The sequence below is a fragment of the Oncorhynchus masou genome, chromosome 32 (assembly GCF_036934945.1).
Source record: "Oncorhynchus masou masou isolate Uvic2021 chromosome 32, UVic_Omas_1.1, whole genome shotgun sequence".
Classification (NCBI taxonomy): domain Eukaryota; kingdom Metazoa; phylum Chordata; class Actinopteri; order Salmoniformes; family Salmonidae; genus Oncorhynchus; species Oncorhynchus masou.
The window spans coordinates 79,733,122-79,798,741 of NC_088243.1; the positions used below are offsets into that span (position 1 = coordinate 79,733,122).

General features: G+C 43.6%; 3 protein-coding genes across 5 annotated transcripts; 2 read left to right on the top strand and 1 right to left on the bottom strand.

Moving 5' to 3' along the window:
- The first annotated feature begins 1,080 nt into the window (after window positions 1-1,080).
- LOC135526656 (heterogeneous nuclear ribonucleoprotein H-like) lies at window positions 1,081-6,834 on the top strand. The gene is made up of 10 exons (XM_064955191.1): window positions 1,081-1,204; window positions 1,740-1,843; window positions 1,956-2,111; window positions 2,282-2,425; window positions 3,221-3,359; window positions 4,326-4,510; window positions 5,149-5,261; window positions 5,342-5,477; window positions 5,621-5,797; window positions 5,926-6,834. The coding sequence occupies exons 2-10, from the start codon at window positions 1,759-1,761 to the stop codon at window positions 6,009-6,011; spliced, it is 1,221 nt and encodes a 406-aa protein (XP_064811263.1). The 5' UTR covers window positions 1,081-1,204; window positions 1,740-1,758; the 3' UTR covers window positions 6,012-6,834.
- A 54-nt stretch (window positions 6,835-6,888) lies between these two features.
- Window positions 6,889-36,158, bottom strand: LOC135526655 (RUN and FYVE domain-containing protein 1-like). 2 transcript variants are annotated; one of them, XM_064955190.1, is made up of 15 exons: window positions 35,807-36,158; window positions 32,977-33,147; window positions 32,538-32,757; window positions 31,758-31,943; window positions 29,173-29,308; window positions 16,556-16,657; window positions 16,325-16,441; window positions 16,037-16,204; window positions 15,830-15,927; window positions 15,393-15,512; window positions 15,195-15,324; window positions 15,016-15,110; window positions 10,408-10,456; window positions 10,109-10,186; window positions 6,889-9,258 (listed from the first exon to the last, which is right to left on the bottom strand). In XM_064955190.1, the coding sequence occupies exons 1-15, from the start codon at window positions 36,129-36,131 to the stop codon at window positions 9,112-9,114; spliced, it is 2,142 nt and encodes a 713-aa protein (XP_064811262.1). In that variant the 5' UTR covers window positions 36,132-36,158; the 3' UTR covers window positions 6,889-9,111. The 2 variants fall into 2 exon arrangements, with proteins under 2 accessions (XP_064811262.1, XP_064811261.1); XM_064955189.1 differs by having other exon boundaries at window positions 32,977-33,150.
- LOC135526657 (proheparin-binding EGF-like growth factor) lies at window positions 35,731-45,010 on the top strand. 2 transcript variants are annotated; one of them, XM_064955193.1, is made up of 7 exons: window positions 35,731-35,756; window positions 39,885-39,961; window positions 40,804-41,040; window positions 42,032-42,224; window positions 42,444-42,602; window positions 43,055-43,143; window positions 43,354-45,010. In XM_064955193.1, exons 2-6 carry the CDS (start codon window positions 39,919-39,921, stop codon window positions 43,125-43,127), a joined length of 705 nt encoding a protein of 234 aa, XP_064811265.1. In that variant the 5' UTR covers window positions 35,731-35,756; window positions 39,885-39,918; the 3' UTR covers window positions 43,128-43,143; window positions 43,354-45,010. The 2 variants fall into 2 exon arrangements, with proteins under 2 accessions (XP_064811265.1, XP_064811264.1); XM_064955192.1 differs by lacking the exon at window positions 35,731-35,756 and adding an exon at window positions 36,128-36,239.
- The last annotated feature ends 20,610 nt before the right edge of the window (window positions 45,011-65,620 follow it).

Genomic DNA, 65,620 nt, shown 5'->3' on the forward strand with positions numbered 1-65,620 from the left:
ATCAATTTTCACCCGGTGCAAAACACTCATACTGTCACGATTTCCACCGAAGGTGGCTCCTCTCCTTGTTCGGGCGGTGCTCGGCGATCCATTTTTTCTTTTCGTTTGTGTCTGTCTGTTTTTTCTTTACACCTGTGTCCTATTAGTTCATTTCGTTGGGTTTATTAACCTGCGCTGCCTGCTATTCTGTGTGCGGGATTATTTGCTGTTGTTGCTATGTTAGGGGTGCGTGGTTGCGCCACGGGATTTTCTTTTAGGAGTAGAGGTTTCTCTCCGTGTGTTGCGTTTATTCCCTGTGTGTGGCGACTTTGTTTGGGCGTGTTCTTCCACCTGTTGTTGTTGAGTTGGGACTTCTAATAAACGATTGTGCTACTGGGGCTTCCTTGGTCTCCTGCTCATGACTCCTGAACCTCCTTCATTTTAGGAGGCACGCAACACATACCCAGGCCAGATTAATCAAATCCCCTCATCCTCCGCTATTTTTCAGTTCCCCCTCACCCCCACCCCCACTCAGACAGTCGTAGGCCAATTGTGCGTCGCCCCACAGACCTCCCGGTCGCACTAGTGCGAACCTCGAGTCTCCGGTGGCACCGCTGGCGCTGCCTTAGACCACTGCACCACCCGGGAGTTAACTCAATTAAATTTGTGTTCCTCTGTGAACTTGACATTGGAGATTTAAGGCACGTTCCAGTATAGGTTGTTTTCATTGTCAGGCACTCTTCACAGATGATCAGATGAGAAATGCACTTAATCCCATTGCGCCACACTCTTACTAAGAAAAGGTTTCTGGAGGCACCTTTGGGTGTTCCTCAGATTGCAACACTGGCGGAACCCCTATAGGTGCTTAAATGTTATATTAGGGATGTACCTGAGAGTAATGTTAGTGCATTTTTTTCTCACGAGTATTGGAAAGCTATGTAATTGTTAAATTTGACAGCAAGAAATAGCTTGCAAGTTTCCCAAGAAACTAGATAGGTGTCGTTTAGTCTTCAGCATTGGTACAGTTTTCATTTGAAAGATTCCTCAGTGAAATGGGGACACAGACAGGGCCCAGATAGGCTACGTCATACTTGGGCGTGGACCAAGTTAGCAAGCTAGGAGCTAGCTAGCAGAAACAGACCGACCTGACACCGCGAAACACAGCTAGCTAGCTATACTACCAATCGTAGTAGTGATAATATTGTCACTGAATTCAAATTAACAGGTATCTATGTTTATTTTTCAACGAATGTGATTTGTGATAATACCTTTAGCTTGTGAGTCCTTGCTTGCTGTTTAGGTCAGCCAATTTGATTAAGCTAGCAAGCCAGGTAGCGAACGTTAAGCGCTAATTTATCGAGCTAACGCCAGGCCTGACATTTGTGTCTGACTGTCGACGATAATGAAATTATTCTTATCTAATAACGTTAGACACATTAACTTAATCTAGCTAGTTTGATATGTGTAAATGAAATAGTATGTTTCGTGATAATGGATTTAGCTAGCCAGCTAAATGAATATAACTGACGTTAGCTAGCTAGAGGCAACAATGCGCTAGCCTGTTAGATAGCTAATCATGTCTTGTGACGTTATACATTCTAAATCGCTGCAAATGCTACATAACTTCATTCACTTATCTAAAAGTAAAATACAATGTAGATGGCCAGCTCGGTAACTAGCTAGCTGAGTAAAGGTAATTAGCTAACGTTATCTAAGCATTGCAAACATACTGTACCCTGGTGCATCTTTACTTTCCTCAGGTTTAAGAGAATACCAACCATGTCTGATGGAGAGGGTTACGTGGTGCGTGTGAGAGGCCTACCATGGTCCTGCTCTGTGGATGAAGTACGGAGGTTCTTCTCAGGTAATAACACCTTTATGATAAAACCTGAATAGCTTGCTACAACACCTTTATAGCCAACACCTCTCACATCTGAGGTAACTGTGAGTCCCTCTACCCTCTTCTTGGCATATAGATTGTAAAATCGCCAACAATGGCACCAGCATCCATTTTACCTCCACGCGTGAGGGCCGACCCAGCGGAGAGGCCTTCGTTGAGCTGGAGAATGAGGATGACCTGAAGATCGCTGTGAAGAAGGACAGAGAAACCATGGGCCACAGATATGTGGAAGGTGTGTGTGTTTGTGTGTCACTGTCCAAGTCTTCCTGAAGTTTCAGTGTTTGCAGCTGAAGCATAATATGTGCCTTGGGACTTCACTTTAGGCTACATTTCTTAACCTTTTACACTATGTAACACTAGCAGTAGTGACTTTGGTCTTTGTGTTGACTTGTTTGTCCACAGTGTTTAAATCCAACAACGTGGAAATGGACTGGGTGATGAAACATTCTGGTCCAAACAGCCCAGAAACGACTGGAGACGGCCTGGTCAGGCTCCGAGGCCTCCCCTTCGGCTGCAGCAAGGAGGAGATTGTCCAGTTCCTCTCAGGTACCAGTAGCTAACTCCCACTGGTTCACATGAACACCCCCATGACATCCTGTAGGAGGAGGTAAACCGTCCTCAGCTCTCATCAATGATCCAGGATAATTTACATTTTTCAGTCATTTAGCAGATGATCTTATCCAGAGCGACTTACATTATATAAGCTATAGTTTGTCCAGGATTTCCCCCATCACCTAAGTTTCTCTATCACTGGTTTGGTCCCAACAAACACTTTTTTTAAATGAATTATTCTGTACAATAATTTGGCTTGACATGCTAGTCCCGTCTGTCACTTTTCTTTGACAGTTGTCCTTTGGTGTTTTCCCATGAACCCACTATATCATAACAAATATGTAATTCATCCCACTGGGACAATTATAGAATGGGTGGGTACTAAAGGTAACACAAGTACTGCCAGAGCCACTTATTTTCATTCCTTCACAGCTACAATCGCTTCCTCTTCCGTATCCTTCTCGCTCTCATTTTCTCCCTCTCATTTTCTCCCTCTCATTTTCTCCTTAATTTCCTCTAATTTTCTCCCTCATTTTTTTTCACATTTTCTCTCTCTCGACACTCTTTCCTCTCATCCTCCTTTATGTTCCCCCAAATGCAGTAAAAGTAAGTAGCCTGAATGGTTGCTGAGTCTCATTGGTTAAAAATACTCACCTGGTATGTACAGTACATGTCGTAATGCATAGTTTTCATGAATAAATAAAGCAACAACAGAGAAAGCTACCTTTCTGTAACTGGGCATGTGATTTACTGTGTCCCCCACTGGGGTTATCTGTCCTTGGGTTGAAGGGTTGGAAATCGTGCCAAATGGGATAACATTGCCGCTGGACTTCCAGGGGAGGAGTACGGGGGAGGCCTTCGTGCAGTTTGCTTCACAGGATATAGCTGAAAAGGCTCTAAAGAAACACAAGGAAAGAATAGGGCACAGGTGGGGATGGTTGGCTGGTTGGCTGGATAAAGTTGCTGTTCTTATGGTGTACAACTTACAAGCATTAACAGGTATAACTGACACTCAACAGAACAGTTAATTTAAGACAACACATACTCCGATATTGATTGTATAAAGACACATAGTTACAATATTAGATCAGAACACACTAACACTCATTCACTCACAGCAGTCTTTGGGAAAATGAAGCACATTATCTTGTTCTTAAACCATTGGGAGATAGATCATATTCTGAGTTTAGTGCCGAGGTGTCTTGTAAGCTCTCGGGTTTGTCACCAAGTTTGGTTGAGAGTGCAGAGTAAAAATTGCAGTTGAATTTGGGCATATCCATTTGACCCTGATTCTTAAGAGTGAAGCTGATTGGTTCCTGGGCACTAAACATCACTACAGGTAGCCAATAGACAGACAGGATTCTCACAGGTGTTCTAACTCACTGAGGGCCAATCAACACGAGGACACGGACCCTGCACACTGTCACTCACAGGTAATGTTCAGAGAGTGGGTCTCCATGGATAACAACAGGACAATGACCATAGCAGGGACACAGATTGTACTGTAACCTCAGTGTTAACTGTATCGGGTATCTGCAGGTGACCATAAGAAAAGTGCCTGTTGTACTGTCAAGGCTTTTATACTAGACAGTATACTGTTACCCACCAGATCAAGTCTCACATAGTTCAAGACTCACCTACCTATGGAGCAGTACTGCACTTGGCAGCACTTGTCCTGAATTGCCCAACTTTGTCAGTACCCTCAATGACAGGCAAATACACTAAAATGTCAGCTTATCACCTGCATATTGAACACCCAACTTTATTGGTACCCTTTCCATTTGAACAGACACATTGATTCAGCCTTAGGAGCTGTACAGTAGCTAGCTCTAGTCTACACCCCCTCCTGTGTGTGGTGGTCTTCATGGTGGTGTGTGTACTGTATGCATCTCAGGTACATTGAGATCTTCAAGAGCAGCCGTGCCGAGGTGAGGACCCACTACGAACCCCAGAGGAAACCTATGGGGATGCAGAGACCGGGGCCCTATGACAGACCGTCTGGGGGCCGTGGGTACAACATGATGGGGGGCCGAGGAGGGGGCTCCTACGACAGGGCTAGACGCGGAGGCTATGGTGGAGGTGTGTGTTGGGGAGAGGGTGTGTGTGTGATGTCTGCACAGTGTAAGAAGATCTTGTTTTGTTTCAGCCGACTGGATTAATTGGGAGCCATTATCAGTCATAAATGTTTATGGATCATAACATGATGGTCTCCCAGTCATGCTCTTCCTAGCCCTCTATCATGATGGTATGATGTCGCCAGTCATGCTCTTCCTAGCCCTCTTTCATGATGGTATGATGGTCTCCAGTCATGCTCTTCCTAGCCCTCTATCATGATGGTATGATGGTCTCCAGTCATGCTCTTCCTAGCCCTCTATCATGACGGTATGATGGTCTCCAGTCATGCTCTTCCTAGCCCTCTATCATGACGGTATGATGTCTCCAGTCATGCTCTTCCTAGCCCTCTATCATGACGGTATGATGGTCTCCAGTCATGCTCTTCCTAGCCCTCTATCATGATGGTATGATGTCTCCAGTCATGCTCTTCCTAGCCCTCTATCATGACGGTATGATGTCTCCAGTCATGCTCTTCCTAGCCCTCTATCATGACGGTATGATGTCTCCAGTCATGCTCTTCCTAGCCCTCTATCATGACGGTATGATGTCTCCATGCCCCAGACCAGTCTCTCCATAACTAAGGTGTATACGTCTAATCTCAGGTGTGTCTGATGGGCGGTATGGTGACAGTAGCTCCTCCTTCCAGAGCACCACTGGTCACTGTGTTCACATGAGGGGTCTGCCCTATAGAGCCACAGAGACTGACATCTACAACGTGAGTTCAAAGATATACTACTAAGAATGGTCTGTGTGAGAGATGATGAGAATAACACTGCTCCCTCTCTCTCTCCGTAGTTCTTCTCTCCTCTGAACCCAGTGAGAGTGCATGTAGAGATCGGTCCTGACGGCAGAGTGACAGGAGAGGCTGACGTGGAGTTTGCTACACATGAGGATGCGGTGGCAGCCATGTCGAAGGACAAGGCCAACATGCGTGAGTCTTTTTATAATTTTTTTTTTTAGCTGGCCACCGCCATTATGAAAGGCACTCTTAAAAACTGTTTCTCTCTTCCTCCCCAGCCTTCCCACCTTAATATGATGAAATGCATGTACTAACCAGCAGTCTCTGTCCTGCAGAGCACCGCTATGTGGAGCTGTTCCTGAACTCTACAGCAGGGGGCAGTAATGGCTCGTACGGCAGTCCGATGCAGGGGGGTATGGGGAGCCAGTCGTCCTATAGCAGTGGAGGGCTGAGCTCTGGATACTCTGGAGGCTACAGCAGCCAGGGCAGCATGGGAGGTTACAGTGACTATAGTGAGTATCAGCTCTGTAAAACACACCCACCTGTTCACATGTATCTACGCATGACCCGGACTGTCAAGCTTTAGACTGTGTGATCTCTGAACTCCTCGGTCCTATAGTGTGTATCTCTCTCCTGTCAGGTAACCAGGGCGGTATGAGCAGCAGCTACTATGGCGGCAGTGGAGGCAGGAGTTCCAATGGCCTGGGGTCAGGATGGGGGATGTAGGTCTTTAACCCAGCATGTGTTCGGCTGGAAGGACTGGAATTGTAGTTCCCACCTGGTCTTTTGGATGGGTTTTGTAGTTCTGAGCCAATTTATAGTGAGGGTTGGGAAATGTATTGTTTTAGACAGATTGTATTCATGATTGAGGCTCCTTTGAAGTTAGGTTGGTAGAAATGAGAGCCGTTTTGTTTCCATCCTCTCCTCCTGTTGTTTATGACATGACTGCAGCAACACAAACTATGACCGTGGTTGTTTCATCTTTACCAGGAAGTGTGTGTTTTTGTTGTTTTAACGAAGATTCAAAAACAACCAACTGTGATTGACCCAGTCTGTCTATTTAACCCACAGTAGTTCACTTTGTTGATCTGAGCTTTTATTTGACCATTAAGTGACTGACTTCAGGGTTGGGGTAAATTCAATTTAAATTCCAGTCAATTCAGAAAGTAAACCAAATTCCAATTCTACATTTTCACAAGTGAAAAGCATTGACCCTGCCGGACTGTCATATGAGCGTATGAACCAACACTTCTGTAAATAGTCTTCTAGATGTTCCTGGACTTTTCTCCAGTAGCTGCAAAGATATCTAGCCTTTCTGTTGAAGTCTGAAACAATGTTAAAATAATGGTGTGTGAAGTTGACATTTTACATGGTGAACAAAGAGCACGTTTAAGTTTTATATGGGAGGGTTTGGGGGAATTCTCCGAGGGATGGATGCTTTACTTAGTTGGCAAACAAACCTGAAGTGTTTCTGTTTAAGGTTTCTTTCTGCCTATGCAGAATTCTTTGTATTTCTTGTAAAGTGAATACAATTTGAAGATGTTTTACATGTCTTTGTTTGTCTTGTTTGAGGTGAGTAGTTTCCTATACAGTCAAGAAGAAACTCATTCAGATAAGTTTATTAAATATCTTGATAGAAAACATTGCTCAAACCCCCCCACCCAATGACTGGCCCGAAAATGGCTGTTAGTATACATAAAACTCATTATATACATTCTGAAATAACACATCAAGATGTCTAAGAACATTCCTTTGCGTCACGAAGTGAAACTTTCACATGATTCTATATAAATCAGCTCTAAGACTTTTTCAAAGCTAAATGAAAAAGTTCTGCTCTAAATTACTATAATAAAGTCAATCAACGTTGCTTTTCTTGAACTGACCTTCAATAATAGCATTGAATTGAAATAGTTAATCTAACATTTCCCCACAATTGAGATAGTTGCATAGTCGGTCATTCATATTACAACAAACACTGATGTTCCAATAGCCTGTGGCTCCCTTCAACGACAACTATCATTTTAAATGTGGCGTCTTAGAGGGTATATATGGAGTATAACTGGGAATGGAGTTTGTTCGTAACAATGAAACAATTAGCCCCGCTGACTCACTATTGTTTATTGATCTTATTTAGTGAAATCCCTCCAGATGAGTTTAAAAGAGAGAAGGCAGTATTAGCCCAAGAGGAGGGTAGAACCCTCTACAGTTAAAGTCAACCATTCCCAAAGATCCTGAATTTCAGGTAAGTGGCGAAACAACTTTATAGCTCACACCAGATTTCCTGCTCAAATTGGATTAAAATGTGTTCTCAATGACCAAGAGTACTGTGGGCTTTGAGCACAGCCTAGAGAGAAGAAAGATTGAGTGTCTACTTGTGTGTCAAGAGGAGTGTGTGTATGAGGGTCTGCTTGTATCAAGGAGTGTGTGTATGAGGGTCTGCTTGTATCAAGGAGTGTGTGTATGAGGGTCTGCTTGTATCAAGGAGTGTGTGTATGAGGGTCTGCTTGTATCAAGGAGTGTGTGTATGAGGGTCTGCTTGTATCAAGGAGTGTGTGTATGAGGGTCTGCTTGTATCAAGGAGTGTGTGTATGAGGGTCTACTTGTATCAAGGAGTGTGTGTATGAGGGTCTACTTGTATCAAGGAGTGTGTGTATGAGGGTCTACTTGTATCAAGGAGTGTGTGTATGAGGGTCTACTTGTATCAAGGAGTGTGTGTATGAGGGTCTACTTGTATCAAGGAGTGTGTGTATGAGGGTCTACTTGTATCAAGGATTGTGTGTATGAGGATTCTACTTGTATCAAGGAGTGTGTGTATGAGGGTCTACTTGTATCAAGGAGTGTGTGTATGAGGGTCTACTTGTATCAAGGAGTGTGTGTATGAGGGTCTACTTGTATCAAGGAGTGTGTGTATGAGGGTCTACTTGTATCAAGGAGTGTGTGTATGAGGGTCTACTTGTATCAAGGAGTGTGTGTATGAGGGTCTACTTGTATCAAGGAGTGTGTGTATGAGGGTCTACTTGTATCAAGGAGTGTGTGTATGAGGGTCTACTTGTATCAAGGAGTGTGTGTATGAGGGTCTACTTGTATCAAGGAGTGTGTGTATGAGGGTCTACTTGTATCAAGGAGTGTGTGTATGAGGGTCTACTTGTATCAAGGAGTGTGTGTATGAGGGTCTACTTGTATCAAGGAGTGTGTGTATGAGGGTCTACTTGTATCAAGGAGTGTGTGTATGAGGGTCTACTTGTATCAAGGAGTGTGTGTATGAGGGTCTACTTGTATCAAGGAGTGTGTGTATGAGGGTCTACTTGTATCAAGGAGTGTGTGTATGAGGGTCTACTTGTATCAAGGAGTGTGTGTATGAGGGTCTACTTGTATCAAGGAGTGTGTGTATGAGGGTCTACTTGTATCAAGGAGTGTGTGTATGAGGGTCTACTTGTATCAAGGAGTGTGTGTATGAGGGTCTACTTGTATCAAGGAGTGTGTGTATGAGGGTCTACTTGTATCAAGGAGTGTGTGTATGAGGGTCTACTTGTATCAAGGAGTGTGTGTATGAGGGTCTACTTGTATCAAGGAGTGTGTGTATGAGGGTCTACTTGTATCAAGGAGTGTGTGTATGAGGGTCTACTTGTATCAAGGAGTGTGTGTATGAGGGTCTACTTGTATCAAGGAGTGTGTGTCTGAGGGTCTGCTTGTATCAAGGAGTGTGTGTATGAGGGTCTGCTTGTATCAAGGAGTGTGTGTATGAGGGTCTGCTTGTATCAAGGAGTGTGTGTATGAGGGTCTGCTTGTATCAAGGAGTGTGTGTATGAGGGTCTACTTGTGTGTGTCAAGAGGAGGTGGAAGAGGTGCTCCTCTGCAGCAGTAGGGAGTGGCAGATGTCACAGACCCGTACAGGTCGAGGGTAGGAGGGCAGGGCCAACTCATTACTAGAACAACTGTTACAGTAGATATCTCCACAGTTCCTACAGTGGTGCTGCAGAGAGGGAGAGAAAACACAAATGTCCAAGTATAACTATTTGTAACACTTGTGGCAAATGAGAGCGTTTCAAACGAAGGCATTTATACACTGAACAAAATTTTTAAAAACGCAACATGTTGGTTTCATGAGCTGAAAACATCCAGAAATGTTTCAAACACACAAAGCTTACGGTTAAATTTTGTGCACAAATGTGTTTACATCCCTGTTGGTGAGCATTTCTCTTTTGCCAAGATAATCCATCCACCTGACAGGAGTGGCAAATCAAGAAGCATGATCATTACACAGGTGCACCTTGTACTGGGGACAACAAAAGGCCACAAAAATGTGCAGTTGTCTAAAGTTAAGGGCACGTGCAATTAGTATGCTTGACTGCAGGAATGTCCACCCGAGCTGTTGGCAGAAAATTCAATGTTCAGTTCTCTACCTTAAGCAGCCACTAATGTCATTTTAGGGAATTTGGCAGTACGTCCAACCGGCCTCACAACCGCAGACCACATGTAACCACGCCAGCCCAGGACCTCCACATCCGGCTTCACCTGTGGGATTGTCTGAGACCAGCCACCCGGACAGCTGATGAAACTGAGGAGTATTGCTGTCTGAAATAGTCATTTTGTGGGGAATAACTCATTCTGATTGGGTGGGCCTATTCCCTCCAGGCTACACCCCTACCCAGTCATGTGAACGCCATAGATTAGGGCCTCATTTATTTCAATTGACTGATTTCCTTATATGAACTAACTCAGTAAAATTGTTGTCATGTTGCGTTTATTTTTGTTCAGTATAAATCTTTCTTTACATCTGCCACAGACCATAGTCCACAACTGATGGATGGACAGAGCTTTACCTTTCTGCGAGCGATAGAGAACTCCTTCTGACAGTGTTTACACTGTGTAGCCTCATCGTCTTTCAGCCAGGCTTGGCCCTGATGGACACAGACAGAAAACAACGCTCAATCACAAATGATTACAGAAATGAGTGAGCGTGTGTCTGTCGTGTAGGTGGGGGTTATAGACTTCTCCTGAAGGACCCTATGACCAGAGGTGAATTTCTATGTCTCGTCTGTTCTTCACTAGTAAACTCCATAGAGACTTGGTATAACGGTGGGCTAGGGGAAGTGTTCATGTAGGACAGGGAACCCCTTACCTTCAGGGCTTTGTTGACCTCTTTGAAATCCTCCATCTTCAGTTTAGACCTATGAGAGAGTCACAAAAAGATGGAACAAAGGAAGTAAATGAAGAGGGATGTTAAGAGGATTAGGAGTGGGCCTAGTTCAGTACTCACTGGCTGAGGTGTAGGCCCATTTCTTGTAAGGCCGCCTAGTACGGTACTCACTGGCTGAGGTGTAGGCCCATCTCCTGTAAGGCCGTCTAGTACAGTACTCACTGGCTGAGGTGTAGGCCCATCTCCTGTAAGCCTGTCTAGTACAGTACACACTGGCTGAGGTGTAGGCCCATCTCCTGTAAGCCTGTCTAGTACAGTACAGTACTCACTGGCTGAGGTGTAGGCCCATCTCCTGTAAGGCCATCTAGTACAGTACTCACTGGCTGAGGTGTAGGCCCATCTCCTGTAAGCCGTCTAGTACAGTACTCACTGGCTGAGGTGTAGGCCCGTCTCCTGTAAGGCCGTCTAGTACAGTACTCACTGGCTGAGGTGTAGGCCCATCTCCTGTAAGGCCGTCTAGTACAGTACTCACTGGCTGAGGTGTAGGCCCATCTCCTGTAAGGCCGTCTAGTACAGTACTCACTGGCTGAGGTGTAGGCCCATCTCCTGTAAGCCTGTCTAGTACAGTACAGTAATCACTGGCTGAGGTGTAGGCCCATCTCCTGTAAGCCTGTCTAGTACAGTACTCACTGGCTGAGGTGTAGGCCCATCTCCTGTGAGGGCGTCTAGTACAGTACAGTACTCACTGGCTGAGGTGTAGGCCCATCTCCTGTAAGGCCGTCTAGTACAGTACTGACTGGCTGAGGTGTAGGTCAATCTCCTGTAAGGCCGTCTAGTACAGTACTCACTGGCTGAGGTGTAGGCCCATCTCCTGTAAGCCTGTCTAGTACAGTACTCACTGGCTGAGGTGTAGGCCCATCTCCTGTAAGCCGTCGAGTACAGTACTCACTGGCTGAGCTGTAGGCCCATCTCCTGTAAGGCCGTCTAGTACAGTACTGACTGGCTGAGGTTTAGGCCCATCTCCTGTAAGGCTGTCTAGTACAGTACTCACTGGCTGAGGTGTAGGCCCATCTCCTGTAACGCCGTCTAGTACAGTACTCACTGGCTGAGGTGTAGGCCCATCTCCTGTAAGGCTGTCTAGTACAGTACTCACTGGCTGAGGTGTAGGCCCATCTCCTGTAACGCTGTCTAGTACAGTACTCACTGGCTGAGGTGTAGGCCCATCTCCTGTAAGGCCGTCTAGTACAGTACTGACTGGCTGAGGTTTAGGCCCATCTCCTGTAAGGCTGTCTAGTACAGTACTCACTGGCTGCGGTGTAGGCCCATCTCCTGTAAGGCCGTCTAGTACAGTACTGACTGGCTGAGGTTTAGGCCCATCTCCTGTAAGGCTGTCTAGTACAGTACTCACTGGCTGAGGTGTAGGCCCATCTCCTGTAAGCCTGTCTAGTACAGTACAGTACTCACTGGCTGAGGTGTAGGCCCATCTCCTGTAAGGCCGTCTAGTACAGTACTCACTGGCTGAGGTGTAGGCCCATCTCCTGTAAGGCCGTCTAGTACAGTACTCACTGGCTGAGGTGTAGGCCCATCTCCTGTAAGGCCGTCTAGTACAGTACTGACTGGCTGAGGTGTAGGCCCATCTCCTGTAAGGCCGTCTAGTACAGTACTCACTGGCTGAGGTGTAGGCCCATCTCCTGTAAGGCCGTCTAGTACAGTACTCACTGGCTGAGGTGTAGGCCCATCTCCTGTAAGGCCGTCTAGTACAGTACTCACTGGCTGAGGTGTAGGCCCATCTCCTGTAAGGCCGTCTAGTACAGTACTCACTGGCTGAGGTGTAGGCCCATCTCCTGTAAGGCCGTCTAGTACAGTACTCACTGGCTGAGGTGTAGGCCCATCTCCTGTAAGGCCGTCTAGTACAGTACTCACTGGCTGAGGTGTAGGCCCATCTCCTGTAAGGCCGTCTAGTACAGTACTCACTGGCTGAGGTGTAGGCCCATCTCCTGTAAGGCCGTCTAGTACAGTACTCACTGGCTGAGGTGTAGGCCCATCTCCTGTAAGGCCGTCTAGTACAGTACTCACTGGCTGAGGTGTAGGCCCATCTCCTGTAAGGCCGTCTAGTACAGTACTGACTGGCTGAGGTTTAGGCCCATCTCCTGTAAGGCTGTCTAGTACAGTACTCACTGGCTGAGGTGTAGGCCCATCTCCTGTAACGCCGTCTAGTACAGTACTCACTGGCTGAGGTGTAGGCCCATCTCCTGTAAGGCCGTCTAGTACAGTACTCACTGGCTGAGGTGTAGGCCCATCTCCTGTAAGGCCGTCTAGTACAGTACTCACTGGCTGAGGTGTAGGCCCATCTCCTGTAAGGCCGTCTAGTACAGTACTCACTGGCTGAGGTGTAGGCCCATCTCCTGTAAGGCCGTCTAGTACAGTACTCACTGGCTGAGGTGTAGGCCCATCTCCTGTAAGGCCGTCTAGTACAGTACTCACTGGCTGAGGTGTAGGCCCATCTCCTGTAAGGCCGTCTAGTACAGTACTCACTGGCTGAGGTGTAGGCCCATCTCCTGTAAGGCCGTCTAGTACAGTACTCACTGGCTGAGGTGTAGGCCCATCTCCTGTAAGGCCGTCTAGTACAGTACTGACTGGCTGAGGTTTAGGCCCATCTCCTGTAAGGCTGTCTAGTACAGTACTCACTGGCTGAGGTGTAGGCCCATCTCCTGTAACGCCGTCTAGTACAGTACTCACTGGCTGAGGTGTAGGCCCATCTCCTGTAAGGCTGTCTAGTACAGTACTCACTGGCTGAGGTGTAGGCCCATCTCCTGTAACGCTGTCTAGTACAGTACTCACTGGCTGAGGTGTAGGCCCATCTCCTGTAAGGCCGTCTAGTACAGTACTGACTGGCTGAGGTTTAGGCCCATCTCCTGTAAGGCTGTCTAGTACAGTACTCACTGGCTGCGGTGTAGGCCCATCTCCTGTAAGGCCGTCTAGTACAGTACTGACTGGCTGAGGTTTAGGCCCATCTCCTGTAAGGCTGTCTAGTACAGTACTCACTGGCTGAGGTGTAGGCCCATCTCCTGTAAGCCTGTCTAGTACAGTACAGTACTCACTGGCTGAGGTGTAGGCCCATCTCCTGTAAGGCCGTCTAGTACAGTACTCACTGGCTGAGGTGTAGGCCCATCTCCTGTAAGGCCGTCTAGTACAGTACTCACTGGCTGAGGTGTAGGCCCATCTCCTGTAAGGCCGTCTAGTACAGTACTGACTGGCTGAGGTGTAGGCCCATCTCCTGTAACGCTGTCTAGTACAGTACTCACTGGCTGAGGTGTAGGCCCATCTCCTGTAAGGCCGTCTAGTACAGTACTGACTGGCTGAGGTTTAGGCCCATCTCCTGTAAGGCTGTCTAGTACAGTACTCACTGGCTGCGGTGTAGGCCCATCTCCTGTAAGGCCGTCTAGTACAGTACTGACTGGCTGAGGTTTAGGCCCATCTCCTGTAAGGCTGTCTAGTACAGTACTCACTGGCTGAGGTGTAGGCCCATCTCCTGTAAGCCTGTCTAGTACAGTACAGTACTCACTGGCTGAGGTGTAGGCCCATCTCCTGTAAGGCCGTCTAGTACAGTACTCACTGGCTGAGGTGTAGGCCCATCTCCTGTAAGGCCGTCTAGTACAGTACTCACTGGCTGAGGTGTAGGCCCATCTCCTGTAAGGCCGTCTAGTACAGTACTGACTGGCTGAGGTGTAGGCCCATCTCCTGTAAGGCCGTCTAGTACAGTACTCACTGGCTGAGGTGTAGGCCCATCTCCTGTAAGGCCGTCTAGTACAGTACTCACTGGCTGAGGTGTAGGCCCATCTCCTGTAAGGCCGTCTAGTACAGTACTGACTGGCTGAGGTTTAGGCCCATCTCCTGTAAGGCTGTCTAGTACAGTACTCACTGGCTGAGGTGTAGGCCCATCTCCTGTAAGCCTGTCTAGTACAGTACAGTACTCACTGGCTGAGGTGTAGGCCCATCTCCTGTAAGGCCGTCTAGTACAGTACTCACTGGCTGAGGTGTAGGCCCATCTCCTGTAAGGCCGTCTAGTACAGTACTCACTGGCTGAGGTGTAGGCCCATCTCCTGTAAGGCCGTCTAGTACAGTACTGACTGGCTGAGGTGTAGGCCCATCTCCTGTAAGGCCGTCTAGTACAGTACTCACTGGCTGAGGTGTAGGCCCATCTCCTGTAAGGCCGTCTAGTACAGTACTCACTGGCTGAGGTGTAGGCCCATCTCCTGTAAGGCCGTCTAGTACAGTACTCACTGGCTGAGGTGTAGGCCCATCTCCTGTAAGGCCGTCTAGTACAGTACTCACTGGCTGAGGTGTAGGCCCATCTCCTGTAAGGCCGTCTAGTACAGTACTCACTGGCTGAGGTGTAGGCCCATCTCCTGTAAGGCCGTCTAGTACAGTACTCACTGGCTGAGGTGTAGGCCCATCTCCTGTAAGGCCGTCTAGTACAGTACTCACTGGCTGAGGTGTAGGCCCATCTCCTGTAAGGCCGTCTAGTACAGTACTCACTGGCTGAGGTGTAGGCCCATCTCCTGTAAGGCACTCTAGTACAGTACTCACTGGCTGAGGTGTAGGCCCATCTCCTGTAAGGCCGTCTCCTGGTCCTGACAGGTCAGCTGGAGCTGCTTCTTCTCCTGATGAACTTCCTGCAGCTCCTAGAAACCCACAGAAACCAGCTCAGAAGAAAAACGGGAGGTAGACTTCTCTTCTCTCTCTCTGATTGTGTGAGAGACACTGACCGTGTGTAGCCCCTGTATCTGTTGTAGTTGGGTGCGTAGCTCGGTGCTGTTGTCCTGTTCTCTCTGCAGAGCTCTCTGAATGGCCTGTCTCTGCTCCTTCTCACTGCGCAGATCACTCTCCAGACCCAGCCTAGAGAGACAGGGGAGAGTTGATCACAACGAGTGTGTGTGTGTGTGTGTGTGTGTGTCCATACGTACCTCAGTGTGTCCAGGTCAGACAGCTGTTTCTGTAGGGAGTCTACTCTGCCCTCCAACTCGGCCCTCATGTCTCTCTCTGTCTGGTCACTCTGTCTTCGATCACGCTCAGAGTTCTGCAGTCTGAAAATAGATGGGCTACAATTAGTTTTCAATCATGTTAAAACACAGAAACCATTACGGACACCACTCTGCACCACACACACAGTCTTGTACAACTGAACTTGTGGGGACACACAATTCAGTCCCATTCAAAATCTTATTTTCTCTAACCCTTACCCTAAAACTAACCCTAGTTCATTATCCCAAACCCAATTCTAACCTTTACACTAAACCCCCTAAAAGTAGCATTTGACATTGTGGGGAGTAACAAAATGTCCCCAAATGTAGTATGTTTACTATTCTTGTGGGGACTTCTGGTTAAACACGTCCACACAAACCTCTGCTCCATCTCTTTAATGGTGGTCTCCATCTGGTTCATCTTCTCCTCCAGTTGTCCCTCTTCCTCCTCCTTCCTCTGGGCCTCGCGCTCACAGTCCTACACACACACACTCTCTCTCCGTCAAGAGGTGTTGCTGCGTAAGTGAGAGTGTGTGTGTCATGTTTGCGTGAGCTTGTGTGTGTGTATTTCTGTCCGTGTGTGTTACCTGTGTCTTATGGAACATCTGCAGGTTGAGGGTTTTGACCTGGTCTAGTTGTTGTCGGAGGGCTTGCAGTGTGTCCTGTTTCTCATGCGTGTCTTTCTCCAGAAGCCTCATGGCCATCTCCATCTCCTGCTTTAGTCCTACCTGCAGTTTCAGCTCCCTCTCCAACTCCTACACACAGAAATAAAAGGTACAGGAACACACACACAGCTATTGTAGAGGCAGTATAACACATGCTAGTTAGCTAGGATCTCAAAGAAATGTAGAGATAGTTGTTTATCACACACACACCTGTCTGATGCGTTTCTCCTCCTGGTACTGTTTCCACACCACACTGTACATCTCATCCAGGCCCTGTCGTGTCTGTCTGTATGTCTCCAGCTCTACTGCACTGTCCTCCAGGGTCGCCTAGGAAGTCACACAGGACGTGAAATGCCATATCTTCATATTGTCTGACTTCGATGGCGGTCGTGCAGACTGAAAACGGTTGCAGATGCATAGGAAGTGAGTGTCCTGACTGACCTCCTCTTTCTTCTGAGTGCTCTGGACAATGGTCTCATTCTCATGTCTCAGGGTTTCCTGTTCCTCCCGTAAAGAGTTAATCCTGTCTGTCGCTGCCGTCAGCTGTAGGGTTATAACACATCCATAAGCACTATGTAGGGTTATAACACATCCATAAGCACTATGTAGGGTTATAACACATCCATAAGCACTATGTAGGGTTATTTTTTCCCCCTTGTGATTAATCTCATTGTCTGAAAGTGTTAAAATACACAGAAAACATCTGAACAGATCATCAGCTAAAATCTACAATGCCATGTAAAAACAAGTTGACATTGAGGTTAAAGTGTGCTTTTCTCAATTTACCTAATTTTGCTAACTTACACAAAATGAAGACGTCAATATTCTTGTAAAGTTTAGCAATTAACTTGATAATAATAATTTTAAAAAATTGACAGCCCTCGACAATAGGGTTATAACGAGTTATGTGAATCTCTCCATGTATCTACATACATGGGCTCAGATAAGTTTTAGTTGGAAATGAGTCGGTGCGATTCGTTTTGATTAGAGCAACGAATCAATGCACTAACATTTTTTGCCAAAACACATTACTTTGTCATAAAATGTTTTATCTGCTGCTGAAGGATCTCATGAGCTTGGCCCCTGAGCTGGATCTGCCTGAGCTGAGTTGTGTGGGTGCTAGTAAGTGATGGATACTGACCAGAAACAAACGCAACATGTAAAGTGTTGGTCCCATGTTTCATGAGTTGAAATAAAACATACCAGAAATATTCCATACGCACAAAGATTATTGCACAAATGTGTTTACATCCCTGTTAGTGATTATTTCTCCATTTCCAAGATAATCCATCCACCGGACAGGTGTAGCATATCAAAAAGCTGATTAAAACAGTATGATCATTACATAGGTGCACCTTATGCTGGGGGTAATAAAAGGCCACTCTAGAATGTGCAGTTGTCACACAACACAATGCCACAGATGTCTCAAGTTTTGAGGAAGAGTGCAATTGGCATGTTGACTGCAGGAATGTCCACCAGAGCTGTTGGCAAAGAATTCAACGTTCATTTCTCTCCCATAAGCGGCCTCCAATGTCATTTTAGAGAACTTGACAGTACATCCAACTGGCCTCACAACTGCAGACCACATGTAACCACGTCAGCCCATGAACTCCACATCTGGTTTCTTAACCTGCGTGATCGAGTCCAGCCACCCGGCTCAGCTGATGAAACTGTGGGTTTGTACAACAGAAGAATTTCTACACAAACTGTCAGAAACTGTCTCAATGAAGCTCATCTGTGTGCTCGTCGTCCTCACCAGGGTCTTGACCTGACTGCAGTTCGGCGTCATAACCAACTTCAGTGTGCAAATGCTCACCTTCCATGTGTGCTTTTTACGGATGAATCCCAGTTTCGACTGTTCCGGGCAGATGGCAGACAGCATGTATGGCGTTGTGTGGGCAAGCGGTTTGCTGATGTCAATGTTGTGAACAGAGTGCACCATGGTGGCGGTGGGGTTAGGGTATGGGCAGGCATAAACTATGGACAACAAACACAATTGCATTGAATGCACAGGGGTACCGTGACGGGATCCTGAGGCCCATCGTCGTGCCATTCATCCGCCACCATCACATGTTTCAGCATGATAATACACAGCCCCATGTCGCAATAATCTGAACACAATTCCTGGAAGCTAAAAATGTCCCCGTTCTTCCATGGCCTGCATACTCACCAGACATGTCCCCGTTCTTCCATGGCCTGCATACTCACCAGACATGTCCCCGTTCTTCCATGGCCTGCATACTCACCAGACATGTCCCCGTTCTTCCATGGCCTGCATACTCACCAGACATGTCCCCGTTCTTCCATGGCCTGCATACTCACCAGACATGTCCCCGTTCTTCCATGGCCTGCATACTCACCAGACATGTCCCCGTTCTTCCATGGCCTGCATACTCACCAGACATGTCCCCGTTCTTCCATGGCCTGCATACTCACCAGACATGTCCCCGTTCTTCCATGGCCTGCATACTCACCAGACATGTCCCCGTTCTTCCATGGCCTGCATACTCACCAGACATGTCCCCGTTCTTCCATGGCCTGCATACTCACCAGACATGTCCCCGTTCTTCCATGGCCTGCATACTCACCAGACATGGCCTGCATACTCAGACATGTCACCCTCTTTGGATTGATGTGAACGACAGCGTGTTCCAGCTCCGGCCAATATCCAGAAACTTCGCACAGCCATTGAAGAGGAGTGGGACAACTTTCCACAGGCCGCATTCAGCCTGATCAACTCTATGTGAAGGAGATGTGTCGTGCTCCATGAGGAAAATTGTGGTCATTTGATTAACTGTGTTCAGTAGTCTTATGGCTGGGGGGTAGAAGCTGTTAAGAAGCCTCTTGGACCAACAAGGCTGTCATCGTTGATCAGGCATACTACTGTTGTGTTGTCAGCAAACTTAATGAGGGTGTTGGAATCATGCTTGGCCACACAGTCGAGGAGGAACAGGGAGCACAGGAGGGGACTAAACACTGGGGCCCCTCAGGGGTGCGTGCTAAGTGTGAGTGTGGCAAATGTGTTGTTGCCACCCTTACCACGGCCTGTCAGGAAGTCCAGGATCCAGTTGTTTAGTCCCAGGGTCCTTAGCTTAGTGATGAGCTTTGTGGGCACTATGGTATTGAACGCTGAGCTGTAGTCAGTGAACTGCATTTTCACATAGGTGTTCCTTTTATCCAGGTGGGAAAGGGCCGTGTGGATTGACATTGCGTCATCTGTGGCCAGCCTTTCAAAGCACTTCATGGCTACCGAGTCATTTAGGCAGGTTACCTTTGCTTCCTTGGGCACAGGGTCTATGGTGGTCTGATTGAAACATGTAGGTATTATATATATATATATATATATATATATATATATATATATATAATACCTACATGTTTCAATCAGACCTTTTAAACAGGTCAACATTCAGCGGAGCCAGACGGATTACCAGGAAGTGTACTCCGAGCATGCGCGGAACATCTGGCAAATGTCTACACTCCGAAGAGGGTGGGGGTGGTGGAGGGGTTAGTACATATTTTTTTAATGTCTTCACTGACATGTTCAACCTCTCCCTGACCGAATATATATATATATATATATATATATATATATATATATATATATATATTTGCCAGATGTTCCGCGCATGCTCGGAGTACACTTCCTGGTAATCCGTCTGGCTCCGCTGAATGTTGACCTGTTTAAAAGTCTTGTTCACATCGGCTACGGAGAACGTGATCACACAGTCGTCCGGAATAGCTGGTGCTCTCATGCATGCTTCAGTGTTGCTTGCCTCGAAGCGAGCATAAAAAGGCATTTAGCTCATTTTGTAGGCTCGCGTCACTGGGCAGCTCGAGACTGGGTTTCCCTTTGTAGTCCGTAATAGTTTGCAAGCCCTGCCACATCCAACGAGCATCAGAGCCGGCAGGTGTAGTATGATTCAATCTTAGTCCTGTATTGACGCTTTGCCTCATCTGAGGGTATAGCTGGTTTTCCGGATTAGTGTCCGGATTAGTGCCCCGCTCCTTGAAAGCGGCAGCTCTAGCCTTTAGCTCGGTGAAGATGTCGCTTGTAATCCATGGCTTCTGTTTGGGATGTGTACGTACAGTCACTGCGGGGACAACGTCATCAATGCACTTATTAATGAAGCCAGTGACTGAGGTGGTGTACTCCTCAATGCCATTGGACAACTCGGAGTGAGCTTCTCCCGCTTCGACCATGCAGTGCGGGTAGCAAAAGTGATTGCTGTCCTAGTTATTAAACTATTAAAGTTACCCTGTATATGACCATATATACTGATTGTTTAAAGCAAAACTACCAAAACTATTGCTGATAATAATCCAAAATATAATGTAAGCCCCGATCAGCATGCAGGCCAGATGAGTCATGTCTCCAGTAGTATTTTAAGGTAATTTCCATGAACACGTGAAGCTCATAGGAACATAAAAAAAATGGGTGTCAAATGAAAGGTAAGAGTCTATATTTTAGAGTAATTAAGGCAAAGAATTATAATATATACAGTTGAAGTCAGAAGTTTACATACACTTAGGTTGGAATCATTAAAACCCGTTTTTCAACCACTCCACAAATGTCTTGTTAACAAACTATAGTTTTGGCAAGTCGGTTAGGATATCTACTTTGTCCACGACACAAGTAATTTTTCCAACAATTGTTTACAGACATAATAATTCACTGTATCACAATTCCTGTGGGTCAAACATTTACATACACTAAGTTGACTGTGCCTTTAAACAGCTTGGAAAATTCCAGAAAATGATGTCATGGCTTTAGAAGCTTCTGCTAGGCTAATTGACATTATTTGAGTCAATTGGAGGTGTACCTGTGGATGTATTTCAAGGCCTCCCTTCAAACTCAGTGCCTCTTTGCTTCACATCATTGGAAAATCAAAAGAAAATCAGCCAAGACCTCATAAAATTTTTTGTAGACTTCCACAAGTCTGGTTCATCCTTGGGAGCAATTTCCAAATGCCTGAAGGTACCACGTTCATCTGTACAAACAATAGTACGCAAGTATAAACACCATGGGACGACGCAGCTGTCATACCACTCTGGAAGGAGACGTGTTCTGTCTCCTAGAGATGAACGTACTTTGGTGCGAAAAGTGCAAATCAATCCTAGAACAGCAGCAAAGGACCCTGTGAAGATGCTGGAGGAAACAGGTACAAAAGTATCTATATCCACAGTAAAACGAGTCCCATCGACATAACCTGAAAGGCCGCTCAGCAAGGAAGAAGCCACTGCTCCAAAACCGCCATAAAAAAGCCAGACTATGGTTTGCAACTGCACATGGGGACAAAGATCGTACTTTTTGGAGAAATGTCCTCTGGTCTGATGAAACAAAAATAAAACTGTTTGGCCATAATGACCATCGTTATGTTTGGAGGAAAAAGGGGGATGCTTGCAAGCCGAAGAACACCAACCATGAAGCACAGGGGGGCAGCATCATGTTGTGGGGGTGCTTTGCTGCAGGAGGGACTGGTGCACTTCAGAAAATTATGTGGATATATTGAAGCAACATCTCAAGACATCAGGAAGTTAGGTCGCAAATGGACAATGACCCCAAGCATACTTCCAAAGTTGTAGCAAAATGGCTTAAGGACAACAAAGTCAAGGTATTGGAGTGGCCATCACAAAGCCCTGAACTCAATCCTTTTGAAAACTGAACTGAAAAAAGTGTGTGCGAGCAAGGAGGCCTACAAACCTGACTCAGTTACACCAGCTCTGTCAGGAGGAATGGGCCAAAATTCACCCAACTTATTGTGGGAAGCTTGTGGAAGGCTACCCGAAACGTTTGACCCAAGTTAAACAATTAAGGCAATGCTACCAAATACTAATTGAGTGTATGAAAACTTCTGACCCACTGGGAATATGATGAAAGAAATAAAAGATAAATAATTCTCTCTACTATTATTCTGAAATTTCACATTCTTAAAGTGGTGATCCTAACTGACCTAAGACAGGGAATTTTTAAGAGGATTAAATGTCAGGAATTGTGAAAAACAGTGTTTAAATGTATTTGGTTAAGGTGTATGTAAACTGCTGACTTCAACTGTATTAATTAAGAAAATGATTTGTTGTGTTGTCAAACAGATGGAAAGAGTCTTGGAAAACATCTACCAGAAAAAGACTTAAAGTATCATAGATACATCAACACACAGTAGAAGTAAAGACCCCTGACAACTAATCAACACTTCTATTTAGTTGAAGATCATTTTTCTGCCTGCTGTAAGTTTGAGAAATATTGCCTTGTGCTTTGAAATTCCATTACCAAAAACCCACATATCTTGATATTTTCTCATTTCTCTCCCTCATGAGGGAGGATAATAACAGTTCAGAGAAGTAACAAGGTAGATCTATCAGTTAGTTAATGTTTTTACTGAAATACATGTTTTTTAATGAATTATTGGGTGATTTAAAACTCGAAATCCCGTTACCAAATCATAACGAAATTTCAGAACAATCAATCACGGAATTTTCTGAGGGTAGAAAGTAAGTAATTTGAGCAAAACATTTTAGTGAACTGGTGATTCGTAACGTTTGAATAGATTTTCAGACTGATGCATGGTACATTTGGATCAGTTTGGTGTCCCACGGACTGATGCACTCATATCTTAAACATTTGAACTGGGGACCGATGTGCATCAGTGAATCGTTACATCTCTAGTTATAACACATACATTAGCTCTACACAGGGTTATGAGACACCCATGAGAACTATGGTTATTATAACACAGTCTAAGCCAGAGGGGGGGGGGTTCTAAGCTAACATAGGGAATTGTTTTAAGATTGTCATACCAATGATCATATATTTAGCCATTTGATTTTAGAATTTTAGGGTAGGGGTTTTAAGGCAGGGGTGTCAAACTCATTCCACTGAGGGCCTTGTGACTGCAGTTTTGTTTTTTCCCTTTCAATTAAGCCTGAGACAACCAGGTGTGGGGAGTTCCTCAATAGTTAGGGGGGATGGGTATCGTTAAGATTTTAACAGTATTACTACTCTTACCGATACTGCTTATCGATCCGGTACTTTAACGGTATTCCCTTCGATTCTTTGTTATTTTTTACGGGAAAAAAAACGAAACAAATTAAAAACAGAATCAACATTGCCTTATTTTCTGAAATGTAAAATAAATATAATAAACAATTATTTACAGCAAAAAAAACAGCAATTTTTAACAAATCACTATTATAGACTAATGTTGTGTTATTGAGGAGAACAACACAGGTGGGGCCTGCAGGTAGGCTGCAGAAGATAAGACAGTGGTATAGAACAACACGGGTGGGGCCTGCAGGTAGGCTGCAGAAGATAAGACAGTGGTATAGAACAACACGGGTGCGACCTGCAGGTAGGCTGCAGAAGATAAGACAGTGGTATAGAACAACACGGGTGGGGCCTGCAGGTAGGCTGCAGAAGATAAGACAGTGGTATAGAACAACACGGGTGGGGCCTGCAGGTAGGCTGCAGAAGATAAGACAGTGGTATAGAACAACACAGGGTGGGGCCTGCAGGTAGGCTGCAGAAGATAAGACAGTGGTATAGAACAACACGGGTGGGGCCTGCAGGTAGGCTGCAGAAGATAAGACAGTGGTATAGAACAACACGGGTGGGGCCTGCAGGTAGGCTGCAGAAGATAAGACAGTGGTATAGAACAACACGGGTGCGACCTGCAGGTAGGCTGCAGAAGATAAGACAGTGGTATAGAACAACACGGGTGGGGCCTGCAGGTAGGCTGCAGAAGATAAGACAGTGGTATAGAACAACACGGGTGGGGCCTGCAGGTAGGCTGCAGAAGATAAGACAGTGGTATAGAACAACACAGGGTGGGGCCTGCAGGTAGGCTGCAGAAGATAAGACAGTGGTATAGAACAACACGGGTGGGGCCTGCAGGTAGTCTGCAGAAGATAAGACAGTGGTATAGAACAACACAGGGTGGGGCCTGCAGGTAGGCTGCAGAAGATAAGACAGTGGTATAGAACAACACGGGTGGGGCCTGCAGGTAGGCTGCAGAAGATAAGACAGTGGTATAGAACAACATTGGTGGGGCCTGCAGGTAGGCTGCAAAAGGACTAAGGAAGGACTAGTTCTTAGCAGTTCTTCTGGAGAAAGATCAACATATTTGCCTTCTCTGGCAGAAGTCGGGACCTCTCCTGGCTTATTGTGTTCCCTGCAGTCGAAAATACCCTCTCGCTAGGGGTGGAAGAGGCTTGAGCACAGAGGTAGCTTGTTGCAATGTTTGTGAGGAGAGGCAGAATAGCTCTCTTCTCCCACCCCCATATCACAGGATCTTCAGCCATGGGGATGGGAGGCAGGCCTTTGTAGAGCTCCACCTCCAGTCTTCAGCCATGGGGATGGGAGGAAGGCCTTTGTAGAGCTCCACCTCCAGTCTTCAGCCATGGGGATGGGAGGAAGGCCTTTGTAGAGCTCCACCTCCAGTCTTCAGCCATGGGGATGGGAGGCAGGCCTTTGTAGAGCTCCACCTCCAGTCTTCAGCCATGGGGATGGGAGGCAGGCCTTTGTAGAGCTCCACCTCCAGTCTTCAGCCATGGGGATGGAAGGCAGGCCTTTGTAGAGCTCCACCTCCAGTCTTCAGCCATGGCGATGGGAGGCAGGCCTTTGTAGAGCTCCACCTCCAGTCTTCAGCCATGGGGATGGGAGGCAGGCCTTTGTAGAGCTCCACCTCCAGTCTTCAGCCATGGGGATGGGAGGCAGGCCTTTGTAGAGCTCCACCTCCAGTCTTCAGCCATGGGGATGGGAGGCAGGCCTTTGTAGAGCTCCACCTCCAGTCTTCAGCCATGGGGATGGGAGGCAGGCCTTTGTAGAGCTCCACCTCCAGTCTTCAGCCATGGGGATGGGAGGCAGGCCTTTGTAGAGCTCCACCTCCAGTCTTCAGCCATGGGGATGGGAGGCAGGCCTTTGTAGAGCTCCACCTCCAGTCTTCAGCCATGGGGATGGAAGGCAGGCCTTTGTAGAGCTCCACCTCCAGTCTTCAGCCATGGGGATGGGAGGCAGGCCTTTGTAGAGCTCCACCTCCAGTCTTCAGCCATGGGGATGGGAGGCAGGCCTTTGTAGAGCTCCACCTCCAGTCTTCAGCCATGGGGATGGGAGGCAGGCCTTTGTAGAGCTCCACCTCCAGTCTTCAGCCATGGGGATGGGAGGCAGGCCTTTGTAGAGCTCCACCTCCAGTCTTCAGCCATGGGGATGGGAGGCAGGCCTTTGTAGAGCTCGACCTCCAGTCTTCAGCCATGGCGATGGGAGGCAGGCCTTTGTAGAGCTCCAGTCTTCAGCCATGGGCATGGGAGGCAGGCCTTTGTAGAGCTCCACCTCCAGTCTTCAGCCATGGGCATGGGAGGCAGGCCTTTGTAGAGCTCGACCTCCAGGTCAACACTCTCGCTGAGGGACACGGTGTCCTGTTGGATCGTCAACCTCAACTCCCTGTCCTCTGAGAACAGCTCCTCCAAGGCACACCTTGTTTTGTACAATGGCGGGACTGTCTCCTCCATTTCCTCGCCTTCAGATGTGGTGTGGAGGACCTTCTGTTTTACACTGCCCTGGTGTGGAGGACCTTCCGTTGTACACTGCCCTGGTGTGGAGGACCTTCCGTTGTACACTGCCCTGGTGTGGAGGACCTTCCGTTGTACACTGCCCTGGTGTGGAGGACCTTCCGTTGTACACTGCCCTGGTGTGGAGGACCTTCCGTTGTACACTGCCCTGGTGTGGAGGACCTTCCGTTGTACACTGCCCTGGTGTGGAGGACCTTCCGTTGTACACTGCCCTGGTGTGGAGGACCTTCCGTTGTACACTGCCCTGGTGTGGAGGACCTTCCGTTGTACACTGCCCTGGTGTGGAGGACCTTCCGTTTTACACTGCCCTGGTGTGGAGGACCTTCCGTTGTACACTGCCCTGGTGTGGAGGACCTTCCGTTGTACACTGCCCTGGTGTGGAGGACCTTCCGTTTTACACTGCGCTGGTGTGGAGGACCTTCCGTTTTACACTGCCCTGGTGTGGAGGACCTTCCGTTGTACACTGCCCTGGTGTGGAGGACCTTCCGTTGTACACTGCCCTGGTGTGGAGGACCTTCCGTTGTACACTGCCCTGGTGTGGAGGACCTTCCGTTGTACACTGCCCTGGTGTGGAGGACCTTCCGTTGTACACTGCCCTGGTGTGGAGGACCTTCCGTTGTACACTGCCCTGGTGTGGAGGACCTTCCGTTGTACACTGCCCTGGTGTGGAGGACCTTCCGTTGTACACTGCCCTGGTGTGGAGGACCTTCCGTTGTACACTGCCCTGGTGTGGAGGACCTTCCGTTGTACACTGCCCTGGTGTGGAGGACCTTCCGTTTTACACTGCCCTGGTGTGGAGGACCTTCCGTTGTACACTGCCCTGGTGTGGAGGACCTTCCGTTGTACACTGCCCTGGTGTGGAGGACCTTCCGTTTTACACTGCGCTGGTGTGGAGGACCTTCCGTTTTACACTGCCCTGGTGTGGAGGACCTTCCGTTGTACACTGCCCTGGTGTGGAGGACCTTCCTTTGTACACTGCCCTGGTGTGGAGGACCTTCCGTTGTACACTGCCCTGGTGTGGAGGACCTTCCGTTGTACACTGCCCTGGTGTGGAGGACCTTCCGTTTTACACTGCCCTGGTGTGGAGGACCTTCCGTTGTACACTGCCCTGGTGTGGAGGACCTTCCGTTGTACACTGCCCTGGTGTGGAGGACCTTCCGTTGTTCACTGCCCTGGTGTGGAGGACCTTCCGTTGTACACTGCCCTGGTGTGGAGGACCTTCCGTTGTACACTGCCCTGGTGTGGAGGACCTTCCGTTGTACACTGCCCTGGTGTGGAGGACCTTCCGTTGTACACTGCCCTGGTGTGGAGGACCTTCCGTTGTACACTGCCCTGGTGTGGAGGACCTTCTGTTGTACACTGCCCTGGTGTGGAGGACCTTCTGTTGTACACTGCCCTGGTGTGGAGGACCTTCTGTTGTACACTGCCCTGGTGTGGAGGACCTTCTGTTGTACACTGCCCTGTCTTGTGTAGTGCACTGGAACAGTGAGATAGTGGTCCTGACAGAGGCTGGTCCACCCATCTGATGTGATGGCCAGCTTTGGTACGTCCTTCAGCTCAGTGATCACATTGGCCTTTTCTACACCATACCAGGTAGGAATGAATGTGTCTCTGGGGTAACTCCTGGAGGGAGGGGAATATTTGGGGTTGAGGGCCTTGCTCATCTCCCTACAGTAAAAAAATAAGTTTGTGTTGAATTATCATTATTGAATTATTGTGTATTGTATTGTATTGTGGAGTGATGGGACTAACATACAACCCTTTTATACTACTGTATCCTAAACATGAATACAACTCAATACATACTGACAGACTGTTACCTAAAGCACTTGGACTCCACTGTTGCAAAGGGGTGTAGGCATTTCACTATGAACTTGAGCATGGCTAGGTGTCACTCATTCACCCTCTCCTTAGTCATCCTCCCACTAGCTGCTAGCATGAAGGGGCTGTGGGCTTGTCTTTGGCTTGGACCAGTGGTATTAGAAGGAGGAGTGGGTGGGTTCATTGTAGCTGCAACTTTAACAAAAAAGTTGCAAAATCTTTAAATGGGTGATTGAATTTCTGAACTCACCCATAGCTAAACAATCAGCTGGCTAATGGTTCCTTTTGATCATGAACCCATGTTCTCATAATCTAGTGTGTGGGATCTAGGCTGCTAGCATATATTTATTTAACTAGGAAAGTCAGTTAAGAACAAATTCTTATTTACAATGACGGCCTCCTGCGGGGACGGGGGCCTGAGATTAAAAATAAATACAATATAGGACAACACACACATCACAACAAGAAAGACAACATACCTAACGTATATCGGGCAACGAGCGATGAACTACGAGCTAGGCAGTCAAACTGCATTTCTCTGCCTGTACATTATGCACTTACCATACATGTTTGGACAGATTTCTCGTGTTTCCGCCCTTACAAGAAAAAGTCTTGTGGCAACGAGCATTGTCAGCATCGCCTCTGGTGAAGTGTAACAAACACTTTTAAACATTTCGTTCTCTCCGCCATCGTCACTAATTAAGAGCAGGGTCTTGTGTGTGTGTATGTGTATGGGCTGCAGCGTCAGAGAGATCTCTCTTCTGGATAGGGAATAGAAAAAAATGCATCAGATGAATGTCTTCATTTTATTGCAAATTAAAAATGGTTTATGAGAAAATGTGCAAGATAATGTTTATGTAGCAATAATAATTAGGAAATGTATTTTCTAAATTTCTCCAGTACCGAAAGCAGAACTGATAACATCGGAGCTTATCGATACTACAGTCTTTCATAATTTAGCCCCGGGGCCCGGTACCCATCCCTACTAATTAGTGACCTTAATTCATCAATCAAGGAAAAGGGAGGAGCGAAAATTCGCAGACACTCTGCCTTCTGTGGAATGAGTGACACGTGCCATTCATTGTTTTTGGGATAAAAACATTGAATTTGGCCTTAATGCTTTTAGCCCATAGAAACACATCGAATAATAGCTTCATACATGGATAAACAGATTTTTTTAAACATGTCTTTAACCCCTTATTTTAGGCACTAAACTATCTCCATATACCGTATACACACACTTCCATTCATTTTTTAAACTGGTATCTGGCTAATTCAGACGAGCCTTGTGGGGGTTGTGGGCATCCTACAGCAAAACGTATGTATTTGTGAGAGACTCACCTTTCCACAGAGGGGTCCTATTAGTGTGTAGCCCAAACTGTTGGGACGCTACAGACAGAAGTTGGCAGATCGGCTGTACCGACTTCAGACGAGTACCAAGACGCTTGTGGAGGTCGTAGGGCAAAACGGAGAACACCATCGTGTTCGAGAGAGTTTCTTCTTTCCATAGACGGGGTAATAGTTTTACAGGCAAAACAATTTGGACGCAAAGACGTGTTTGTGAGAAGAACGATTTTAGGGATGCCTTATGGTCTGCAGTGAATTGAGATGCATCCCAAATAGATATCTCTAACTTAATAAATCACTACAACACATTCAGAAGCTCCTCTGACCTCCTCAATGAGCTTGCTGTTGGTCTTCTCTATGGAGTCCATCTTGGCTTGCAGGTCAGTGACGGTGCAGCTTAGGTGTCTGTTCAGCTCCTCGATGTAGTGCTTCTGGTCCAATATGGCCGTCAGCTTAGCATCACTGACAGAGAGAGAGAGAGAGAGAGAGGAGTGTGGTTTATGTTGATGGTTTATCTTAGCATCACTGACAGAGAGAGAGAGAGAGGAGTGTGGTTTATGTTGATGGTTTATCTTAGCATCACTGACAGAGAGAGAGAGGAGTGTGGTTTATGTTGATGGTTTATCTTAGCATCACAGAGAGAGAGGAGTGTGGTTTATGTTGATGGTTTATCTTAGCATCACTGACAGAGAGAGAGAGGAGTGTGGTTTATGTTGATGGTTTATCTTAGCATCACTGACAGAGAGAGAGAGAGGAGTGTGGTTTATGTTGATGGTTTATCTTAGCATCACTGACAGAGAGAGAGAGAGAGAGGAGTGTGGTTTATGTTGATGGTTTATCTTAGCATCACTGACAGAGAGAGAGAGGAGTGTGGTTTATGTTGATGGTTTATCTTAGCATCACTGACAGAGAGAGAGAGGAGTGTGGTTTATGTTGATGGTTTATCTAAGCATCACTGACAGAGAGAGAGAGGAGTGTGGTTTATGTTGATGGTTTATCTTAGCATCACTGACAGAGAGAGAGAGAGAGTGTGGTTTATGTTGATGGTTTATCTTAGCATCACTGACAGAGAGAGAGAGAGAGGAGTGTGGTTTATGTTGATGGTTTATCTTAGCATCACTGACAGAGAGAGAGAGAGAGGAGTGTGGTTTATGTTGATGGTTTATCTTAGCATCACTGACAGAGAGAGAGAGGAGTGTGGTTTATGTTGATGGTTTATCTTAGCATCACTGACAGAGAGAGAGAGAGGAGTATGGTTTATGTTGATGGTTTATCTTAGCATCACTGACAGAGAGAGAGAGAGAGGAGTGTGGTTTATGTTGATGGTTTATCTTAGCATCACTGACAGAGAGAGAGAGAGGAGTGTGGTTTATGTTGATGGTTTATCTTAGCATCACTGACAGAGAGAGAGAGGAGTGTGGTTTATGTTGATGGTTTATCTTAGCATCACTGACAGAGAGAGAGAGGAGTGTGGTTTATGTTGATGGTTTATCTTAGCATCACTGACAGAGAGAGAGAGAGGAGTGTGGTTTATGTTGATGGTTTATCTTAGCATCACTGACAGAGAGAGAGAGAGAGAGAGAGGAGTGTGGTTTATGTTGATGGTTTATCTTAGCATCACTGACAGAGAGAGAGAGAGAGGAGTGTGGTTTATGTTGATGGTTTATCTTAGCATCACTGACAGAGAGAGAGAGAGAGGAGTGTGGTTTATGTTGATGGTTTATCTTAGCATCACTGACAGAGAGAGAGAGAGGAGTGTGGTTTATGTTGATGGTTTATCTTAGCATCACAGAGAGAGAGGAGTGTGGTTTATGTTGATGGTTTATCTTAGCATCACTGACAGGGAGAGAGAGAGGAGTGTGGTTTATGTTGATGGTTTATCTTAGCATCACTGACAGAGAGAGAGGAGTGTGGTTTATGTTGATGGTTTATCTTAGCATCACTGACAGAGAGAGAGAGGAGTGTGGTTTATGTTGATGGTTTATCTTAGCATCACTGACAGAGAGAGAGAGGAGTGTGGTTTATGTTGATGGTTTATCTTAGCATCACTGACAGAGAGAGAGAGGAGTGTGGTTTATGTTGATGGTTTATCTTAGCATCACTGACAGAGAGAGAGAGGAGTGTGGTTTATGTTGATGGTTTATCTTAGCATCACTGACAGAGAGAGAGAGGAGTGTGGTTTATGTTGATGGTTTATCTTAGCATCACTGACAGAGAGAGAGAGGAGTGTGGTTTATGTTGATGGTTTATCTTAGCATCACTGACAGAGAGAGAGAGAGAGGAGTGTGGTTTATGTTGATGGTTTATCTTAGCATCACTGACAGAGAGAGAGAGAGAGGAGTGTGGTTTATGTTGATGGTTTATCTTAGCATCACTGACAGAGAGAGAGAGAGAGGAGTGTGGTTTATGTTGATGGTTTATCTTAGCATCACTGACAGAGAGAGAGAGAGAGAGAGTGTGGTTTATGTTGATGGTTTATCTTAGCATCACTGACAGAGAGAGAGAGAGAGGAGTGTGGTTTATGTTGATGGTTTATCTTAGCATCACTGACAGAGAGAGAGAGAGGAGTGTGGTTTATGTTGATGGTTTATCTTTGCATCACTGACAGAGAGAGAGAGAGGAGTGTGGTTTATGTTGATGGTTTATCTTAGCATCACTGACAGAGAGAGAGAGAGAGGAGTGTGGTTTATGTTGATGGTTTATCTTAGCATCACTGACAGAGAGAGAGAGAGAGGAGTGTGGTTTATGTTGATGGTTTACCTTAGCATCACTGACAGAGAGAGAGAGAGGAGTGTGGTTTATGTTGATGGTTTATCTTTGCATCACTGAGAAAGAGAAGCGAGAGGAAAGGAAAATAGGACAAAACAAAGACAGGAGTGTGTTGGTGTGAGGGAGGAGACACCGTACTTACTCCTTAGTGGTCTCAGTGGTCATAGGGTCCTTCAGGTACAAGGAGAAGTCTATGACCCCCACCTGGGAGTCCAGGTCCTCTCCTTTGATACAGAGGTTAGCATCAATGACGTTTAGCCCCATCAGCATCCCTCCCATCACTGTTCCCTCTTCCTCCATCATCAACGCTCCTGGATCGTAGAACTCACTGTAGGAGGAAGGAGGCAGAGAGATTTCCTAAGATAGATATAATAACTACTGTAAACATGAGTAGACTCAAAATGCTTAGCGGTATTACATGTTTATTACACTGATTCAGTTCTAGCAACAGAGCCTTGCACTGTACTCACCCTAGGATGTCCTTACGGTCCAACAGAGCCTTGCGCTGTACTCACCCTAGGATGTCCTTACGGTCCGAACAGAGCCTTGCGCTGTACTCACCCTAGGATGTCCTTACGGTCCAACAGAGCCTTGCGCTGTACTCACCCTAGGATGTCCTTACGGTCCAACAGAGCCTTGCGCTGTACTCACCCTAGGATGTCCTTACGGTCCAACAGAGCCTTGCGCTGTACTCACCCTAGGATGTCCTTACGGTCCAACAGAGCCTTGCGCTGTACTCACCCTAGGATGTCCTTACGGTCCAACAGAGCCTTGCGCTGTACTCACCCTAGGATGTCCTTACGGTCCAACAGAGCCTTGCGCTGTTCTCACCCTAGGATGTCCTTACGGGTCCAACAGAGCCTTGCGCTGTACTCACCCTAGGATGTCCTTACGGTCCAACAGAGCCTTGCGCTGTACTCACCCTAGGATGTCCTTACGGTCCAGCAGGGCTTTCAGGTAGTCAGACAATTTCTTCTGCATCAAGGCCAGATGCAGCCAGGCCCGAGCCCGACCCAACCCAGTCTTTATCCCTGGCAGGTCTCTGGCACTGGTGGTAATATCAGTAGAATCAGGACACAGCTTCTGAACCAGCTCCAGAGGACCCCAGATAGACTTATTCTGATTGATGAATGACTTCTTCACTACAGAGGGAGCGAGAAAGATAGAAGAAAGAAGAATGTTTAGGTAGTGTTCAAAAGGTGAAAACTAGAGCTGCAAGAATGCTACAGCAATTGGTTGTGCAGGCTTTCACTCCAGCACTGCAGTAACAAAACTGACTGAGCTAATCAAGTCCGCAACACACCTAGTAGCGCTCCAGACTGAGGGTTGTCCTGTCACCCCTGTTCTAGAGCAAGTCTCACCTTTCAGTCCGTGTTTGAGGCACTGCTCCAGAACCACAAAGAACTGCTGCAGAGGTGGGTAGTCAGAGTCCAGGGTTCTGCCCAGACTCAGAGAAGACTGGATCAGGCCCTTAATACTCAGCTTCATCATACTGAACAGGTTGGAGCGCTCCACAGCCATATGGTCCTTCACTGCTACAGACAGAGAGAGAACGAGAGAGAGAGAAATTGCTCAATGTAATTGAAGAATCCATAGAATCTAACCCCTTCTGAGAAAATTGGAAAACTCTCAACAAACAACACGAAGAGTTATCTTTCCAAAATGGAGACGTATGGATAAACCACTTCTCCAATCTGTTTGTTATAGAGCCAAAGAACAAACAGTACAAAAATATACATGATCAAATATAAATCCTAGAATCAACTATTAAAGACTACCAGAACCCACTGAATTCTCCAATTACCTGGAATGAGCTAACATACAAAATACAAACCCTCCAATCCAAAAAGGCCTGTGGGGTTGGTATCCTAAATGAAATATACAGACGATAAATTCCAATTGGCTATACTTAAACTCTAACATTATCCCCAACTATGGCATCTTCCCCGATATTTGTAACCAAGGACTGATCACCCAATCCACAAAAGTGGAGACAAATTTGACCCCAATAACTACCGTGGGATATGTGTCAACAGCAACCTTGGGAAATCCTCTGCATTATCATTAACAGCAGACTCGTACATTTCCTCAATGAAAACAATGTACTGAGCAGATGTCAAATTGTCTTTTTACCAAATTACTATATGACAGACCATGTATTCACCATGTACACCCTAATTGACAAACAAACCAAAACAAAGGCAAAGTCTTCTCATGCTTTGCTGATTTCAAAAAGCTTTTGACTCAATTTGGCATGAGGGTCTACTATACAAACTGATGGAAAGGGGTGTTGGGGGAAAAACATACAATGTTATAAAATCCATGTTCACAAACAAGTGTGTGGTTAAAATTGGCAAAAAACTAATTTCTTCCCACAGGGCCGTGGGGAGAGACAGGGATGCAGCTTAAGCCCCACCCTCTTCAACATATATATCAACAAATTGGTGAGGGAACTACAACAGTCTGCAGCACCCCGCCTCACCCTACTAGAATCTGAAGTCAAATGTCTACTGTTTGCTGATGATCTGGTGCTTCTATCCCCTACCAAGGAGGGCCTACAGCAGCACCTCGATCTTCTGCACAGATTCTGCCAGACCTGGGCCCTGACAGTGAATCTCATTAAGACAAAAATAATGGTGTTCCAAAAAAGGTCCAGTCGCCAAGACCACAAATACAAATTCTATCTAGACACCATTGCCCTAGAGCACACAAACAACTATACACACCTCATTCTAAACATCAGTGCCACAGGTAACTTCCACAAAGCTGTGAACGATCTGAGAGACAAGGCAAGAAGGGCATTCTATGCCATCAAAAGGAACATAAAATTCAACATACCAATTAGGATCTGGCTAAAAATACTTGAATCAGTCATAGAGCCCATTGCCCTTTATGCTTGTGAGGTCTGGGTTCCGCTCACCAGCCAAGAATTCACAAAATGGGACAAACACCAAATTGAGACTCTGCATGCAGAATTTGACAAAAAATATCCTCAGCGTACAACGTAAAACACCACATAATGTATGCAGAGCAGAATTAGGCTGATACCCTCTAATGATCAAAATCCAGAAAATATCCATTAAATTCTACAACCACTTAAAAGGAAGCGATTCCCAAACCTTCCATAACAAAGCCATCACCTTGAGAGAGATTAACCTGGCAAAGAGTCCCCTAAGCAAGCTGGTCCTGGGGCTCTGTTCACAAACACACCCCACAGAGCAACACAATTAGACCCAACCAAATCATGAGAAAACAAACATATAATTACTTGGAACATTGGAAATAATTTATAAATATAAAAAAAGAGCAAACTATAATGCTATTTGGCCCTAAACAGAGACTACACAGTGACAGAATACATGACCACTGTGACTGACCCAACATTAAGGAAAGCTTTGACTATGTACAGACTCAGTGAGCATAGCCTTGCTATTGAGAAAGGCCGTCGTAGGCAGACATGGCTCTCAAGAGAAGACAGGCTATGTGCTCACTGTCCACAAAATGAGGTGGAACCTGAGCTGCACTTCCTAACCTCCTGCCAAATGTATGACCATAGAGACACATATCTCCCTCAGATTACACAGACCCACAAAGAATGTAAAAAACAATCTATTGGGTGAAATGCCAGTGTGTCATCACAGCAGCAAGATTTGCGACCTGTTGCCACAAGAAAAAGGGCAACTAGTGAAGAACAAACACCATTGTAAATACAACCCATATTTATGTTGATTTATTTTATTATTTTGTACTTGAACTATTTGCACATCATTACAACACTATATATGAACATAATGACACTTGAAATGTCTTTATTCTTTTGGAACTTTTTAGTGTATTACTGTTCATTTTTTATTGTTTATTTCACTTGCTTTGGCAATGTCAACGATGTTTCCCATGACAATAAAGACCTTACATTGAAATGTGGAGATAAATATAGTCGGAAAGAGATCATAATCTGAGTTTCTGTGCAAAAGTATATTTTTTTAAACAACTAAAACATGACCACGGTTAAATATAGACTGTTAGTCTAGATTTATGTTGCTTAAGCATGCCATTCTAATTTCCTCGCCAGGCAGGAGTCATGTGCTGTGTTGACAGCAGAGATGCAGAAGAGGGAAGTAGTTCAGCACGTAACTCCCTAGTAAGTTTATATTCTTCCATATGGGCGTGAAATACAATAACCTTACGTGCCTGGTAGGTATTGGTTGGTGTCATTCTCGGTAGACTTTTGTTTAGTCGGACTGGCAGTAGAGCTAGCGGCAGATCCCGACGATGTTGCGTTTCTCAAAGCTGCACCGTAGCTGACCCCACTGCTGATCGTCTCGGTCGCCTTCCGTGCCAGCGACAGGATCGGTGTTGACCAGTTGCTCTCGGTCGCCGGTTCGTCTATTGGCCCCTCTTCATCGCTACTAATGCCAACAGGGTGGCTGTCTGGAAGAACTTCCAAAACTTTGGGTTCCTCTTTGACGTCGCTTTCTTCAACAACTGTGTTTTTTTCCCTTACCTCGTCGGCCATTTTTTTTTTTTTTTTTAACTAATAGAACATGTGACTGCAGGCCAGAGCAATCGTCTATGATGCCTGCGAAAAGTCCAAAGTAAACGAGTTATGATTATCAGTGATTCAGTAAGTGTTCTTGGATTCGTTTCACATCGTTTAAAGTGTTTTATTTCCATAGAAATAGTGAAAATAATATGTTACGACATTTTTAAGCGAAGCTAACTATTGGTGACAACAGACAGTGTTTCTGAGGTTATAGATGTGTATCCATTTCAAGCCACTAGATGTCCCTATTGATATTGTCCCGTGTCCTTCAGGTGTGTATCCATTGCGTATGAAGGTGTATGGTGAAACTGAGGTTACAGACCTAGAACTGCATTCAGATCAGTAGCTTTTGGTTGACAACATATTATTATAGATTTAAACCAGTTTAAAACATGTTTAGCTGGTTTCCAGGTTATAGATGAAGTCTAGTCCTGGACTAAGTGGATCTTTCAATAGGGAATCTCCATTGAATCTCCATGGTTTTTAGTCCATGACCAGGCATATTAAACTGTGCCCTATTATTAAACTGACCCCGAATGTCATAATTTGCTATATTTTTCTATTAATGTAGTCACAGGTCAAACGCTAACTTTTCACAAGTCCTTTATTCACATTCATTCAAATGATACAGAAAGAGGCACAATATGATCAGCATTATGATGTGACACAATGCACTTTTATATTCTTTTTCAACTAAAATGCAGTCAACAAAATTAGACACATTTTTATTTAGCCTACATTTGTTTGTTGTAACTTTATAACCCATGTATATGGCTTAAACCACTCTATAAATTCATTTGAAGTCGGAAGTTTACATACACTTAGGTTGGAGTCATTAAAAGTTGTTTTTCAACCACTCCACAAATTTATCGTTAACAAACTATAGTTTTGGCAAGTCGGTTAGGACATCTACTCTGTCCACGACACAAGTAATTGTTCCAACAATTGTTTACAGACAGATTATTTCACTTATAATTCACTGTATCACAGTTACAGTGGGTCAGAAGTTTAAAAACACTAAGTTGACTGTGCCTTTAAACAGGTTGGAAAGTTCCAGGAAATGACAGGCTAATTGACATCCTTTGAGTCAATTGGAGGTGAACCTGTTGATGTATTTCAAGGCCTCCCTTCAAACTCAGTGCCTCTTTGCTTGACATCATGGGGAAATCTAAAGAAATCAGCCAAGACCTCAGAAAAATAATTGTAGACCTCCACAAGTCTGGTTCATCCTTGGGAGCAATTTCCAAACACCTGAAGGTACCACATTCATCTGTACAAACAATAGTAAGCAAGTATAACCACCATGGGACGACGCAGCTGTCATACCATATAGGAAGGAGACACGTTCTGTCTCCTAGAGATGAACATACTTTGGTGCGAAAAGTGCAAAACAATCCCAGAACAACAGCAAAGGACCTTGTGAAGATGCTGGAGGAAACAGGTGCACAATTATCTATATCCACAGTAAAACAAGTCCTCTATTGACATAACCTGAAAGGCTGCTCAGCAAGGAAGAAGCCACTGCTCCAAAACCCCAATATGGGTCTTCCAAATGGACAATGACCCCACGCATACTTCCAAAGTTGTGGCAAAATGGCTTAAGGACAACAAAGTCAAGGTATTGGAGTGGCCATCACAAAGCCCTGACCTTAATCCTATAAAAAATGCGTGGGCAGAACTGAAAAAGCATGTGCGAGCAAGGAGACCGAAAACCTGACCCAGTTACACCAGCTCTGTTTGGCCCATTCCTCCATGTAGATCTCCATGCAGATCTCCTCTAGAGCAGTGATGTTTTGGGGCTGTTGCTGGGCAACACAGACTTTCAACTCCTTCCAAAGATTTTCTATGGGGCTGAGACCTGGAGACTGGCTAGGACAATCCAGGACCTTGAAATGCTTCTTACGAAGCACCATAATTTGCAAATAAATTAATAAAAAATCCTACAATGTGATTTTCTGGATTTTTTTTCTCATTTTATCTGTCATAGTTGAAGTCTACCAATGATGAAAATTGCAGGCCTCTCTCATCTTTTTAAGTGGGAGAACTTGCACAATTGGTGGCTGACTAAATACTTTTTTGCCCCAATGTATTTGGCTAAGGTGTATGTAAACTTCCGACTTCAACTGTACAAACCATTATAATTAGGTGTATAGCATATAAACATGTTGTGATAATTACATTGAGCAAAAATATTAATGCAACATTGACCAGCATCCCAAACATGCTCAATGGGTGACATGTCTGGTGAGTATGCAGGCCATGGAAGAACTGGGACATTTTCAGCCTCCAGGAATTGTGCACAGATCCTTGCGACATGGGGCTGTGCATTATCATGCTGAAACATGAGGTGATGGGGCGGATGAACGGCACAACAATGGGCCTCGGGGTCTTGTCACGGTATTTCTATGCATTCACATTGCCATAGATAAAATGCTATTTTGTTTGTTGTCCGTACCATATGCCTGCCCATATCATAACTCCACCCTCACCATGGGGCCCTCTGTTCACAACGTTGACATCAGCAAACCGCTCGCCCACATGAGCCATCTGCCCGGTACAGTTGAAATCGGGATTCACCCGCGAAGAGCACACTTTTACAGCATGCCAGCGGCCATTGAAGGTGAGCAGTTTCCCACTGAAGTTAGTTACGATGTCGAACTGCAGTCAGGTCAAGACCCTGGTGAGGACATCGAGCACGCAGATGAGCTTCCCTGAGACAATTCTTAACAGTTTGTGCAGAAATTATTCGGTTGTGCAAACCCACAGTTTCATCAGCGGTCTGGGTGGCTGGTCTCAGATGATCCCACAGGTTTGAAGTCAGATGTGGGGGTGCTGGGCTGGCGTGGTTACACGTGGTCTGCCGTTGTGAGGCCGGTTGGACGTACTGCCAAAATCAATTCTCTGGAAACAGCTCTGGTGGACATTCCTGCAGTCAACATGCCAATTGCATGCTCCATCAAAACTAAAGACATCTGTGGAGTTGTGTGACAATACTGCACATTTTAGAGTGGCCTTTTATTGTCCCCCAGCACAAGGTGCACCTGTGTTTTTACATTTTATTTGATCTTTATTTAACTAAGCAAGTCAGTTAAGAACAAATTCTTATTTTCAATGAAAGCCTATGAACAGTGGGTTAACTGCCTGTTCAGGGGCAGATTGACAGATTTGTACCTTGGGGATTTGAACTTGCAACCTTTCAGTTACTAGTCCAACACTCTAACCACTAGGCTATGCTGTTCAATCTGGTTCTTGATATCCTACACCTGTCCGGTGGATGGATTATTTGGCAAAGGAGAAATGCTCACTAACAAGGATGTAAAGACATTTGTGAACAAACATTTCAGAGAAATAATATATGTATGCATATGGAACATTTCTGGGATATTATGTTTCAGCTCATAAATCACGGGACCAACACTTTGCATGTTGCGTTTATATTTTTGTTCAGTGTAGATTACAGTAGCCTGCCTACCTACTGTCGAGGCGTGGTCGAGCCAGTCTATATAAATCGTTACGCCTTTAGTCTGGCGCTCCTTCTACTCGTCCCGACACTGCCACGGCTGTGTTTGTGTGCGCCACCGTAAACCGCTACCCGAGACGCGCCCGGCATATTGAATAAGAAAGTCCCACGAAGAAAAGGCATAGGCCTACTAGGAACTTTTTAAGAGTAGCAATATCGAGTACGTGGACAATATATAGGAAAACGACATACAGTGATTTTTGCAGAATTACAGTTGGTGGTGATTTGAAGTTCGAAGACATGAGGATTCTACGAGTTGCGCTCCTGCTCGTCCATGCCTTTGGTAAGTATATCAAGTTACACTTTTATATCTCAAGTCAGATGACATAGTTCCTTTTCTGTAGCGTTTATACTTTAACACTTGATTAACTGTTGGTGGTAATAGATTCTCCTAGACTTGATTCCTCCTAAGTGGTCTATTTCTTATTCATAAGAGACAGGTCTTGGAGTTACACTTGTTGACTGTACAAGAGTGTGAACTTTTCAAGCATGACCTTCTGAGCATGTCTCATAAACTTTTAAAAGAAGAGTTAATGATTTTCATAAGGTGTAGGCCAGCCTATGCTATTCAAGAACGAAGTGTGGTCATCTTTCTATTTTAAAACATGCTTTATGTAACTGGATATAGTTATTTTTAACTCATATTCTTGTACATTAGGTAACTGTCTGTCTATGCAACATTTTGTGTACCATAGCCAAGCAGGATTATAGTCTCCCCTGTACAGAATACTGTACATACATGATGTTTTTGGGTGCCTGGCAGTTCTTGGAGCTGAAATGCAACCATCCAGTTGTATAGGCTCACCTGAAGGGGCCATGGGGCCTCATGCAGGGCTCTTAGTCTAGAGTCATGTTTAAACGTACCCACTCAAACCCCTCCATTTCCTTTGCACCTGAATGCATTACTGTGTTGGAAAGTAAAGCTTGTGTTCTCAGTGAGTAAAACTGCTTGAAAATACCTAATTTCAACCAGTTTTGCTTTTGAAATGATGTATTTTCAACCAGTGTTGTTCACTTGGTTAACTCCTCACGGTGTCAGTCAGAATCTAGTGTACATCTCTAAACCACAGACTACTGAATGGTGTAGCATCAATAATGATAACATGTTAACCTTGTGTTTTCCAGTGGCCTCGAGGTTGGTGAGCGGAGCTGTGGTGGACAGGTATGAGAGTGAGAGGCCACAGCAGCACACAGCATTTATCAACCTGTTGGATGTCCTGAGCGACAGAAGGATGGAGGGAGGGAGGGAGAAGAGTCATCACGGCGTGGAGGGTCCCGTGTTGGAGGATGAGGAGTACTATGATTACTACCATGAAGATGAAGAAGATGCCTCAGGGGAATATGAGGTGGAATTACCTCGAGGTATTTAGTAACTCGCTGTGATTGATGTTTGTTTATTGCTCTGTTGTAAAACATCACCCTGTTGTTTATAGGTTCTGGAATCCTGACTGACACATGTATTAGAATACCCGTTATGATTTATTACACTATTATTCATGAGTTTATCTGGCAGGTTGTCAGTCACTTCCATTTTACCACCTGTTGCTATGTAACCTCTGGTTAAATTGACTTTATGGACCAGGTAGCCTAGTGGTTTGTGCATTGGGCCAGTAACCGAAAGGTCGCTGGTTCGAATATCTGAGCCGACAAGGTGAAAAATCTGCCGGCGTGCCCTTGAGCAAGGCACTTAACCTTCATTTGCTCCAGGGGTGCCATACTACTATGGCTGACCCTGTAAAACAAGAAAATAAAAGAGAGCCGCACACTCTTGGAGCTCAGATGCAAAAATTAAATACCAACGTTTCGACAGCCAAGCTGTCTTCATCAGGGTATGACCCTGTAAAACAACACATTTCACCTATCTGGTGTACGTGACAGTAAAAATGTGTTCTGAGGTGTGTCGGCTAGATCTGTGGATTCAGATGTCTGTGTTCTTTGAGGTGTGTCGGCTAGATCCATGGATTCAGTTGTCTGTGTTCTTTGAGGTGTGTCGGCTAGATCCGTGGATTCAGTTGTCTGTGTTCTTTGAGGTGTGTCGAGCTAGATCCGTGGATTCAGTTGTCTGTGTTCTTTGAGGTGTGTCGGCTAGATCCGTGGATTCAGTTGTCTGTGTTCTTTGAGGTGTGTCGGCTAGATCCGTGGATTCAGTTGTCTGTGTTCTTTGAGGTGTGTCGGCTAGATCCGTGGATTCAGTTGTCTGTGTTCTTTGAGGTGTGTCGGCTAGATCCGTGGATTCAGTTGTCTGTGTTCTTTGAGGTGTGTCGGCTAGATCCGTGGATTCAGTTGTCTGTGTTCTTTGAGGTGTGTCGGCTAGATCCGTGGATTCATTTGTCTGTGTTCTTTTCTTTTTTAGTTGCATTGTCGACTAAACCTAAAGACCCATCGGCCATCTTGGAAGCTGAGAGGAGTGAGGGGAAGAGGAGGAGAGGAAAGGGGAGGAAGAAGGGAAAGGGAAAGAAGAGGAACCCTTGTCTGAAGAAGTATAAGGACTTCTGTATCCATGGCAGCTGTCATTACCTGAGGGACATCAAAGCTCCATCATGCATGTAAGAAACCTGTCTCTCTCTGTCTCTGTCTCTGTCTCTGTCTCTCTCTGTCTCTGTCTGTCTGTCTGTCTGTCTGTCTGTCTGTCTGTCTGTCTGTCTGTCTGTCTGTCTGTCTGTCTCCAGTGGAACAAAATGCCTGTTGTACTGTATGTTGCATGAGTACCATCTCACCTCTCTCCCTCTCCCTCTCTCCCTCTCCCTCTCTTTCTCCTTGTGCAGATGTCGTCCCAGCTACTCTGGGGAGCGGTGTCACCTATTCACGCTGGCTTCAGAGGGGAGGGACGTGGGAGGATACAGCAGGACCACAGCTCTGGCTGTTGTGGCAGTGGTGTTGTCCTCTGTCTGTCTCACCATCATAGGCCTGCTGCTGGTGCTCAGGTCAGTACTACAGCCTACACACACACACACACACACACACACACACACACACACACACACACACACACACACACACACACACACACACACACACACACACACACACACACACACACACACACACACACACCACTTTACCCACTTTTTTTTACCACCAGCACAGCTGTCTGACACATTACACAATGCATTATGCAGCAGCTGGAGATTGATACAGTCAGTATTGGCACTGTATTGTGGAAATGGGACAGCAGGAAATTAATAGTACACAACCTAATTGAATGTAGAGGAATGGGAAATGAGGCTATAACAAACATGACAGGGTAGATCAGCATGGTTATAGTTTAGCGCTATTGTTCTCACCTGACAACAATAATTATTGTAACCACAGGTGCTGTTGTTGTTCCAAAACATTTCCAGGAACCACAGGTCTTAACCCTGTTGTTTTTCTCCAGGTTTCACAAGCGAGGAGCGTACGACGTAGAGCACGAGGAGAAGGTCAAACTGGGATCAGCACCCAACCATTGAAGAGCTGGAGAGAAGGGTAAGTTACCAAGGAAACACCAAACTCCTCTCTTTTCAAGTCCTGAACTGAAATGTTAGTTCCCCTCCTAAATTGATAGGAGTTAGACAGAAAGTAAAAGGTCATCATAACATTACAGTATGATTGTGAAAGATTAGTCTGGGTTTTGTCTTCACACGGTCTGAGTGTTGAAAGAAACTTGATTGCTTATTGTGTCTCCTTTTATTTCAGGACAGGATAGGGAAATTCTACCTCAAAATAGAAAAGAAGAAGTGAAAAAAAGCCAAGAGAGAACGCAGAGAGACCTGGAAGGTATGGCAGAGAGGGGGACTGGATGGCCGTGACCTGGACACATAGCCCCAACCCATCTCACTGATGAACAGATGTGATTGGGTAGCTAGATTCTGCGGTAAGCCCTGCAACCTATCAGGAGAGAGCCTGGCTAAAACTGGAACTCTGATTGGCTGGGAGAAAAGACTGGAGTGGTGATGACAATATGGAAGCTGAGATGAAGAGAAGGAACATTTCTGGGCCCGTATCCACAAAGTGTCTTGAGGAAGGAGAGCTGATCTTGGATCAGTTTTGCCTTTAGATCATTGTGAATAACATTATAGTGACAGGCCCTATATCAGCACACTCCTATCAGAGATGCTTTGTGGAAACGTCCCTGGATCAGTGCTGCTTCTTGGCTATGTTAAAAAGACTACCAAGAGTCTCAGCCTAAAAGGACACCATCTTCTCTTCATCTGCCAGAAACAGAGAGAACCATGGTCTTTCTTCAACAGGAGTGTTTTTACCAATCAGCATTTTGTATTTTCCTTCATATGCTCATTCTTTGTCATTTTCTAGTGTACTGTAAAACTGTTATTTATACCATATATTTGTCTTTTAATTTATTGATGTGATGTTGCTATATTTATGCAGATATTTAACTTCTTCCAACCAAAGATGCACTTCCAGTTTGTAAAGGTTATCTATAAGGTCATCCTTGTGTTTTTATATTTAAATGTTAAATAATATTTATTGATGAAAATGAAGATAAAATGAATAAAAAATGTACAGTATATTTGGAGAAATAGACATTTGAACGTAAGCATCCTCTTGGTCTCATAGTTGTACCCGATTGATATCAGCACTCTGTGTACAGGCTGCTGAGAACACACACCACTGTGATTAGTTGGTTGCTTGATTGATTGATTCAATAAACAACAGTGTGGTGTACTATACCAATGTACCACTGACAGGTCTCTCTGTGTGTACCATTATGACGTGGTTGCATTGGTCTTCTGTGTTTGACTCTGTGAAGAAGACATACAAAACATCCAGACATAGAAGTGAATTGAATAGAATTTACTCTATTCTAGAATGCCAAAATATAGAATATAGGAAATATTCTTGAATTTTTCATCTAGAATCCAGTTTAAATATTTCTGTATTACAATCAGGATGTGGAATAGATCCAACGCAAACTCTGGTGCCTTGTTGAGTCCAGTCATTGTAGCGAGTGTTGGAAAATAGAAACATACACAAGTGGTGTAGTTTTTATTGTCTTTGAGAAATTAGTAGGACATAAATCTCAATGTTATCTCCAATTTCTGTTATTTATTTCTGTTACCATGCCAGTTGTGTTGTCTTGTTTTAGCATGGTGGGTGTGGTTAGGGATATACTATAGTTACTATAATATGGATATTTACTGTACTGTAATATACACTGAGATCCATGCTAAGATCATGATGAAATGTGAATTCATTCAAGTGTTCAGCCTTTTTAAAAATGAATAACCCTCCTCTAGAAAAACATCCTGGACACAACCTGCAGTTTTTAAGTGATTTCTAGTCAAAAAAAATGTTTTTCTTCTCAGAAAATAAAGGTATTTTTTTCTCTGAATCCCCGAAGTCATTTTATTATGCGTTATCTGTGTTACGAAGGCTGCATTTACACAGACAGAACAATTCTGATTTGTTTCCACTAATTGGTCCTTTGACCAATCAGATCAGATTGTTTGCCAATAATTGGGCTGCATGTGTAAAAGCTGTAATAACTCATATCCTGTATCCTGTTGCTACACAGATGAGTGTTTCACCTCAGAATCATGATGCTACAAAGTTACCTCTAGACACTGATCTAATGTCAGTTTAGGGTCTGTTGTTTTGGATTGGAAGGAAGGCATCTTAAGATTAAAGATCTGAGGTAGTGAAAATATATATCTTTTACCTCAAGTTGCTCCTATCTATTATAAGTTAATAACATTTCTATACTAATGGTCTAGGCTTCAACTTGATAGTTAAGGTCCCCATTATTATAGCTATCTGGTGTCTGTATTAACTTCCTGTATTGAGTGTGTCACTATGGCCTCATATTGAAGTGATACTTAAGAGAGACCTGTCTGGGACGACAACACTACTGTGTCCTTTTGGTCTTTCAGTCACTGGCTGTAATTATAGAAGGGATAATATTTATGTTCCGTTCTCATCCCTCCTCTGCTTCCCACCCGTGCTTCAGCTACTCCTTTCAACCAGAGCACCTGTATCCTGGCCAAAGGGTCACTTTCAGGATGTGCAGCCAGCCCTTGCAAGCGTTCTCTCTTATGTAATTTCCTAAATAACTTAAGTTTACTCTTAACTTCATAAGAACATTTTCTCTTTCCATACATCCTCTCGACATGTGTTCATGCCAATGACAGAAGGGCTGGCAACATGACAAGCAGACCTGACAGCTATTCTCCAGTGACCTTTTATTTTACTTAACTAGGCAAGACAGTTAAGAACAAACTCTTATTTTCAAGGACGGCCTAGGTGGGTTTGCCTAGTGGGTTTGCCTTGTTTAGGGGCAGAATGACAGATTTGTACCTAGTCAGCTCGGGGATACGAACTTGAAACCTTTCGGTTACAAGCCCAATGCTCTAACCTCTAGGCTACCCTGCCACCCTACAGTAACCTAGTATATCCACAGCTGTTCTCCTTTGATCTACAGTAATCTAGTATATACACAGCTGTTCTCCTTCGATCTACAGTAATCTAGTATTAAACACAGCTGTTCTCCTTCGATCTACAGTAATCTAGTATATCCACAGCTGTTCTCCTTCGATCTACAGTAATCTAGTATATCCACTGCTGTTCTCCTTTGATCTACAGTAATCTAGTATATCCACAGCTGTTCTCCTTCGATCTACAGTAATCTAGTATATCCACAGCTGTTCTCCTTTGATCTACAGTAATCTAGTATATCCACAGCTGTTCTCCTTCGATCTACAGTAATCTAGTATATCCACAGCTGTTCTCCTTCGATCTACAGTAATCTAGTATATCCACTGCTGTTCTCCTTTGATCTACAGTAATCTAGTATATCCACAGCTGTTCTCCTTTGATCTACAGTAATCTAGTATATCCACAGCTGTTCTCCTTTGATCTACAGTAATCTAGTATATCCACAGCTGTTCTCCTTTGATCTACAGTAATCTAGTATATCCACAGCTGTTCTCCTTTGATCTACAGTAATCTAGTATATCCACTGCTGTTCTCCTTTGATCTACAGTAATCTAGTATATCCACAGCTGTTCTTCTTCGATCTACAGTAATCTAGTATATCCACAGCTGTTCTCCTTTGATCTACAGTAATCTAGTATATCCACAGCTGTTCTCCTTTGATCTACAGTAATCTAGTATATCCACAGCTGTTCTCCTTTGATCTACAGTAATCTAGTATATCCACAGCTGTTCTCCTTTGATCTACAGTAATCTAGTATATCCACAGCTGTTCTCCTTTGATCTACAGTAATCTAGTATATCCACAGCTGTTCTCCTTTGATCTACAGTAATCTAGTATATCCACAGCTGTTCTTCTTTTATCAACAGTAATCTGAAGATATAAGACTAGGTAGTTGTGATGACAGAACCCCAATCAGGATCCCTGACAGATAAACATCTGACATTACTAAGTGGCTGGTTACAGTGGGTGGTGGGGGACATGAACCTGCTGCATACTAGCCAGGAACAGGAACAGGAAGCCTTTGGGGGAGCAGATGAAGTTGGGACACCTGATCTGAGAGTACACCGCATCATTCCACTACACCACCACAGTATTAGTCACACAGCCAACAGATGGCACGCTCAGAGACGCTGCCTACTAATGTAACATATGAGTAACTCTACTACCACTCCTGAATACGCACACACGCACACACGCACACACACACGCACGCACATACGCACACACGCACACACACACACACACGTGTGCAACAATACTACAACACTTAATCTTTCCACCACTGAGCACCCCTGTATACCAACACCCAACAGAGGTGATGTAGAGCTCACACCAGCCCCTTACAGTAAATACCCTGTGGCTAAACAACAATGCTGTGCTGCTGTGTAACATAACATCGCCTGGCTTAATGGTCTGGTTTATGCAGCACACATAGACAGAGACAGGCTGAGACTCAGCAGGACTCATAGACAGAGACAGGCTGAGACTCAGCAGGGCTCATAGACAAAGACAGGCTGAGACTCAGCAGGACTCATAGACAAAGACAGGCTGACACTCAGCAGGACTCATAGACAGAGACAGGCTGAGATTCAGCAGGGCTCATAGACAGAGACAGGCTGAGATTCAGCAGCACACATAGACAGAGACAGGCTGAGATTCAGCAGGGCTCATAGACAAAGACAGGCTGAGACTCAGCAGGACTCATAGACAAAGACAGGCTGAGACTCAGCAGGACTCATAGACAGAGACAGGCTGAGACTCAGCAGCACACATAGACAGAGACAGGCTGAGATTCAGCAGGGCTCATAGACAAAGACAGGCTGAGACTCAGCAGGGCTCATAGACAAAGACAGGCTGAGACTCAGCAGGACTCATAGACAAAGACAGGCTGACACTCAGCAGGACTAATTGAGAGAGACAGGCTGAGACACAGAAGGACTCATAGACAGAGACAGGCTGAGACTCAGCAGGACTCATAGACAGAGACAGGCTGAGACTCAGTGGGAGTCATAGACAGAGACAGGCTGAGACTCAGCAGGACTCATTGAGAGAGACAGACTGAGACTCAGCAGGACTCATTGAGAGAGACAGGCTGAGACCCAGAAGGACTCATAGACAGAGACAGACTGAGACTCAGCAGGACTCATTGAGAGAGACAGGCTGAGACTCAGCAGTGCTCATAGACAGAGACAGGCTGAGACTCAGCAGGACTCATAGACAGAGACAGGCTGAGACTCAGCAGGACTCATTGAGAGAGACAGGCTGAGACCCAGAAGGAGTCATAGACAGAGACAGGCTGAGACTCAGCAGGACTCATTGAGAGAGACAGGCTGAGACCCAGAAGGACTCAGACAGAGACAGGCTGAGACACAGAAGGACTCATAGACAGAGACAGGCTGAGACTCAGCAGGACTCATAGACAGAGACAGGCTGAGACTCAGCAGGACTCATTGAGAGAGACAGGCTGAGACACAGAAGGACTCATAGACAGAGACAGGCTGAGACACAGAAGGACTCATAGACAGAGACAGGCTGAGACTCAGCGGGAGTCATAGACAGAGACAGGCTGAGACACAGAAGGACTCATAGACAGAGACAGGCTGAGACTCAGCAGGACTCATAGACAGAGACAGGCTGAGACACAGAAGGACTCAGACAGAGACAGGCTGAGACACAGAAGGACTCATAGACAGAGACAGGCTGAGACCCAGAAGGACTCATAGACAGAGACAGGCTGAGACCCAGAAGGACTCATTGAGAGAGACAGGCTGAGACCCAGAAGGACTCATTGAGAGAGACAGGCTGAGACCCAGAAGGACTCATTGAGAGAGACAGGCTGAGACCCAGAAGGACTCATTGAGAGAGACAGGCTGAGACTCAGAAGGACTCATTGAGAGAGACAGGCTGAGACCCAGAAGGACTCATTGAGAGAGACAGGTTGAGACACAGAAGGACTCATAGACAGAGACAGGCTGAGACACAGAAGGACTCAGACAGAGACAGGCTGAGACCCAGAAGGACTCATAGACAGAGACAGGCTGAGACACAGAAGGACTCATAGACAGAGACAGGCTGAGACTCAGAAGGACTCATAGACAGAGACAGGCTGAGACTCAGCGGGACTCATAGACAGAGACAGGCTGAGACTCAGAAGGAGTCATAGACAGAGACAGGCTGAGACTGAGCGAGACTGATAAACAGAGACAGACTTGAGACTCAACCAACTGTTACTCACACAGTGAAATCACTTTCTGCCTGGATGCTGATGCTGGTGGTGTGTGTGTATGTGTGTGGGTGACCTGCTTCCCCCGGTCGTGGGCCTGGCAGTTTGATGTTGTATCTTTGCTCGTTTTGAAACCCCTCTGGAATGCAGATATGAACCCCTGTGTAGTGCAGTGAGAGTGAGAGGGTAGGAGAGATGAACCTCTGTGTAGTGCAGTGAGAGTGAGAGGGTAGGAGAGATGAACCTCTGTGGAGTGCAGTGAGGATGAGAGGGTAGGAGAGATGAACCTCTGTGGAGTGCAGTGAGAATGAGAGGGTAGGAGAGATGAACCTCTGTGGAGTGCAGTGAGGATGAGAGGGTAGGAGAGATGAACCCCTGTGGTGTACAGTGAGGGTGAGCGGGTAGGAGAGATGAACCCCTGTGGTGTACAGTGAGGGTGAGCGGGTAGGTGAGATGATCAAGTGTTAAAAGGTTCAATGTATCGGTGAGCTAACAGTCAATTGTTGCTGGATCTGACATTGCTGACTCATGAACAGTTATGTAAGAACAGTCCAGTCCCAGTGAAATTAAGTTCACTTCACACAGCTAAAGGTCTAGTTAAAGGTCTAGTTAAAGGTCTCGTTAAAGTTCTAGTTAAAGGTATATCTGAAGGTCTAGTGAAAGCTATATCTGAAGATCAAGTTAAAGGTCTAGTTAAAGGTCTAGTTAAAGGTCTAGTTATAGGTCTAGTTAAAGGGCTAGTTAAAGTTCTAGTTAAAGGTCTAGTTAAAGGTATATCTGAAGGTCTAGTTAAAGGTATATATGAAGGTCTAGTGAAAGCTATATCTGAATATCAAGTTAAAGGTCTAGTTAAAGGTCTAGTTAAAGGTCTAGTTATAGGTCTAGTTAAAGGGCTAGTTAAAGTTCTAGTTAAAGGTCTAGTTAAAGGTATATCTGAAGGTCTAGTTAAAGGTCTAGTTAAAGGTCTAGTTAAAGGTCTAGTTAAATGTCTAGTTAAAGGTCTAGTTAAAGGTCTAGTTGAAGGTCTAGTTAAAAGTCTAGTTAAAGTTCTAGTTAAAGGTATATCTGAAGGTCTAGTTAAAGGTCTAGTTAAATGTCTAGTTAAAGGTCTAGTTAAATGTCTAGTTAAAGGTCTAGTTGAAGGTCTAGTTAAAGGTCTAGTTAAAGGTCTAGCTAAACTTCTAGTTAGAGGTCTAGTTAAAAGTCCAGTTAAAGTTCTAGTTAAAGGTCTAGTTAAAGGTATATCTGAAGGTCTAGTTAAAGGTATATCTGAAGGTCTAGTGAAAGGTATATCTGAAGATCTAGTTAAAGGTCTAGTTAAAGGTCTAGTTAAAGGTCGAGTTAAAGGTCTAGTTAAAGTTCTAGTTAAAGGTCTCGTTAAAGGTATATCTGAAGGTCTAGTGAAAGGTATATCTGAAGATCTAGTTAAAGGTCTAGTTAAAGGTCTAGTTAAAGGTCGAGTTGGCTGTTCCACTGGATGTCAGAAGGTGAATTCACCAATTTGTAAGTCGCTCTGGATAAGAGCGTCTGCTAAATGACTTAAATGTAAATGTAAATGTTAAAGGTCTAGTTAAAGTTCTAGTTAAAGGTCTCGTTAAAGGTATATCTGAAGGTCTAGTTAAAGGTCTAGTTAAAGGTCTAGTTAAAGGTCGAGTTAAAGGTCTAGTTAAAGTTCTAGTTAAATGTCTCGTTAAAGGTATATCTGAAGGTCTAGTTAAAGGTCTAGTTAAAGTTCTAGTTAAAGGTATATCTGAAGAGCTGGTTAAAGGTCTAGTTGAAGGTCTAGTTAAAGGTCTAGTTAAATGTCTAGTTAAAGTTCTTGTTAAAGGTCTAGTTAAAGGTCTAGTTAAAGGTATATCTGAAGGTCTAGTTAAAGGTATATCTGAAGGTCTAGTTAAAGGTATATCTGAAGGTCTAGTTAAAGGTCTAGTTAAAGGTCTAGTTAAAATTCTAGTTAAAGGTCTAGTTAAAGGTCTAGTTAAAATTCTAGTTAAAGGTCTAGTTAAAGGTCTAGTTAAAATTCTAGTTAAAGGTCTAGTTAAAGGTATATCTGAAGGTCTCGTTAAAGGTCTAGTTAAAGGTCTAGTTAAAGTTCTAGTTAAAGGTATATCTGAAGAGCTAGTTAAAGGTCTAGTTGAAGGTCTAGTTAAAGGTCTAGTTAAAGGTCTAGTTAAAGGTCTAGTTAAAGATCTAGTTAAAGGTCTAGTTAAAGATCTAGTTAAAGTTCTTGTTAAAGGTCTAGTTAAAGGTCTAGTTAAAGGTTTAGTTAAATGTCTCGTTAAAGGTCTAGTTAAATGTCTAGTTAAAGGTATAGTTAAAGGTCTAGTGAAAGGTCTAGTTAAAGGTCTAGTTAAAGTTCTCGTTAAAGGTATATCTGAAGAGCTAGTTAAAGGTCTAGTTGAAGGTCTAGTTAAAGGTCTAGTTAAAGGTCTAGTTAAAGGTATAGTTTAATGTCTAGTTAAAGTTCTAGTTAAAGGTCTAGTTAAATGTCTAGTTAAAGGTAGGTCTGAAGGTCTAGTTAAAGGTATAGCTAAAGGTCTAGTTAAAGGTCTAGTTAAAGGTATATCTGAAGGTCTAGTTAAAGGTATATCTGAAGGTCTAGTTAAAGGTCTAGTGAAAGGTATTTCTGAAGATCTAGGTAAAGGTCTAGTTAAAGGTCTAGTTAAAGGTCTAGTTGTAAGTCGCTCTGGATAAGAGCGTCTGCTAAATGACTTAAATGTAATGTAAATGTTAAAGGTATATCTGAAGATCTAGTTAAAGGTCTAGTTGAAGGTCTAGTTAAAGGTCTAGTTAAAGGTCTAGTTATAGGTCTAGTTAAAGGTCTAGTTAAAGTTCTAGTTAAAGGTCTAGTTAAAGGTCTTGTTATAGGTCTAGCTACATTTCTAGTTAAATGTCTAGTTAAAGGTATAGTTTAACGTCTAGTTAAAGGTCTAGTTAAAGGTCTAGCTAAACTTCTAGTTAAAGGTCTAGCTGAAGGTCTAGTTAAAGGTCTAGTTAAAAGTCTAGTTAAAGTTCTAGTTAAAGGTATATCTGAAGATCTAGTTAAAGGTCTAGTTGAAGGTCTAGTTAAAGGTCTAGTTAAAGGTATAGTTACAGGTCTAGTTAAAGGTCTAGTTAAAGATCTTGTTAAAGTTCTTGTTAAAGGTCTAGTTAAAGGTATAGTGAAATGTCTAGTTAAAGGTATAGTTAAAGGTATAGTTAAATGTCTAGTTAAAGGTCTAGTTAAAGGTCTAGTTAAATGTCTAGTTAAATGTCTAGTTAAAGGTATAGTTAAAGGTCTAGTTAAAGGTCTAGTTAAAGTTCTAGTTAAAGGTCTAGTTGAAGGTATAGTTAAAGGTCTAGTTAAAGGTCTAGTTAAAGTTCTAGTTAAAGGTATAGTTAAAGGTCTAGTTAAAGGTCTAGTTAAAGATCTAGTTAAAGTTCTAGTTAAAGGTCTAGTTAAAGCTATAGTTAAATGTCTCGTTAAAGGTCTAGTTAAAGGTATATCTGAAGGTCTAGTTAAAGGTCTCATTAAAGGTCTAGTTAAATGTCTAGCTAAAGATTCAGATGATTGTTTTTCTTCTGATTCTTTTTTCTTTTGAAATCAGCCAGAAATTCAGCTGCAATACACAAGGCGTGTCTCATGGAATCAAGCCAAAAGTGTTCTGATTAAACCATATGTTGAGCAAGAGGGAGAGTGCTGAGGTCATTTGGAGTCAATGCAGCATTGGAAACTGGAACAAGCCCTTCTAAGATGGACGTAGTGCTGTATATACGAGGTTGTCATTGATTTGTACTGTAAAGTCTCCTGTCGTTATTATGCTGTATGGCTTTGACAGATTTTAGTCAAGCTATTGCTGAGTAGTACAGTGATTTCTCAGCATGTGTGTGCTTGTGTGTGTGTGTTGTCGTATGCAGTAGTGGAGCCTCCCATAAGCCTCTCCTCACAGAAATAGTTGAGTGTAGTCATGGTCACATAGCTAGCTGCTATTCCAGGGACTGACAGACCAGCAGGCAGGAGAGACACACGCTACCAGAGAGAGACAGAACTACGGCTTCTCTATGTCTCAGAACACTGATGAGTGAACGTCATGACGTTACACATGGGTTGTCTAGTCCTGAACTAATCATGTTCGTCCACCTCCAGTTGAATCAGGTGCGTTAGTATGGTGACACACAAACAGGCTACAACCACTAATGTTCCCACAACTACCCTTATTTATGAGGGTTCTGAGACGGTTTCTCAGACAAATTACAGGAGAATCGATATATTTACAGTGCTTTGCGAAAGTATTCGGCCCCCTTGAACTTTGCGACCTTTTGCCACATTTCAGGCTTCAAACATAAAGATATAAAACTGTATTTTTTTGTGAAGAATCAACAGCAAGTGGGACACAATCATGAAGTGGAATGACATTTATTGGATATTTCAAACTTTTTTAACAAATCAAAAACTGAAAAATTGGGCGTGCAAAATTATTCAGCCCCTTTACTTTCAGTGCAGCAAACTCTCTCCAGAAGTTCAGTGAGGATCTCTGAATGATCCAATGTTGACCTAAATGACTAATGATGATAAATACAATCCACCTGTGTGTAATCAAGTCTCCGTATAAATGCACCTGCACTGTGATAGTCTCAGAGGTCCGTTAAAAGCGCAGAGAACATCATGAAGAACAAGGAACACACCAGGCAGGTCCGAGATACTGTTGTGAAGAAGTTTAAAGCCGGATTTGGATACAAAAATATTTCCCAAGCTTTAAACATCCCAAGGAGCACTGTGCAAGCGATAATATTGAAATGGAAGGAGTATCAGACCACTGCAAATCTACCAAGACCTGGCCATCCCTCTAAACTTTCAGCTCATACAAGGAGAAGACTGATCAGAGATGCAGCCAAGAGGCCCATGATCACTCTGGATGAACTGCAGAGATCTACAGCTGAGGTGGGAGACTCTGTCCATAGGTGGCAAGAAGAAAGCCATTTCTTAAAGATATCCATAAAAAGTGTTGTTTAAAGTTTGCCACAAGCCACCTGGGAGACACACCAAACATGTGGAAGAAGGTGCTCTGGTCAGATGAAACCAAAATTGAACTTTTTGGCAACAATGCAAAACGTTATGTTTGGCGTAAAAGCAACACAGCTTATCACCCTGAACACACCATACCCACTGTCAAACATGGTGGTGGCAGCATCATGGTTTGGGCCTGCTTTTCTTCAGCATGGACAGGGAAGATGGTTAAAATTGATGGGAAGATGGATGGAGCCAAATACAGGAGCATTCTGGAGGAAAACCTGATGGAGTCTGCAAAAGACCTGAGACTGGGACGGAGATTTGTCTTCCAACAAGACAATGATCCAAGACATAAAGCAAAATCTACAATGGAATGGTTCAAAAATAAACATATCCAGGTGTTAGAATGGCCAAGTCAAAGTCCAGACCTGAATCAAATCGAGAATCTGTGGAATGAACTGAAAACTGCTGTTCACAAATGCTCTCCATCCAACCTCACTGAGCTCGAGCTGTTTTGCAAGGAGGAATGGGAAAGAATTTCAGTCTCTCGATGTGCAAAACTGATAGAGACATACCCCAAGCGACTTACAGCTGTAATCGCAGCAAAAGGTGGCGCTAAAAAGTATTAACTTAAGGGGCTGAATAATTTTGCACGCCCAAATGTTCAGTTTTTGATTTGTTAAAATTTTTTGAAATATCCAATAAATGTCGTTCCACTTCATGATTGTGTCCCACTTGTTGTTGATTCTTCACAAAAAAATACAGTTTTATATCTTTATGTTTGAAGCCTGAAATGTGGCAAAAGGTCGCAAAATTCAAGGGGGCCGAATACTTTCGCAAGGCACTGTATTTAAAAAATGTAGCCTTTTTACTCTCCAATTGGTAGTTTCAGTCTTGTCCCATCGCTGCAATTCCTGTACGGACTCGGGAAAGGTGATAGTCGAGAGCCATGCATCTTCCAAGACACACTGCTTCTTGACAAACTGCTCGCTTAGCCAGGAAGCCAGCTGCACCAATGTGTCGGAGGAAACACCGTACACCTGGTGACCATGTCAGGGCGTATGTACCCGGCTCGCCACAGGAGTCAAAAGAGCACGATGGGACAACGACATATTGGCCCGGCAAAATCCTCCCCTAACCCGGACAATGCTGGGCCAATAGGACGCCGCCCATGGGTCGGTCGACTTAGTCAACCTAGCTGCGACCTAGCCTGGTATCGAACCAGAATCTGTAGTGATGCCGCTAGCACTGCGATGCAGTGTCTTAGACCACTCGGTAGGCTCTAATTACAGGAGAATCCAGCCACATCGCTTTGTGGTGCACATTCCAAACCTCCTAGTCCTATGTCATCTTGGTCAGCCTTGGCCACAGTCACAGTCCTGTTGTAATTACTATGTTACTAAGCTAGCAAATGTGGTTGATTAATCGAGTTCAGGCAATTCTTGTGTGTGTATGTGTGTGTTTCAAGTTGGGTAGACTAGCAGTTAAGAGTGTTGGGCCAATAACCAAATCCCTGAGCCGACTAGGTGAAAAATCTGTCGATGTGCCCTTCAGCAAGGCATTTAACCCTAAATTGCTCCTGTAAGTTGCTCTGGATAAGAGTGGCTTCTAAATTACTAGAATGTTAAATGTAATTGTAAGTTTCAAGTTTAAAAGTTTATTCACCACAGGATACAATGCAATTATAATATTATACATAATAGAAAAAAATATTAAAACATTTAAGTAAAAACCACACAAGAACTACGACGATAGTTAAAGATACACGAGAATGCAAGTATATGCAGGTCAGTGCCAGTACCTTATTCAATGTGTAGAGGTACTGGAGTGGTTTAGGTGGGGTTATATATAAAAAGTGACTGGTAGTGTCGTGTGTATAGGTGGCAGGGAAGTCAGGCGCAGGAGAATCAAACTGAGTGTAATGGAGTATTTAATAACAAATAAACAAAACATACTCCAAACACTAATTGTAACAATAAATAAAGTGGGTACGGGGACCCCGTCGCGCACCAATACAAAAACCAACGCAACACTGAATAACAAACAATCTCTGACAAAGACATGAGGGGATACAGAGGGTTAAATACACAACAGGTAATGAATGGGATTGAAACCAGGTGTGTAGGAAGACAAGACAAAACCAATGGAAAATGAAAAATGGATCAATGATGGCTAGAAGACCGGTGACGTTGACCGCCGAGCACCGCCCGAACAAGGAGAGGCTTCGACTTCGGTAGAAGTCGTGACAGGTAGAAGGATATACATGTAAACAGGGCTCAAAAGTGACTGGTAGAAGGATATAAACTCAGCAAAAAAAGAAGCGTCTTCTCACTGTCAACTGCGTTTATTTTCAGCAAACTTAATGTGTAAATATTTGTATGAACATAACACGATTCAACAACTGAGACATAAACTGAACAAGTTACACAGACATCTGACTAACAGAAATTGAACAATGTGTCCCTGAACAAAGGGGGGGGGGGGTCAAAATCAGAAATAACAGTCAGTATCTGGTGTGGCCACTAGCTGCATTAAGTACTGCAGTGCATTTCCTCCTCATGGACTGCACCAGATTTGCCAGTTCTTGCTGTGAGATGTTACCCCCACTCTTCCACCAAATCCAGAAAATCACATTGTAGGATTTTTAATGAATTTATTTGCAAATTATGGTGGAAAATACGTATTTGGTCAATAACAAAAGTTTATCTCAATACTTTGTTATATACCCTTTGTTGGCAATGACAGAGGTCAAACGTTTTCACAAGGTTTTCACACACTGTTGCTGGTATTTTGGCCCATTCCTCCATGCAGATCTCCTCTAGAGCAGTGATGTTTTGGGGTGTGACTGTTTGAGGTTGTGGACAGGTGTCTTTTATACCGATAACAAGTTCAAACAGGTGCCATTAATACAGGTAACGAGTGGAGGACAGAGGAGCCTCTTAAAGAAGAAGTTACAGGTCTGTGAGAGCCAGAAATCTTGTTTGTTTGTAGGTGACCAAATACTTATTTTCCACCATAATTTGCAAATAAATAAATAAAAAATACTACAATGTGATTTTCTGGTTTCTTTTTTCTCATTTTGTCTGTCATAGTTGAAGTGTACCTATGATGAAAATTACAGGCCTCTCTCATCTTTTTAAGTGGGAGAACTTGCACAATTGGTGTCTGACTAAATACTTTTTTGCCCCACTGTATACATGTAAACAGGAGTAATAGTGACCAGTAGCAGGATAAATACATAGATACTAATGGTAATGGCAATCAATAATCAATGGACAGCAATGTAATGGAATAATACATCTAATCAATAATCATTTTAGCAGCGGCGTAGGTTGTGTCTGAGTGGGTAGAGACCTGTGGATGGGCCTGTGGGAGATGGATAGTCAGCCTTATGGCCAGGGGATAACAGGAATTTAGGAGTCAAGAGCATGGAGAACAGTCCATGTCTTGGGTGGCTGGAGTCTTTGGTAACTTTTGAGTGTTTGCGTGAGTTGTTCAGGCAATACTTGGAATATGTGTGTCAAGGAGTTGTTGTGAAAAGTGCTTCCTGTCTCAGCAGCCAAGCAACAATAGGTAGTTTCCACCGTGATACGGAAGTGCGCACACCGGCACTTGGAAAAGTAATCATTCTCTTACTGAATCCCATCAATAGGAACACGTTAAGACTGGGATCAATGATTAGTGATTAGTGTGTGTGTGTGTGAGTACGTTTGTGTGTACGGTCATGTGTGTGAGAGTGCCTGTGTATGTGTTCCTGTGTGTGTTTGTGCATACATGTGTGTGTGTGTGCATGTTTTCATGTGCTTGTGTTGGCATGGCGTGCCCCAGCTGCTGTGGTCCTGAGGTAAGTGCCAGCCTCTTTGTGCCACTCAGAGTCTGATGGATGAGGTGGTGACACGGCCAATGTGAGTTGACAGTAAGAAGCTGTGAAAGGTCACTGTGCTATACACAACCACTACCACTACAGTACACTCCCTATACACTGAAAGTACAAAACATAAAGAACACCTTCCTAATATTGAGTTGCACCCCTTTTGCCCTCAGAACAGCCTTTTGTCAGGACATGTACTCTACAGGATGTGTTCCACAGGGAGGCTGGCCCATGTTGACTCCAATGCTTCCCACAGATAGGTATACTATATATACTACCACTACTGTATATTATACATATACTACCACTATCACTACAGTATACTATATATACTACCACTTTCACTACAGTACACTATATATACTACCACTACAGTATATTATACATATACTACCACTATCACTACAGTGTACTATATATACTACCACTTTCACTACAGTACACTATATATACTACCACTACAGTATATTATACATATACTACCACTATCACTACAGTGTACTATATATACTACCACTTTCACTACAGTACACTATATATACTACCACTACAGTATATTATACATATACTACCACTATCACTACAGTGTACTATATATACTACCACTTTCACTACAGTATACTATATATACTACCACTACAGTATATTATACATATACTACCACTATCACTACAGTACACTATATATACTACCACTTTCACTACAGTACACTATATATACTACCACTACAGTATATTATACATATACTACCACTATCACTACAGTATACTATATATACTACCACTTTCACTACAGTACACTATATATACTACCACTACAGTATATTATACATATACTACCACTATCACTACAGTGTACTATATATACTACCACTTTCACTACAGTACACTATATATACTTCCACTACAGTATATTATACATATACTACCACTATCACTACAGTATACTATATATACTACCACTTTCACTACAGTACACTATATATACTACCACTACAACTATACATATACTACCACTATCACTACAGTATACTATATATACTACCACTTTCACTACAGTACACTATATATACTACCACTACAGTATATTATACATATACTACTACTATCACTACAGTGTACTATATATACTACCACTTTCACTACAGTACACTATATATACTACCACTACAGTATATTATACATATACTACCACTATCACTACAGTGTACTATATATACTACCACTTTCGCTACAGTACACTATATATACTACCACTACAGTATATTATACATATACTACCACTTTCACTACAGTACACTATATATACTTCCACTACAGTATATTATACATATACTACCACTATCACTACAGTGTACTATATATACTACCACTTTCACTACAGTACACTATATATACTACCACTACAGTATATTATACATATACTACCACTATCATTACAGTATACTATATATACTACCACTACAGTATATTATACATATACTACCACTATCACTACAGTATACTATATATACTACCACTTTCACTACAGTACACTATATATACTACCACTACAGTATATTATACATATTCTACAACTATCACTACAGTACACTATATATACTACCACTTTCACTACAGTACACTATATATACTACCACTACAGTATATTATACATATACTACCACTTTCACTACAGTATACTATATATACTACCACTTTCACTACAGTACACTATATATACTACCACTACAGTATATTATACATATACTACCACTATCACTACAGTATACTGTATATACTACCACTTTCACTACAGTACACTATATATACTACCACTACAACTATACATATACTACCACTATCACTACAGTGTACTATATATACTACCACTTTCACTACAGTACACTATATATACTACCACTACAGTATATTATACATATACTATCACTTTCACTACAGTATACTATATATACTACCACTTTCACTACAGTACACTATATATACTACCACTACAGTATATTATACATATACTACCACTATCACTACAGTATACTGTATATACTACCACTTTCACTACAGTACACTATATATACTACCACTACAACTATACATATACTACCACTATCACTACAGTGTACTATATATACTACCACTTTCACTACAGTACACTATATATACTACCACTACAGTATATTATACATATACTACCACTATCACTACAGTGTACTATATATACTACCACTTTCACTACAGTACACTATATATACTACCACTTTCACTACAGTACACTATATATACTTCCACTACAGTATATTATACATATACTACCACTATCACTACAGTGTACTATATATACTACCACTTTCACTACAGTGTACTATATATACTACCACTTTCACTACAGTACACTATATATACTACCACTACAGTATATTATACATATACTACCACTATCACTACAGTATACTATATATACTACCACTTTCACTACAGTACACTATATATACTACCACTACAGTATATTATACATATACTACCACTATCACTACAGTATACTATATATACTACCACTTTCACTACAGTACACTATATATACTACCACTACAGTATATTATACATATACTACCACTATCACTACAGTATACTATATATACTACCACTTTCACTACAGTACACTATATATACTACCACTACAGTATATTATACATATACTACCACTATCACTACAGTATACTATATATACTACCACTTTCACTACAGTACACTATATATACTTCCACTACAGTATATTATACATATACTACCACTATCACTACAGTGTACTATATATACTACCACTTTCACTACAGTACACTATATATACTACCACTACAGTATATTATACATATACTACCACTATCACTACAGTATACTATATATACTACCACTTTCACTACAGTACACTATATATACTTCCACTACAGTATATTATACATATACTACCACTATCACTACAGTATACTATATATACTACCACTTTCACTACAGTACACTATATATACTACCACTACAGTATATTATACATATACTACCACTATCACTACAGTGTACTATATATACTACCACTTTCACTACAGTACACTATATATACTACCACTACAGAATATTATACATATACTACCACTATAACCACTTACAAATCAAATCAAATTGTATTTGTCATATGCTTAAAACAAATAGGTGTCGACTAACAGTGAAATGCTTACATAAAGGTCATTTTCCAACAATGCAGAGTTCAAATATAAATAGTGACACAAGGAATAAATAAATACACTGAATAAGGAATAACAGTAACGAGTAAAATTAACATGGCTATATACAGGGAATATAAACTAACATGGCTATATACAGGGAATATAAACTAACATGGCTATATACAGGGAATATAAACTAACATGGTTATATACAGGGAATATAAACTAACATGGCTAAATATACTGTAGGGAGTAGAAACTAACATGGTTAGATATACTGTTGGGAGTAGAATCTAACATGGCTAAATATACTGTAGGGAGTAGAAACTAACATGGTTATATATACTGTAGGGAGTAGAAACTAACATGGCTAAATATACTGTAGGGAGTAGAAACTAACATGGCTAAATATACTGTAGGGAGTAGAAACTAACATGGTTATATACAGGGAGAAGAAACTAACATGGCTAAATATACTGTTGGGAGTAGAAACTAACATGGCTAAATATACTGTAGGGAGTAGAAACTAACATGGTTATATACAGGGAGAAGAAACTAACATGGCTAAATATACTGTAGGGAGTAGAAACTAACATGGCTAAATATACTGTTGGGAGTAGAAACTAACATGGCTAAATATACTGTTGGGAGTAGAAACTAACATGGCTAAATATACTGTAGGGAGTAGAAACTAACATGGCTAAATATACTGTAGGGAGTAGAAACTAACATGGCTAAATATACTGTAGGGAGTAGAAACTAACATGGCTACTGTAGGGAGTAGAAACTAACATGGCTAAATATACTGTTGGGAGTAGAAACTAACATGGCTAAATATATTGTAGGGAGTAGAAACTAACATGGCTAAATATACTGTAGGGAGTAGAAACTAACATGGTTATATACAGGGAGAAGAAACTAACATGGCTAAATATACTGTTGGGAGTAGAAACTAACATGGTTAAATATACTGTAGGGAGTAGAAACTAACATGGCTAAATATACTGTAGGGAATATAAACTAACATGGCTATATATACTGTAGGGAATATAAACTAACATGGCTATATATACTGTAGGGAGTAGAAACTAACATGGTTAAATATACTGTAGGGAGTAGAAACTAACATGGCTAAATACAGGGAGTACCAGTACTGAGTTGATGTGCAGAGGTACAAGGTAAGTACTTTACATATAGGTAGGGGTAAAGTGACTGAGAAATAGGATAGATAATAGGGATCAAACCCGGGGCTGTAGTGATGCCTCACTGCGATGCTGTGCGTTAGACCGCTGCGCCACTCTGGATGCCCCATTTGGCAAATCTGACCATAACTCTATCATCATGATTCCTGCTTACAAGCAAAAACTCAAACAGGAAGTACCAGTGACGCACTCAATACGGAAGTGGTCAGATGAAGCGGATGCTAAACTACAGGACTGTTTCACTAGCACAGACTGGACTATGTTCCGGGCTTCATCCGATGCCGTTGTGGATGTACATGCCCCAAACAGAAGCCATGGATTACAGGCAGCATCCACAATGAGCTAAAATCTAGAGCTTCCACTTTCAGGGAACTGGACACTAATCCTGACACTTATAAGAAATCAAACCCTCAAAGTGTCAATACAGGACCAGGATCAAATCCTACTACACCATCTCTGACACTCTTTGGATGTGGCAAGGCTTGCAAACTATCACGGATTACAAAGGGAAACCTAGCAGCGAGCCTTCCAGACGAGCTAAATGCCTTCTATGCTCCTTTGAGGCAAGCAACACTGAATCAAGCATGAGAGCACCAGCTGTTCCAGATGACCGTGTGATCTCGCTCTCCGCAGGCAATGTGAGTAAGACCTTTAAACAGGTTAACATTCACAAGGCCACAGGGCCAGACAGATTAGCAGGGTGCGTACTCAGAGCATGCGATGACCAGTGACCAGCTGGAATGTGTCTTCACTGACATTTTCAACCTCTCCCTTGTCCAGTCTGTAATACCTACAGTTTCAGTCAAATGTTGGACACACCTACTCATTCAAGGGTTTTTCTTTATTTTTTACTATTTTCTACATTGTGGAATAATCAAATAATTAAAACTATCAAATAACAGATATGGAATAATGTAGTAACCAAAAGGTGTTATACAAATCAATATATATTTTAGATTTTAGATTCTTCAAAGTACCCACCATTTGCCTTGATGACAGCTTTGCACACTTTTGGCATTCTCTCAACCAGCTTCATGAGGAATGCTTTTCCAACAGTCTTGAAGGAGTTCCCACATATGCTAAGCACTCGTTTGATGCTTTTCCTTCACTCTGTGGTCCAACTCATCCCAAACTATCTCAATTGGGTTGAGGTTGGGTGATTGTAGAGGCCAGGTCATCTGATGCAGCACTCCATCACTCTCCTTCTTGGTCAAATAGTCCTTATAAAGCCTGGAGGTGTGTTTTGGGTCATTGTCTTGTTGAAAAACAAATAATAATCCCACTAAGCGCAAACCAGATGGGATGGCGTATCGCTGCAGAATGCTGTGGTTGCCATGCTGGTTAAGTGTGCCTTGCATTCTAAATAAATCACTGACAGTGTCACCAGAAAAGCACCCCCACTCCATCACACCTCCTCCTCCATGCTTCACGGTGGGAACCACACATGCGGAGATCATACGTTCACCTACTCTGCGTCTCACAAAGACATGGAGGTTGAAACCAAAATTTCAAATTTGGACTCATCAGAACAAAGGGCAGATTTCCACCAGTCTAATGTCCAATGCTCCTGTTTCTTGGCCCAAGCAAGTCTCTTCTTCTTATTGGTGTCCTTTAGTAGTGTTTTTTTTGCAACAATTCGACCATGAAGGCCTGATTCACGCAGTCCCCTCTGAACAGTTGATGTTGAAATGTGACTGTTACTTGAACTCTGTGAAGCATTTATTTGGGTTGCAATCTGAGGTGCAGTTAACTCTAATGAACTTAGAGGTAACTCTGGGTCTTCCTTTCCTGTGGCGGTCCTCATGAGAGCCAGTTTCATCCACGCGCTTGATGGTTTTTGCGACTGCACTTTAAGAAACGTTAAAAGTTCTGGCATTTATGTCATGAAGTAATGTCTTATCGTAATGTTGGACTGTCGTTGCTCTTGGCTTTTTTGAGCTTTTCTTGCCATAATATTGACTTCGTATTTTTATCATGACACAAGGCGAGATCCAGATGCAGACACAGGAGGCAGATGGTTGGAGTCTTACAATGTTTATTGATCCAAAATGAGTAGGCAAGAGAATGGTCTTGTACAGGAAAAGGTCAAACCAGAACAAAGTCCAGGAGGTACGAGCAGACAGGCTCATGGTCAAGGCAGGCAGAAAGGTCAGGAAGGCGAGTACAGAGTCCAGAAACAGGCAAGGGTCAAAACTGGGATGACTAGAAAAAGGAGAATAGCAAAAAGCAGGAGAACGGGAGAAACTCTGGTTGACTTAGAAAACATACAAGACAAACTGGCACAGAGAGACAGGAAACACAGGGATAAATACACTGGGGAAAATAAGCAACACCTGGAGGGGGTGTAGACCATCACAGGGACAGGTGAAACAGATCAGGGCGTGACAATTTGAACAAATAGGGCTATCTTCTGTATACCACCCCTACCTTGTCACAACACAACTGACTGGCTCAAACGCATTAAGGAAAGGAATTCCACAAAATAACTTTTAATAAGGCACATCTGTAAATTGAAATGCATTCCAGGTGACTACCTCATGAAGCTGGTTGAGAGAATGCCAAGAGTATGCAAAGCTGTCATAATGGCAAAGGTGGCTACTTTGAAGAATCTCAAATATTGTCACGCCCTGGTCTTAGTATTTTGTGTTTTCTTTATTATTTTGGTCATGCCAGGGTGTGACATGGGTTTATTATGTGGTGTGTTTTGTCTTGGGGTTTTTGTAGGTATTGGGATTGTGGTATAGTGGGGTTATCTAGAAAAGTCTATGGTTGCCTGAAGTGGTTCTCAATCAGAGGCAGGTGTTTATCGTTGTCTCTGATTGGGAACCATATTTAGGCAGCCATATTCTTTGAGTGTTTCGTGGGTGATTGTTCCTGTCTCTGTGTTATTTTAACCACCAGATAAGGCTGTTTAGGTTATTACGGTACGTTTATTGTTTGTATTGTTTGTGTTTATCTTTTTATTAAACATGAATTGAAATAACCACGCTGCATTTTGGTCCTCCTCTC

Bases quoted from the DNA above. Each gene is read 5' to 3' on its own strand.
- LOC135526657 (XM_064955193.1), top strand. From the start codon at position 39,919: ATGAGGATTCTACGAGTTGCGCTCCTGCTCGTCCATGCCTTTG. The intron at 41,041-42,031 runs GTATTTAGTAAC...TTTCTTTTTTAG, and splicing joins TGAGGTGGAATTACCTCGAG to TTGCATTGTCGACTAAACCT. The intron at 42,225-42,443 runs GTAAGAAACCTG...CTCCTTGTGCAG, and splicing joins ATCAAAGCTCCATCATGCAT to ATGTCGTCCCAGCTACTCTG.
- LOC135526655 (XM_064955189.1), bottom strand. From the start codon at position 36,131: ATGGCCGACGAGGTAAGGGAAAAAAACACAGTTGTTGAAGAAAGCGAC. The intron at 29,309-31,757 runs GTAAGTACGGTG...TCTCTCTGTCAG, and splicing joins ACCACTGAGACCACTAAGGA to TGATGCTAAGCTGACGGCCA. The intron at 15,111-15,194 runs GTCAGTGTCTCT...GTGGGTTTCTAG, and splicing joins AGATACAGGGGCTACACACG to GAGCTGCAGGAAGTTCATCA.
- LOC135526656 (XM_064955191.1), top strand. From the start codon at position 1,759: ATGTCTGATGGAGAGGGTTACGTGGTGCGTGTGAGAGGCCTACCATGG. The intron at 2,112-2,281 runs GTGTGTGTGTTT...GTTTGTCCACAG, and splicing joins GGGCCACAGATATGTGGAAG to TGTTTAAATCCAACAACGTG. The intron at 5,478-5,620 runs GTGAGTCTTTTT...TCTGTCCTGCAG, and splicing joins GAAGGACAAGGCCAACATGC to AGCACCGCTATGTGGAGCTG.